A 68694-nucleotide genomic window follows, 5' to 3' on the forward strand; every position below is an offset into this window, starting at 1 on the left:
TAATAGTTGCCAACTCCAACTTGTTTGAGACTGAAGCGTAGTAGTTGTTGTTTTCAAGAACTTTTAGAAGGTTTTTGTAATATGCATAAGTCTCACGAAACAAATTGCTCGAATTAAATGTACTTACAGTATAAACGACACTCAACATGTCGATGATCTTCTCCTTTGGAATCCAAATGGAAAGTGTTCTATCAGTGGAAAAAGTTAAGATAGCTGATTGTATGGCACTGAAAAAGGTCATAATAACCGTGCTCGAGTACTGACATGGATATTTCTTCCCAATTTTCGCTTGAATAAGGAACCACGAGGACCACAAAATAGTTCCAGCGAATAAGATCATCGAGCCAAAGATCCATTGTACATTTCTTTTAGAGGAACTGATAGGTTCCTCCAAAGTTTGAGATAAATCTTTAAAGTGTGAAAAGTGGATTAAAGGTTTGCCTTTGTAAAAAGTCAGTAAAAAGGCACCTCCAAGGCATATTAATGTACCAATAACTTTGGCTCTTCCACTTCTATCTTTTATGTTAGTTGTCTCTAACCTGCATCATAATCATAGATTAAAGAAACGCGCAAATTTGTAACTTTTTAAGCTATATTAGTACTCGTTGAGACTCAACGAGAGAGACATACCCGAAAAGTAATGCCATAAGGAATGTTACCACTGGTACCATGTTGAGAAATGCACATGCAAATGTTGCAGAAGTGTATTGTATGCCAAGAAGGAATAAGTATTGTGTAAGAGATGCCCTGAAAGAAAAAAAAAAGGTGTAAGCTATGGTGCTAAAATTTTAGCAAAAAATAGACAGAGGACTTATAGCATCTATGTTGCTCGAACTCTTCAAAAATGTGGATTTATGGTCCAAAAGCAGTACATTTGTTGAGGATCCGACACAAGAGTTGATTTCTCAGATGATTGTTACGATCTTAAAAAGTCACTTTCTTTGTTGAAAAAAACGGAAATCAAGAAGAAGAGTGACTTTCTGAGATAACCCTCCGACAAAAGATGACAGATGATATATATCAATCTTGTTCTACTTACCCAACAATTGCACTCAAGAAAAGATAGCACAAGATTTGAGGGGTGAGTTTAGGCCTTTTATTCCTGAAAATCAAGATTTTCATCAAGAAATAGTGAAGAAGTTCTATAACAAGTAACATAATACATCAAATAAGTGAAAATTAGGAAGCAACATTCTTGATACCTTTCAAGAAAGAAGGCGACTGGGGCTAAAAACACGGTTGAAATGGCCTGTCGATAAGTGATGAACACGAAATGGTTCATACCATCCATGATAATCTTCTTGAGAAGTATATTACAAATCGATAAAGCAAAATCTATCGCCAACATGATAATGATAGGATACCATTCCACATAGCTCTTCATCTTATAAGTGAATTTACTCTGTGGTTTTAAGATGAAAATGAGGCAAAGGACAGATATTTAAAGTGTTTTTTGAGGACTAAAAAGGAGTGTGAAGAGAAGACAAATGGAATTCTGGCAATCACATCAATTTAGCAACTCTTAACAGATTTTGACATTAGTTTAACATAAGTATACTCTTTCTTTTTTACTTGAGAGATTTCACTATTTCCCTTTTTCCCTTACTTTTCATTGATACTTTACAGTTTACAATAGATGTTAACTATATTAGAATTGTCTAAGCGCACGAACATGTTCATCAACATCTATGTTGCTCCGACTCTTCAAAAATGCAATCAGGTTGCATGTATGTCCTCCAAAAGTACGACAATATTTTTGGACAATCCGAGCAACATAGATCAACATACAATATGTTTGACAGGCTCATCTCATGGAGAAAAGTTATTTTTGGAGATCTTTTATCTTTCTTGGTCTGAAGTTAGTTAAGAAGGCATAATACATAAACAAACACTCAAACTTGGCCTCAACTGACAAGTAAAAACTCCAACTTCGAGAGTGCACATCAAGGTTTCAACTGATAACTAAACACTCTAACTCATCCCCAGCGTGTCTAGTGAACACCTGACGCTAACGTAACACATAAATTTTGGGGAGGTGTGTGGATGACCATTTTGTAAGTTGGAATGTTCAACTGACACAATGGAGATGAGTTGAGGTGTCTAGAAAATAACTTAACATGTGAGTCAACACTCGACAAGTGCCTATTTTTAAAATCTTTCTTTTGCTTACTACTTCAAATAGTCTATGGCATCTTGCTCGTGCGGTTCAACTAAAGATAATTCTCTTTTGACATAGCACTATATGGCATCTAATGCAATATGCATCTAATTCTATTTTCAAAACTTGTAGCAAAGAATCTTCAGATTATAACATTGAACATAAAAACTATACTTTAAATACATCAAATATATCCTGAATGGATAAATAGCATCAGCTACTCAGGAATTTTTTTAAGTCAGAAGGCAGACATAGTATAATTCTGTTGATATGAATCGATAGGGGGAACGATACGTGTAAATTAACCAAAATGAGCCACGATAACAAAAATCTCGTGTGAAATGTTAGAGTAAAAGCTTGTTTGATTCTGATTTTTAGTATGAATACGAATCGTGAAAGTGTGATCTATTGATCCTTTTAGAGCTTGGTAAGTAAGTTTCTCTCAAAACTTGTTTGAGCTTAGTTCATAAAATGTAGCTCAATAGTTAAAACACACATGGCACCCAAGCGTGTGACCTAATGTCAACGAAGTAGGTGAAAATCTTGGGTGACTTGAATGATAGAGTTATCCAACACCTACACTGATGGGAGATGGTTGATAGTTAATTTAATAATCGAGGAACATGTAAGTTGGCTCAAACACCACTTATTGAAAGAAAGGAAAAAAGAAAGTCAAGAGCACTATTGATTCATTAGCTATGTTGCTCAACTACAATTACAAAAACATACTCAATGTAATTCCACAAACGGGGTCCGGGGATGGTAGAGCGTATGCATTACCTTACCAGTTACCCCTACCTCATAAAGATAGAGATGTTGTTTCTGATAGACTCTCAACTCAAGTAAATCATAGCTCAAAGTAGTTTGAAAAAGATAATAAACGAAATATAACACTGTGGAAAGCAGTACATAACATACAAAAGAAAGAACAATAACTTACAATGAACTAGTATGATAATTGAAGCACATAAAACACATGTATGCGATAACATTTTTGAACAGTCCGAGCAACATAGTTAATTGGTGGCCCCTAGGCAAAAGGAGAGTGTGAGTTAGAACAATGCAAGTTTAGTTGATTTAATCTATAAGAGAACCCTTTGTTATTAGGTCAAATCTTATTCCATGCCTAGGCTATACTATATGTAAGAATTTCATTATTGAAAGTCATTAATCATTAGGTAAATGAAAGTATGACAAGAATTTTGAAATTCTTGTACAATTTTAAAAGCTTTAAATAGAAACATCCCACTTTCTAAATAACTATATCATCAATGCTTTTTAAAGTAATGTCAAAATTCTTCACAATGGAAAGTAGAATAGACTTGCTTTCATACATTTGTCTTAATCCATATTCTTTATTGTTACTTAATCATGCTTTGAGCTGGAAACACCAAAATTATGTGCATTTATGCTTTTATGTGTGTGGAGCCTCTTAAAAGTCCATGCATTATCGCCCTAATTAATGGTCAAGAATTAATCAAGATTAAAATAACATCTAGAGGGAATTTTGTGCAGGGGGCAAGCTAACATCAGCAACAAAGAATGGTCAGTTGAACATCCTTCTCCGAATTATTATACAATGTATATAAAATCAAATGTTTTTTTTCTTAATCACCCTAGCTAGTAATTTGTTAAGTCAATATTACTAGTATCTTTGAGGACTTCAACGATGAGGCAGATATAAGACGAGTTTTGTACAGGGGTTAGCTCTAACCAAAAAAGGGTAGCCAGCTAGACGTTTTTCGTCAGAAAATCATACTAGGTATATAAGTCAAAATATTACTTTTCTACTAATAAATGGTCAAAAAATTATAAAGGATTACCAATACCTCTAGAGGACATAACCCTTCTATCCTTCAATTAAGAAGTGGATTTAGGGTGATTTATTCGGCTAACCTAGCCTCCTCCGTCCCTCGGAACCAGCGAGGGGTAGTATAGAAATATTCACATGTTGTCTATCGACTACGTCTTTCGGTGTAATCTATAGTGCAGGGGTGAGCTACAACCAAGAAAATATGATCAGTTGAACACCCTTTATTAAAAAATTATTTTGTGTATAAATGTCAAATAATATCATATTTCTTATACATATACGTTAAATCTTGTACACCCTTGATAAAATTCCTAGCTTCGCTACTAATTATGTGAGTTAAATTGAACTCACGCTCAGTCATCTCTCACCGGCATCATAGGTATTGAATATAATACAACAAGCAATGTACCGATAACGGCTTAGAAAATTTTCCACTTTTCCTGCGAGTAGTATGCAGTAAATCATTTAATTGGATGCCTTAAAAGAGAAAAATATTGTTATTCGAATAATCTACTTTAGTAACAGCCTAATTACTATTAATGCATGTGTACTTTACAAAATGTGTGGCATCATATATGCTTAATAACTTTCACATTAAATTCCCCTTTTTTAATTTGATGGAAAATACAGAGCTTAAAAGCATAAATGACTTTAATTAATAAAAATAGTTAAACATCCTATTTGAATATAATTCAAAAAGTAATCACACTTTTTTGTCCAATATTATCATATATAGAAGTGATCAATTCTACACAAATGGTCATTTCTAAGTAAATAAATCGCCATACACAATAAATTTTAGATTTGAATTCATAATTTTAGCGGTACAATGAATTTAATATTAAGAAAGATTAAATCCATTAAATTTAAATTTTGGATTCACCTCCTGTTCGAGCTATAAAAGTACACATTATTGATTTTGACACCTAATCATATGCCAAATATGTTTCTTTAGTTCGTCTAAATTCCATGCATAAGCATGTAGCAAAAGATACTTTATATAGCTTTATTTAATTAAAGAGATGAACTTCAGTATATGGAAAAATGAATCACCCTTCAATAATTCAAAAATAGATAAGACAAACACATAACACGTTTGGTATATATTAACAAACAAAATTAGCTCTAATTGGAAATTAAATAGTAAATATCCTACCACACACTTCCCTTGCTATATATCAATCATCTAATTATAGTATCATACCAAAATGAGAAAATAATTAAAGCATAAAGATAAGCTACATCTAAAATCTAAAAGCAGTCATCTTCGGAGACGGATTTAAGATTTGAACATTATGGAATAGAGATACCACTAAACCTACTAGTTATTTGAGCTACTCTGTGTAGACCAAAGTTATCGAATTCGGCTGAATTCATATGTACATACATCCATACATAACATGCTATTTATGTGATGGTATTTGATTAAGCACAGAGTTTAAGTCATAGATATTAGCTATTATTGAGGTTCTAAATCATCATTCCAGCGTGGGTAAATTGAGCATTTTAAAATCAAATTGTTACAAAATATAAGATGTCTTTCTTTTTTCTAACAACAACATACCTAGTGTAATTCCACAAGTAGGGTATTTGGAGGGTGGTGTGCCGTGAGTTCACAACTTTCTTTACCAAGTGAAAGTAAAGAGTTTGATTTCGATAGACCCTCGGCTCAAATAAAGCATAATATAACTACAATGGGTAAGAAAAAGAAATACAATCGTAAAGGAGTCATGTAGAAAATAATGGTGATAATGACGATAACCAAAAGGGAAAAGTATCTTACATTAGGACAGAAGGAGTACCATTTTTCCTGCTTACTTTAACTCAGACATCATTTGGAGACAATTTTGTCAAAGCCTATCTATACTATAAGTTCCTAGCATAGGTTTTGTTATGTTAAATAGTTCAATTAAAGTAGTCAATCACTTACTTATATTAAAAGTAGATGGAATCTTATAAAGTATGATAATGTACATTATCCACCCTGGTGTCTAGTACTCAAGGCATGTCCTTCAATCAGTACTTATGCCTGCATTCTTGACTCAGTATCCACCCACAAATATAGTGCTTTGAACCTGTAGCAGCTCCAATTACGAGTCGATGGGTTCAACAGAATTCAATAGTTTCACGTCAGAGAAATGTATAGATTATAGTATTATCTCAAACAAATCCACTTGTAAGAGCATATTTTAATAACCTCAACAATGACCAAAAGCATAGGTCAAAATATTTCAACCCAAGAATCCATGTACACAGTTTATGTATCATATTACAACCAAATGTCATAATGGACAAAATGGGACAAGACTTTCAAATCAAAACAATTGTAACAAACGTGGCCAACTTGGAGTATCATTGCTTGCTTATGCACTAGAATCATCTGTTGGCTTCGCATCCTCTTTTGGTTTCAAAGATGCTGAAGGCGATGGAGCACCATCTTGACCCATTTCACCTCTCAAATCGTTGATGCTCTGTTCAAGTTCATCAATCCGGTTTCCCATCTCGTCAAGTGCAGCTTAGTCAAGGACTAAACATATTTTGTTCACGCTTTGATGTCATAAAAGAGATTAATATAAAGATATAGTCGGAACAGTTTGATATGAAACCCCTCCAATATAAGAAATCTCACCAACGTGCGAGAGGACTGGCAACAAGAGATATAAGAAAACAGCAAACCTACCCACTGATAAACCGACCCTGAAAAGAAGGTTAGATTCATGTTGAAGGATCAGCAGAAAGTATACAAACCTAAATAGTTGAAAGACAGCAAAGCTGGAAACAATGAACCACTCAACAGCCTCAGAGCCAAGAAGGTGGTTAACACATTCGTAGATTCAGAGTTGTACGAAATGCCACATATAACTAGATGCATTTTAGATGACACTGATATTAGCAACTATGGATCAGATAGGGAACATCGAATTAAAAAAGGATATTTTTTGAGATGATTGATTCAGACATTGTCTGGAATCTGGTTTGCTGCAAAGAGAAAATTATCAGTTAGAAAATTATAATTGATACATGTGAAGAATCCAAGGGGTTGCAAAGTGACTGGACTCACCATTTGCTGTAGAAGATTCTGGACCTGGAAGAGAAGGAAAGAACAGTAAGAATTAGAGACCAAAAAAGGGATAGCGACACCAAATGTATGATATGTCAAGTGCATGAAAATTGAACCAAATGTTGTGGAATTAGCATCACGGTAAAACCATATTTATGAATAGAGCTAGTTCTTTACAGGGCCATGTTGCGTGTCATAATTATATCTGTTTATGAAAGATCACAAAATAGAGTAATATTCTATTGGGAAAAAAAAAGAAGTATTGATTCCAACTTTCCAAGTAATTGTGCTTCAATAATTCAGTGGTGACAGATTGAGATGACTAGAAACTTTAAAGATTGTTAACGAGTGCAAGAGAGTGAGATTAGTCTGCTTAACATCAATTAAAGAAATTAGAGTTGTCTTTGCCAGAAAACTTACAAACACAGTCATATCAGCAGTGCTCTGTTTTGTATTATCACCGTCATGCCCATCCTGCCAGAAAATTGTGATAGTTAGGTTTAGAAGAGTGACACTAAAGCAGCTCAGCAACAGATGAACACACATCTGAAAAAAACAAACTACAGATCGAAAGCTAAAGGAGAAGGGTCTGGATAAATTAATCAAATGACCAGACCTGTATCTCCACATGAACTACTTTCATTAAGATGTTCAATGCCTTAATCAGCATTGAACATATTTATCTCGACTTGCATTGTCACTAAGTTTAACTCTTCAAGGCAATTGAATGGAAGTCAAAACAAAGTGGCTCAAGGAGTTTGCTATGGTAATCCTTTTCCAAGTATTCAAAGCATGGGATTTAATTGAAATCGTACCATCAAGCAAATAAATGCTAAACAAAGATACCCGACAAGGAAGTACAAAGTAGCCTTGGAACAGAAAGACGTGACAACAAAGCAGAAACATATGCAAGTTCCAAAAATGAACGCAATATCATACTTCCGACTTCATAAGGAACTAGATGATGCAGAATGCACCCCGGTACACCTTCTTACAAATCGAACATACATATATACTCTTAATTCAGACATTGCAGAAGTGGTATAATCTTTCATTTGTATTAATAAAGCAACGTCAGCAGCACATTATAAATCCTACTACATTCACAACCATACTATCCAATGACTAAGAGAGCGACTAGATACAATAAGTAGGCAATACCAGTTAGTTGTGATTAAGCTTAGTCGTCATTGGGAGATCTAATTGTATATTTTTCTTGTTATTTTAACATGCTTACTCAACTCAATAACCACAAACTTGCTTTAATTCCAGTCCACCTTTAGCTAAATGAAACAAAACATAGACCACCTCAAAGCTCTAATTTGTCTTAAAAGAGCATTGCAATGACTGCAAGTAGAACAATATGGATATAGGTAATTCCTGTAGCCATCTCCCACTTTGGGAGCTCTAATTTTAGCTTTTCATGTTAGTTTAATGCTGCTCACTCAACTCAATAACCAAAATTCACTTCAACTTCTAATAAGCAAAATGGAATTTTACAGCTTGAAAATTGTTAATTTTCATAACAACAAAGCCAGTGTAATCCCACATATGGCATCTCGGGAGGTTGTCTATGCACAGAGAGGTTGTTTCGATACACCCTCAGCTCAAACAAAATTGTTAATTTTCATAATTTACTAATATTTCTGCATGATTAAAACAAATCACACCGAAACAAATGCAGCAACACCAGGAATATTTATTTATTATTCAGTCCTATTATATGCAATAGATTTCTTGCCTTTTTAACAACAAACAAGAAGCAGAGAATAGATCACAACGCAAATTAAAATCGGAGTCCATATAAACCCTAAATCTGAACGGAAAAATACCAAAAAAAAATACGTTTTTTTTTTTGGATTTATTCAGTTAATGTGGACTGTGCACATAGAAAAAACTGAAAATTAGAATTGATAGAGAAATGAATTTACCATTTTTGTTCAGAATTCTGATGATAGAGAGAGCGATTTGCTGTAATTCGCTTTTTAGCAGAGAGGAAATTGGAAGCCCTAAAAATGGTGAGAATTGGGAGGTCGAAAACTAAAAAGGATTGATAATTTGAATTTTGAAATGATCAAGCGGGTTACTGTTGACCCGACCCGGCTAGTATTATTGGAGAAAATCTCATTTACTTGCAAATAAATAAGAGTAAAATTTTGTTTCACATCTTTGAATAAACTTTTCAAGCATAAAATAATTTCTACCTATATATTTTATGTAATTATATAATGGATGTATCAATTAGTGGTGTTCAATTGGCGGGTTGGGTTGAAAGTAGAGATATTAAAACGGGTTGAAATAGAAATTGGGTTGGGTTGGGTCATGACTCGCCCAAGTTTACTTTGAGCTCAAATGGGCTTATAAGAAGGTTGGGTTCTGATCCGCCCAATTTGACCCGCTTAATCTTAATAATTTTAATATATTGTTATTTAAATTTTATAACTACAATTTCAATTTCAACTCAAGAATTTTTTTTAAAAGAAGTTACAAATGGATAGATAAATCCTAAAAGATATAAAATATATAGTAATTCATACGTTCAATTATATTATACTATATATTTTATACACCCTTAGTATCAATGTATTTGAGTTTTATCATATTTGTATAATTTCAAACTTTATATTACTCAATTATACAAAAACACGTGAATTATACAAACGTACCCGCGAATTATACAAACGAGATGCGAATTATACAAATTATTGCTCTTTCATGCTCGCCTCTCTCCTCCATCTCACAATCTCGCACACCATATATACAAATACATATGTATACCAGTTACATATATACAATTATCTACCCGATATACATATACAATTCACCTCTCTCCCACTCTCTACCCTTTCTCGCTCGCATCTCTCCCCCCCTCTCCTAATCTCACTCGCCACTCTCCTCCCTATAAAATGTAGCTACGAATCATAATTAACAAGCTATAGATATGGAGCGTAATTAAGTTATTTTTTATTGACTATATGCGAAAGTTTCCGTTCTTTTGAAATGGTTTAAAGCTTGAATAAGTTGAGATTGAACCCAATTCAAAAGTTATCTTGAGTCCAACCCTTAAAATTCTGGACGGGTTACCTATAGTTGGGCTCATTTTTTACACCCTCAGTATCAATGCATTTCTTATAATGGATACATGAAACTAATATTATATACCTTGGATGAAATTGATAGACACAGATATACTAGATACATTAATGCATATTTGATATCAAATACACTAATTTCTTATAATGAATATATGAAATTAATGTTAGATACATTAGATAAAAATTGATATACATAGATATATTATATGCATCAATGTATATTCTGATATTGAATACACAAATACATGAAAGTATGTAACACAATTACAAAGAACTAGAGGGTGAGAGAGATAGAAGCGAGCGAGAGAGGAGACAGACACAATACATTCTACAGGCAAATACAATGTATTTATAGATATACATAAATATACTAGATGCATCAATACATATTTGAATACACAAAATACATTAGTGTAAACACACACATATAGATAAATAGAGGAATGAGAGAGAGAAACGAACAAGAAAGAAAACAAGCGACATACATTTGCTAGATAAAATATATCCAGAGGCAAATATATTGTATTTATAGACAACACCTTCAAGGTTCTTAATTAGTATTAAAATTATGGATACAAGTATTTACTACTTATATTAACGGTTTTTGTGTTGTTTGCTAAAAAGATAACATGAATGATATTAAGTAAAATATTTTTATATATAAATATTTAATATCTATAACTTTTTATAGTAATTTATAACCCCCCAAATCTAAAATCAAATTGTATTGTACTGTTAGTTTAAACATAATGTTTGTTTTGATTGTTACATAAATTTTATTAATTAGATTGTTTAAATCTATCTTTAAGTAGCAATGAAAAGTTTTATTTTGTGTAACCACTCATTTGATGTAACCAAATTATTATTTTAATATTGGGCAAACTACATAAATCCCACTAGTTTAGGCTCTAATTATTAATATTCCCAATAGTTTCAAATATTACTTCATCTACCATATTTCGTACTTAGGATACATGAATCTGAATCTGCGAGATACATGTATTTGTTAAATTTAAAATAAAGATACATATTTTATTTGTTTAAATTAATTGGTTGTAACTAATTTCCTTAATTAGAGGAATAGTTGAGGATTTTCAGAATATATGGACAATTAATTATAGAAATTTAAATTAATCAAATCTCTTAATATAAGGCAAAAATCAAGGAGTGTATCTATGTTTAATTAATTTAATTTAATTATTCTTTGAAATGATAAATTCATTAATATTATTAATAAAAGACAAAAACATGTATATCTTGGTCATGTAATTTGATTAATTTAATTTTATTACTCTTGGAATAATAAATTCATTAATTTGATGTGTTTATTATCAATATATAATGTATCCAACAAACTAAACACTTAGATACATGAGTATCATACAAGTGCATTCATATGTATCATAGAAGTATTTAGTATTAATTTCATGTACTTTTTATATGTATCTGGTATTAATTTCATGTGTCTATTTATATGATCTAATATTTATTTCATGTATCTTTTATATGTATATTGTGATATATCAAGTATCAATTCCATATGTTATATCCAATAAACATGTATCTCAGATACATAGTAAGCATATACATCTAATTATGTGTATCTAAATATGGATGTAACTTAAACACATAAATTTAGGAACAAATCATAATTGTAGAGTATTTGTTGTATCATTAATAAAAAAAAGTAAAAAAATCAAATTTCTTCCTTTTTTTAGCATCTGATTTTTTTCTCATAGATACTGATAATCTAACTCAGATACATTAACTCTTAACTAGATACATGCACATCTAATATCCTTTGTATCTCTTCCTCTTCTGCAGAGGCCAACACCACCTCCATTGCAAGTTTCCTCGCCATCATGAAATCGTCATCTCCGACAAAAACTTCACCAAACTAGCATGAAATCTTTCATTCCTCATTGCGCTCTTCTCCTAGATACACTGAGGAATTGAAACTTGATGATGTTGTACATATTGCTATACTGACCTTAAATGAGATGTAGATATCTTAACCTTTTTCACATATTTATTATTGTTGTATTCACGAATTTCTCCCCTTGATTTAGCGTGTTTCTATACATCCCTATACTTTTCTTGAAGAAGGATGTAATTCCAATCCCCTCAATTTTGATTCAGCGGTTAGCATCGTGATCAAAACAAAAGTTACCTTATTTGTCATCTTAAAAGTGAAGGATACACAAAAATTGTCATGCACTTGAACCTCCTGTTCATTATAAGTGGGATCAATACTCGCTCATTGCATTGCACCAGAATGTTGTGATCTTTAATGATAATCATTACCTTATGTATCCATTCAGATTTCTGGAGAAAACATCGATGGAGATTGGTAGAAGGGGACAATTGATGAGAGATAAGGATATTGATTGTTATTTGATCATTAATTGTGGTGTTTAATTATAAAGATAATTAATCACTTCTAGATTTAAGGGATGTGACTCTATCTAATTGTATCTTTTAAAATATATGGTATAAAATATTAAAAGTGGTAATAGATGTAATTGTTTGGAAGTAGAGGTAAAATTAGTATATATGATAAGGATGTATGTCTAATTAAGTAGTTTTCCCTTTAATATTTTCTTATTATTTTATTTCCACTTATTATTTAATAATCATATTTTATTTCTTAGTCTATCATTTTATAGTAAATCTATCTCTTTTTTTTTACAATACAATCTATTCGAACAATATATTGAAATATAACTAATAAGGTAAACTAGTAGATTCTCCTTGCCAAGAACATTAATATTTTTTCTATTTCTATATTTCTTAGTATATTCCTATAAACAAATATAAAAACATAACAACAATAAAATTAAATAAAAAAATTAATTGCGGCGGCGCCATTTTTACACCTTCACTCTCTACTCAAAACCCTAACGTCACTCTCCTTTAACACTTCGATTCAGACGACAAACCCTAATTTCTGTTAATTTTTAGTTTTGAGAGTTGATTTTAATGGAGGAAAATCAAAAGCAGAAGCAATTTTTGGTTTCATCTGTATCGGAGCTTACAAGTTCTTCATCTTCGTTGTTTTCCAAAACTGAACCGGTTTTTGCTCGGTTAAGCTTAGATTCCGGTTCGCCGGAGCTCCGATTTGGTCAGGGTGCAGAGTTGAGTGATGCCGTTGTGTTCAATGTTAAGATTTCTCAGGTTAGTTTTTATGAATTTTGTAAATAGAGTAGAATGCAATTTTAATTGTTAAAAAGTAGTATAAAGGATTGCAATTTTTTTTGTTAGAAATGTACTGTTTATGTTGAAAATGCATAAAAATAGTACAGAGATCAAATTTTTAAAGCTAAAAAAAGCCATATTTGGTATGAGTGGAAAGGATTAAGTTGTGGAAAAAGCCTCTTGCAGAAATGCATGGTAAGGTTGTGTACAATAGACTCTCGTGGTATGATCCTTTCCCGGATTCAGCATGTAGCGTGAACTTTAGTGCACCAGGTTGTCCTTTTTAGGGGAAAGGATGGAGTGATACTAATGGTGGTGTTTTGGTTCTCACATTTTCTTACTAACTTAAAGGTTGCATGCTGTTTCAAGCCATGTTCCACGGACTCTTCAAAGATGTTGACGGGTGGGTGTTGAATCTTTCAAAAGTAGTTCCATTTTGGAGGATCCAACACATGCGTGAATAGTCTTATGAATTTGTTTATATTTTTCTGGGGTTTCACGTTTTGTGCATTTCCTCTCACGTTTTCTAGTAACCAAACAGAATGACCAGTGTATTTTAGTAAAAGAAGTGCAGAAAATGAAGAATAAAACTGAAAAAAATGATATTTTAAACTGATGCTCATTAGGAATTTAAGTTATGTATTTGAGGGGTATTATCTTAGCCTTGATTCTCCTTTCCTTTTTCCAGTTATTCAAGCTAGGCCCTGCTGAATCCTTATGCGTATCTGAAGCCAATAAAGAGGTATGGTTTAGTTGTTTAGAGTGCATAAGGTAGTATTACAATGTGATAATGTTGGACTTATTTATTGTTTTCTACCTGCAAATAAATTTAGTATCCTGTTAACTCCTGTAAGGATTTCTAGAGATGGTTGTGTTACCTTTTGTTTATGCTGATTATTCTAGTGAATGTTATACCAATAGCGGAATCAACACATCATTTGGAATGCTTCGACTTCATTTTTTTTTTTTTTGGAAACTGGTAATGTTGTATTCCTCAGCATTAAGGTATGCTGGAGACCTCCAAAAAGGTAGTAACAAGCTAAAACAAGAGACTAATTACAGTAATCCTAAAAGATCTATTAATTGTTCAGCATTTTATATACAATGTTCTTTACACCAAAAGTAGAAAGTTGCAATGCAGCTCCCTTTGATTTTCTGAATGTTGTTGAATCTATCTTCAAAGTTTTTTCCATTCCTCTCCCGCCAGATAGTCCACCAGATACAGTGTGGGATTATTCTCCACCACTTCTTCTGTGTCTTGCTTCCCCCTCTCCTAATCCAGCAACTTAACAAGTATGCTGTGTGCTCTGGCATTGACCATTTTGTCTCTGTTAAACTGAGGAACATAGTCCAAAAATCGACTTCATTTATTTTTTATTAGCGAGAAACAATAAAATCTAATCTACTTTTCTGTTTATTGCCCTGACGACAACCTCTCATAATTGCAGTACTATCAAAAGATTATGCATCAGAATATGCTGCCTGCATGACTTTCATACACATATATTTGTACGTAGATGACCAAGCACTACTTTGCGTAATGCTGAAAACATGTAATTCTGCAAATTTGTGTTCAATGTAATAATAATAGCAACGTGTTGCTTTAGGATTAGACAATTGCTTGCATGCAAAAATATGTGTGTTTGTCAATTGTTATAGACATCATTTATCTTGTCCTGGAAGAAAAGTTGAAGGTACTCATTTTATGTAAATCACTATTATGCTTGTGGAATTTGATGTTGTAATATTAATGTTATGCATTAACTTTGGTCTTTTGAACCAGAAATCACATTCAAGAGGAATCTCCATTCAATTTAGAAACGAGGAGGAAAGTAGGGCCTTCCATTGTGCATTTGAGCAATGGAAGAAGGAAGTGGTTGTTCAAGGTCTGTTTTGGTGTATGTCTGGAATGCTTTGTACCAAGTTCCCATGCAACCTTGTGGAGTAGCCACATTCCCTCTCCAATAACCCTCTTGTTTGTTCAAATGGCATGTTGATTCTTTGCAGTTGTGTAGATATTGTGGTTACTGATATGCTAATCTCATGATTTTGTGTGGTAAAATAACAGTTATTTGATAGCATTCTCTTCGTGTCATTTTTTACTTAGATCCAAATTGTGAGTGTTTGAAGTGTTGTGGAAAGAATATTTACTTTTACTGAACTTTGTTTATGGCTCATCCTTTGCTTGTTAATCTTTTTCCGATACTGATAAATACTAATGTCTTACTAAGCTATATCCTGCGGTATTAGGAACTTTATAGTTGGCCGACTGTTATTAACATTTGGTTAGTTATTGTCATCAAGCTTCTACTATTGGTTGCGTTGGAGTACTGATCCATTTTTTTATGTTTTTCTAAAGCACTTGTTTTTATTCCCCACAAAAATTAGAATTTGGACAATTCATTTTAGATATTTGACTTTGTTATAAGAAAAGGCTGGTTTTGGATATTGGACTATGTTGTCATATCAAAAAAGAAAAAAATAAGGTATTGACTGTATCTAGCTTAAACTAGGTATACAAAGTCGAAGGTTAAATAGTGTAGCTGAGATTCTCCATATATGTTCTTCGTTTAGTATATAATTAATGATTTTCTTTCTTTAGCTCGTGTAAATATAAAGGGAATTGCTCTTACTGCAAATAAGAAAGAAACAAGAAAGTGATGTGGTTCCTGTTTTTTGGTTCCTGTCAAAAACTTAGAAATGTTTCACTATGCATAACTTCCCCGTTTTTGATGAATCTATTACTTAAGATCAATTTCATTTAAGGGCATGCTGTCTAAATGCTCTACTCAGTGAAGCTTATTACCTTATTGTAGTTACACCTGTGAATAGAAATCTGTGATGTAACTAATGAAATTTTTTTATATAAGAATAAATAATGCTTTCTATAAATGTAACTTGTTTTTGTCTTTCTGTCAGAACCTTTGAACAATGGAGCAGTATCAACTTTGAAAAGCAAATTTGATGACAAAATTGAGGCATCTTCTGCCAAAATGTACTTTCACTACTATGGACAGCTATTGCATCAGCAGAATATGTTGCAGGATTTTGTAAGGACAGGTATTCTGAACTTCGATATCATGACTTGAGAATTTCCTTATAGAGGTTCATAGTGTGTCATGAGATGATGTGCTCTCTTTTATTGCTCCTAGAATGTTATGGAACTCCTCCTTTTTGCATTTCTGAAGGATCAAATGGCTGAATCCCATTATGGAGGGTTTGACTTGACAAATATGAAAACTTGCAGGAACCTATTATTCCGCTGTAATTGAGAACCGTGCTGATTTTCTTGGTCGCGTAGTGGTTGATGTTGGTGCTGGTAGTGGCATTTTGTCATTATTTGCAGCTCAGGTGATCTGTTTGTATCAATGCATTTTTGATGAATGATATCAACCTTGGCACAGTCAGTTATTCTAATATTTACTATATATCTTTTCTTTTTCCTACCTCTCTTCACATCCAAAAAAAACCTCATAGGCTGGTGCAAAGCATGTTTATGCCATAGAGGCTTCTGAAATGGCCGACTATGCAAGACAACTTATTGCTGGAAATCCATCACTGAATGACAGAATTACAGTAAGTGTTCTTTTACTTTTTTAGGCTGACCCCATTTAGTACATGATTGAGGTGTTGATTGATTGATTGATTGATTGTTCTTTGGCCTTTTTCGGTCTCTTTTTCAATGCTATCCAACATATTCATATAATATCTTGGCAGTGCTTCTTATGTTTTTTTTTTTGTTAATGTTTCATGTATGGATGTTTAGGTAATCAAAGGAAAGGTCGAAGATGTAGAGTTACCTGAGAAAGCTGATATTTTGATCTCTGAGCCAATGGGTAAGCTTGTCTAGTTAGCCTTATTTTAATTCATTTGATAGATCATGTTAACTTCTGAGATGGAGCATTCTGTATACTTTGGTCATACTGCAATTTTGTTAGAACTTTAGGTTATATCACTGTTAATTATTTGGGAAGCTTATAAGATAAGCTTGCTGTTAGAGTATGTTTCAAGAACCTATACTACAAAAATAGAAAATATATGAAAGATCAAGAATACAGTAACAACTTTTTGTTGAGCTGTCTTTTTAGTTTCAAGCAGAAAATAAGTTTGCAATCTTCCAAAATAGGGTAGAATGTGTTAATCGAGAATAACCAGAATTCCATGAATAGAATGTTCAAAAAAGGCATGCTTAAACCTGCTGAGTGAGTAATACAGTGCCTATACCTTACAGGTACACTTTTAGTTAATGAAAGAATGTTGGAGTCTTATGTAATTGCAAGAGACCGGTTTCTTGTTCAAAATGGAAAAATGTTTCCTGGCGTTGGAAGGTAATTTTATTTTTTAACTCAAGCACATTCAGGAATCTTGCCGTGTCAAATCGATGGTGATGTCTGCAATTTTCTTATAAGGTTTTGTTTCTCAGTCATTTCCTTGTTTTTATCCCTTCAAATGTCTCTGTCATGCCAAAAATATGAAGCTGATATTCTTCATTAATTTTTTCATCTTACTATCTTATCTTCTGTCATATTGGGTGTGCTGTTAATTTTAGAATAAAACATGAAATTAATACTATTGTTAAATATAATTGTGAGTTACATTGGTAATGGTTTTCTGCTTCATCTTGACAAAGTAGTGTTGGTTGTTCCTTAGATGGATTAGCTTAGGAGGTTGGAGAATGTTAGTATACCTAATTCCCCTTATTATCAAAAAAAAGTATACCTAATTCCCCTTTTTTCTTTGATTTTTCCCCCTCTTGCACATGTTTGCCTGATTACTCAATAGTATTTGGGCTGAATCTAAATTATATTTCCTACCCTTCTTTATTGGTTGCATTTACATATTTCTGCATTAATTCCATCAAGTGTCTTGAGCATGCATTACATAAACTACCATACAACCTTTCTATTATTTTCCTTCATCTGTTTCGTCTTGGATATGACATTCTTATTATTTTTTGCTTACGTTTCCTTTTACTCTTGTAGAATACACATGGCACCATTTAGTGATGAATATTTGTATATGGAAATAGCAAATAAGGTACACAGTGGATCATATTACCTTTTCTTCTTGATCTTGGAGTTTGTTCTGTTCTAAAAATTTTTCATTTCTTCTCTGGCACCCCTTCCAACCGAGAGAAAGAAAACCATGGTTCCTTCTCTTTAGGGAATGAAGGTTGATGGGTACTATGTTTCTGCCATATTAAGGGTTTCAAATGGTTTAAAATGTTTGTTGAGGCATAGTAGTAGTTGCTGTGGTGGATAGTATTCGTTTGTATTTGTGGTGTTTCCTGTGAAGAATCTGAAAATTTTCTTCAATGCAATGTAGAACTCCTGTAACAGTTCTTTTTGCATTTTGCCCATGAAAAGCACTGATATTTTGTTCATCTTTTGCTCTTAAATGAATAAGACCTCAATTGCTAATGGAATATGTTATGGACTTCCGTGGCTGGGTAGATAGTAGGAGAACAAGAGAAACAAATTGAATGCCATCTAAAATCAGTGTGACGAATAGAACTTTTGGTATTCAAGCTTCACAGTCACCATGGATGTCTATTAGATCTTCATGTTTTCTTTTTAACAAGAATCAATTATTCAGGCGAAGCTTATTGACAAAGATCTCATTGTCCAAAATCAGTATCCATTTACCATTAGGCATTTACCAGTAACTTCTACAAATGTCTGATAGTTTGGACTTTGGCTTTCTTTTGCTTTTATACACTTTATGTCTTCCTTTTTGCTGATATGATTTACTGACTATTGTTTACATTATTTTTTTTCGATTGCGAGTCAATATGTAAATACTATTTTTATTCCTTGCGGTCCAGGCTACCTTTTGGCAGCAGCAAAACTACTTTGGGGTTGATTTGACACCATTGCACGGATCTGCTTACCAAGGATACTTTTCTCAGGTTAATATCCTATATATTAGGAACTCTTGCTTGGACTGGCTTTAGTGACCATACTTGTCTTATCCCTGAATACTTCACTTTGACTTGAACAGCACTTTTAGAGCTTTCTTGAATGTTCCATTTCCTGCTGTGTGGAGTTCTCTTATTTACTAGTTACTTGTACTTCTAAATATGCAGTCTATGCTAAAATATCCAATTGTACTATGGAATCTTCAGAATATAAGGCTGTGTCTCAGTAGTGTTGCTTTTGTTTGACTTCCGTCTTTTTAGAATACCCACTCTACATGTGTCTGCTGGTCAGTTAGGAAGGAGAGAAACTGTAGATGTTTTGAGGGTTGAAAGGAAAATATCCATAAAATGTATCATGAAGAAGTTTAAACTATTCGATAGTGGACTTTTCTGATTATTTATGCTAGGTTACTACCCTGGTAAGAGATTAGTGCTACCAAATCTAACTTAATGTTTAAGATGTTTCTAACAAATAAATATGCCACATAAGACTTAAGAAAAAAACGTTGAGGGGTATTATCTTGGTTCAATGTGAAGATATGGTAGGAGGTCTACTTATTTTGTTCTATTCAAGATACTGAAATGGTGAACAAATTAATTGGTTATTCAAATGCAATAAACTAGTTACATATAATGTAATAATTTGATCTCCAAGATGCAATAGATGTACTTTATTCTGGAAAAAGAATTGTAATAGATGTCATCAAAAAAAAGAATTGTAATAGACGTACTTGTTAGCCAAAGATTGTGTATTTTTTGTGATTTTTAGTCAAAGCTTGAAAATATTAGATAAAAGTTTCGGTTGAGGTATGCATGCTTCTGACTCGTACTCTTTTTCCATTCTCTTTGGATATTTTTGTCCTTTGCAGCCAGTTGTTGATGCTTTTGATTCTAGATTATTGGTAGCTCCTGCAGTGTCCCATGTGATAAACTTCAGTTCAGTAAAGGTATCAATCAACCATTTATTCTGTATGACGTGAAAATGAAGTAGTTGCATTCCTTATTCTTAGAAGGCTTTCTATTCCTTTTCACCCCTTCCTTCTAATACAGGAAAAGCACTATCTAAAGGGTGATGATGTTTGACAAAAATCACACTTCACTGACTCGGGGATCACTTGGTTAAAATGTAAAGGAAATGAACAAATTTTTTGTTTGAGGTGTTAATTAAGGGAAGATTTAGCTGAAGTGAAATTACTCTTGATTGTGGGTTATCAGATTTGTTGAACGTCTAACACAAGTTGTGGGCATTAAACTCTACACAAAAGTTGTTGTAACATAACGTCTCTATGAAATGATATTTCCCACATCTATATTACAGGAAGAAGATCTATATGAAATTGACGTCCCATTGAGATTTCTCTCTACTGTTAGCACTAGAATTCATGGGCTGGCTTGCTGGTTTGATGTACTTTTTAATGGAAGGTGAACTTTTGCTATCTTCATCCCTTTGGTTCTGGTACTTGGTCTTTTTGCCTTTGTTGCTAAATTGTTTCCCCCTTTCTGCAGCACTGTGCAAAGGTGGCTGACCACTGCTCCGGGTGCACCAACAACTCACTGGTATCAACTTCGGTGTGTCTTACCACAACCACTTTATGTCATGCCAGGACAGGAGATAACTGGTCGGCTTCACCTAGTTGCCCACAAGGCACAAAGTTATACCATTTACCTAACATTGTCAGGTAGCTCTTTATTATGGTTATTCGTGACATGTCCATCGTGCCTCTCAAGTCAAGATTGCTGATATTTCTTCATGAATCTAACATGTCATTAATTTGTATAGCTCTTGTTGGAGATATGCTCCAAACATCATCTGTTAAACTTGATCTGAAGGAGCCATATTACCGGATGTCCCAGCCTCAGGCATATTCAGCAGCACAGGATCAAAATCCTAGTCAGCTATTACAATCGGTACTGCAGATTTCATAATCACAATTTTCACTGTCTCACCCCCTTCTTCCCCCCTCCCACTAAGTTTTCTAGGTGCACATAAGCTTTTAGTGATGATTTGAAATTATTTGAGGTGTAGAGATTCTTACTAAATTCTTTTGAACCTAAAAATAGCTATGCGGTGAACGAGCAGCCGCTTTATTTACTTAGTCTGCAATGCCCCATCATGTGCGATCCCAACTTTTTTCCTTGACAAAGTACATGATGATTCTTCTTGCCAATGGGTGGCTGGAGATTTGAATTCCGGAACTCTGCATGTTCTAATAGCATATTGAAGTTTGTAACTATCTTCTCTAAAAGCTTAAATTGTGAATCAAGAGCCCCCATAAATACCCAGTATTCGTAGGTTGGCTTATAAGCAGTGTTGTCAAAGGCGTGCTTAAAGCGCATTTAAACCTGAAGCAAGGCTCAAAACACATTGAGCGCTTCACCTCACTTAATCTGCGCTTCAATATCGGTATAGAGGCTCTAAGACAGTTTTCCTTGCGAATGAGCGTTTCATGAAGAGGCGACACTTGAAACAATTGATATTTCACTCCAGTTGTGCCTTTTCTCACTTGAGCCAACACTTTATTTGTGCTTTGCGACCTTAGAGCTTCATTTTTTTTTTTTTGCTTTTCGCTTATAAGCAAGGTTTCTTTGTTACCCTTATTGCTGTTAGTGAGAGCTCAAGTTTACCTTTTTCTATCTTGAACAGGACATGCAATTTCCATCTCGAGATGAGGACGGATCAATCCTAATGCAACCACCCTCCCCGAATGAGCTACATTCTCTCTGATATTAAAATCCAACTCCAAAGATGTGCATCGACGACGCGTTTTTGCATATGTGATGTGCATGCATGTTTATGTTAGTCCAATTTCCATCAAGTACATCTTTTTCCATTAACAGTTGCAGACTCCAGTGTTGAATGCTTCCAAATTAAACTCTGATAATGATATTAGCGGTGGCTATTTGAGCTGTGCAGTAGTTTATATTACTCACCAGTTCAACTGGTTCAGTTTTCCACTTTCACATGACCTTTGTTCGGGTTTCGCATTGTTAGCTATATTACTCGGATTCTCCAAAAACGTCAAACCAAACTGTCGATCGGATCTTTAAAAAGTAATGCGTTTTTGGAGGATCTGATATGAGTGCAGTGGCATTTTGACATTTTTTGGAGGATTCAAGCAACATAGGCTGTAAGCCAAATATCAAGATTATTTTCATATTCAAGAAAATATTTGTGCCTTTAAAGTTCTGTTCAAATTAATTAATCTGGTTATTTCGAATTTCGAATTTCCAATTTTAGATATAAGTTCAACTTCTTACAAAAATGAAAATCCTCGTATGTATATATTATCAAAACGTTTAGTTTATGAAAAGCTTTAAGTTGTCCCTTTCAATGTACCAAATCCTTAAAGTCGTTCTGAGGGTAGAAAAGTTATTGAGTATTACGCGGCATGAATCTAAATTAGTACAATAGAAAAACAAAAACTATTTTTATATAAGTGAATGCCAACAAGTGGAGAGTGAAGCCAAAATCAAGTCAACCATTTCTCACTCAATCCTTCCATAAAAAAAAATGTCCATTTTCAATGGAGGTTATCTCCCTCAAGAACTCTTAATCAACATCTTCTGCAGATTACCTGCAAAATCCATAGGCCAATTAAGGTGTGTATCAAATCCATTAAATTCAATTCTCTCTAATAAACAATTCCTCAAATCTCACTTCACAAGAATCCACTTTCAAGAGCCTGAAAAACTCATTCTTTTATCAAATTCCCACTCTTTTCACACTATAACCTTCAAAAACATTGGTGTTTTTTCAAATTCCATCAATTTTCAGCAAACCCCAAGTGACCAATTTGTTGATGTTTGTGGATCTTGTAATGGGTTGGTCTTGATTTTGAATAAAGATGACACTATAGTTGTAATAAACCCCATAACCCTAGATTGCAAGAAAATCCCAAATTCCCCTTTTGCTCTTGATCCAGTTGGTAGTTTTAGTATGTATGGATTTGGGTATGATTATGTTAATGATGACTATAAGATTGTTGTGATTTCTCGTTATGACCATGATAATGAATATGAGCCTGATGTTTTAGACATGTTTATGGATATTTACTCATTAAAAGTTGGATCTTGGAAGAGGATTAAGAGTTCACCTTATGATCATGCTGTTCCTGAGCTTGCTTCTGGTGTTTTTGTGAATGGTGCTTTGCATTGGCTAGCTAGTAAAAAGCCAGATTATGTATCTGTTATTGGTGCTTTTGTGTTGAGTGATGAGGAGTTTGTTGAAGTTCCAGCTCCTAAGAGTCTTGATAAAGATAAATTTGTGTTCAATAAACTTGTGGTGCTTAAAGGGTGTCTTTGTATGGTTGTTGATAATCTAGAGGGTTATGGTAATAGAATTGATGTTTGGATGATGAAGGAGTATGGTGTGGAGGAATCTTGGACAAAGTTTTGTGTTGATGGAATTGATTTTTATGACTTTTTGAAACCTTTGTGTTTTATAAGAGATGATGAAGTTGTGGTGAATGTGGATGGGGAGAAGTTGATGGTTTATAATTTGGAAGAAGAGATATCAAGGGACTTGGAAGTTGATGGAATTCTTGGTAGGTTTGATAGTGTTGGAACTTTTGTGGAGAGTTTGGTGTCTCCCGTCGATCCCAACTTGTTTGAAACAGAGGCGTAGTTATTATTGTTATACTCTCGTACTTCCTCATTTCAACGGTCTTTTTTTCAAAGAAATGAGGGGACCAACAAAGGGTGCAGACTACGGTGGAATAGTATAAGTTCTTCCAACCTTAATCAAAAGTATCAGATTTGAGTCTTCACAATGGAGTTTTTCTCGATAGGGAGCACTAAGATCTCCATAATAGATTTTCAACAATATAAATCTGAATTAGTTGGATCGGTGACTTGTTGACATTGAATGCTCCAAGGAAAGAAAGTTGTGTTTTTTAATCAATCTAGATGTTTCATATATTGTACATTAGTAGTATTTAATATTTTCTTCATATGTTTGAGAAAATTGGTGACTTGTTGACATTGAATGCTCCAAGGAAAGAAAGTTAGTGTTTTTTAATCAATCTAGATGTTTCATATATTGTACATTAGTAGTATTTAATATTTTCTTCATATGTTTGAGAAAATTTGTGGAGATTCATCTCCAAATTTGTCACAAGGGGAATAATGTATGTATAGCATGTTNGAAAGTTGTGTTTGGGTGTGGTTTTTAATCAATCTAGATGTTTCATATATTGTACATTAGTAGTATTTAATATTTTCTTCATATGTTTGAGAAAATTTGTGGAGATTCATCTCCAAATTTGTCACAAGGGGAATAATGTATGTATAGCATGTTTTGCTTTGGAGTATTTTTAATCATTATATTTATATTATTATACAGGGTGAAGTGGTAGAAACATACCTAATGTATCTCGATTTTTTGAGCTTCATACCAAAATGGTGAACAAATTTTTTATCTGAACTATCACCAAATGTTTATTGAAACACATCTTAACTATCTGATGTTCACTTGTAAAAGACCAAAATTAGGAGGAGAAAACATTTGTATTACTTTCTTATATGTATTCCATATTAATTTCTTTTCACGAAACTCTTTTTATTCTTAACTAAACCTCTTAGATTTAAGTTTGTATATAAAAATATCTTGATGAGAAGCATTTTATCCCTTTATGGACTTATACGGTGTTTACTCAGAATTTAATCAAGACTTTATCGAACACCGAATAAAAAAATTAAAATATATTACAAATGAATTTATAATCATTTGTACGGTATATTAGTCCATCCAAAAAATATTTCAAAATTTAGCCGTTTAATCTTTTTATTTTCAATTATATAAATTGGACACATTTTACAGACACAGATTATATATAAAAACTTAATACAGATATTATTTCTCCATCAGAAAAAAAGGTAGAAAATTGAACATATATATATATGTTTTTGTATGATCATTTGCTTCAAAGCAATTTTCCTTCTTCGAATTCGTAGAAATTAGCGATTAATTTTTTCTACATTTCTCTCAGATCTGTTTCTGGAAAGTTCTGCAGATCGCCGGAATCGTCAGAATCGCCGGAATTATTCTATTTATAGGTACTGAAAATGTTTTGATTTTTTTTTTTGTTGTTCGTGTTGATTTGTTTGGTTTTATGCTGTGGATTGTTGTACTGTAGGTTTGAGAAGTTGTACTTTGTAATTTTGAATTTTGTTTGTAGATCGCTAGAATCGTACTGAGAATGTTGATGTTTCTATGTTATGTATGGTTGTACTGTAGGCATGCGGAGTTGTACTTTGTAATTTTGATTTTTCGATTCTACAATGCTTTTTGGTTCTGTTCGGTGTGTTTTAGTTTTAGTTCGGTTGGATTGGTTCATTTCTATTTTATGAATGGTTCGTTGTATCGGATTTTGCGGAGTTGAAGTTTGTATGTTTGAATTCTCAAAAGTGCAAATGCAATTGTTCGGTACAATCATCTGTAGTATTCTATGATTCATTCTGAACTGGGAGATTTGGAGTGCTGAACTTTGAATCGTAAGCGCTTTTTTTTTAAAATTTAGGTGGAAATCGATTGGTTTACGGTTGCTTTCAGCTTTGCTGGATTTACACGTGATAGCACGTGAATGTGCAGCTTTTGATTTCGACTTTTCTCCTCCCTGTAAGCACCCTGGATCATAATCTACAAGTTTTGTTTCTTTCTATTTTTTTGTGATTAATGGCAGAATTTTGATGATTTTGAACTCTTCCTGCTGTTGTTTAAAGTAGTGAATTACAGATTTTGAAATTGGCTCCGCAACGCCGATCACAGCGCCACATGGGTGGTCAGACGCAGCAGAGCAATACAGCAGCTACTGCTCTATATGATCACCCAGGCAATGCCGGCCCTGCTGGTGATGCTGGAGATGCCGTCATGGCGCGATGGCTTCAGTCTGCCGGGTTACAGCATTTGGCATCTACTGGTGTGGATCAGCGTCTGCTTCCAAACTTGCTTATGCAGGTTTGAAACCATACTTCATAACCACCTGTGTTTTTTTTGCTGATGTTTAATTAGAAGTTGTCATAAGCAAGGGGGGTGTATGTTCACCACTGACTCAGACTGGAACACTATGTATTTACAAGATTTTAAGTAAAACTTTAAACATGTTATATATTCAGATGTGCACTCATTGTCTTTAGATTTTATGTTGTGGTATTAGTCAAATTGAAAAGTCTTGTATGTCTTGCTGTAGTACCTGAAAGACTTTTTCTTTATTTGGTTTACCCCTCCGCCTAATCTGGTTATATGGAATTCATTTATATACAAACATTGCACATTGCTCCATTTCTCCATTTTATTCTAATTATATCTAACAACAATCGATTCCTCCTTGAAATCCATTGGCCTTAGTTGCAATTCTGGCAACTGAGAATCCAGATCATGGAGTTTAATTTGCACAACAATATTTTGATCCTTTTCTCTCCAATTCACCTGCCTTATCTTTCTTGTGGTTCTTTACCATGCGGGTTTTAGTATGTCTATCTTAGTTTGTTTGGATTGCACATTGAGTTCGTTAAGAGTTTTGATGCCTGAATACTGTTTGAAGGGATATGGAGCACAGTCTATGGAAGAGAAACAAAGGCTTTTCAAATTGATGAGAAACCTGAACCTTAATGGCGAATCTGCTTCTGATCCATATACTCCCACAGCCCAAAGTCCAGGAGGATTTGGATCATCGGATGGCCTTTATTCTCCTGAGTTCAGAGGAGACTTCGGAGCTGGGTTGTTGGATCTTCATTCCATGGATGACACTGAACTCTTAACTGAGGTAAGGGTCTCATTTTTAAGTCTTGACCTATGTAGTACCTAGTTCCTTCTCTACTCTATCTGAGAGAACATGGCTGGTCTACCTAGTTCCAGTGGAGCCTTCTCATCCTTTTTCAGATAACTGTTCAACAGTACAGGAACTACTAAGCATTCTCTTTGTTACTAATTGTACAAACAGATGCCACTGGGGGTTAACATGTTCAGATAGATTGAGAGTTGTAATTATCTTATTAATTATTATATTTAACAGTAAAGTGTTCTAGTTTTAAGATTGTGGACTTTATGAGATGAGAAATACTGAATTTATGTCTGAATTGGACAAAAATTCCGAGATTTGGGTGGGAGGGTGGTGATGGGAGGGATTTAAAAGCTTGCCTTGGACTAATTGTGGAATAACTCACATGTCATGATTTTCTGCATTTTGATGAAACCCAATAAGTTGGTTTTATCATTTGTATCCACTGAAATACACATTTCCTTCTGCTGGATAACAAATAACTAGTCTTTTTCTTTTATAAGTGTGATGGATAACTAGTCATAGTTTGTGAAGATCCTTATTTGTGGACATTGTCCCTATTGTGCTTGAATTTTAGGAGGTTGTAGATCAGCCGTGTTCCTTCTCTCATAATCACCACTCTTATTTAGAATCAAGATCATTTCTAAACAGTTGGACTGATCCAAATCTTTCACATTTGTGAATACCAGGCCATGTGTCTTGTAATTTTCTGACTTTCTTGTGATATAGAGAGGAATTTCTTCTTACTAATTCTCTGGCCTTATTTTCATTTTAGCATGTAAATTCAGAACCATTTGAGGTGTCACCTTTCATGACGGGGGTAAACAGAACATTTGATAGTGACAACGATCAACAGCAGAAAGCACAACCAGAGGCAGATGCTGCCACAGGATTATCCACAATTGAAAAAGAAAACAATGGGAGAGAAAACAATGTGGCGAAGATTAAAGTAGTGGTAAGTAGCTGGTTCAAATGCATGCAACTCTATTAGAAATGCGAAGATTTTTTGTCTTTGGTAGGTAGGAAATGATGAGATAATGATATCTATGTTGTGTTGATTTGGCATGTGAACTGGATTTTGAGGCATATTCTCTTACTGGATTCTAATTCGTAATCATTCAATTACCATCATCTTCAATTTCTAATATGGTAGTTTGCTCTATTACGCCAACAAATGCTTTTTTACGTAAAGAGCATGTTTGAGTTTTCCTACAGAACCAACTTAACTGCTCACTTGCTTCACATTGGTTAAACGTGATGTTATTTGAGGACCCACTTCCTACTAAAGATTCTGAGGTTCATGCAACCTCCATTTATTTGAAACTGATATGCAGCACGAAATATAATTGCGTATTAGTTGGTAATTCAACTGCGTGACTGTTATATGGACATTTGCTAGATGTTACATTCATTGTTCAGTCACTTTTCAATGAGTTCCACTTTACATAATACTTGGGAGTACTGGAAAATGACATTTTAGCATATATTTTTGTCCTTATATGTTTCTATCTAGTGATAAATATATGCCTGCTAGATTTAATAAAAGATCGTCTCACTGCTTTTACTAATTTCTGTGCTTCGACTCCCTTCTTTGCGTGTGTTTTCTGATTGTTGAGAAATCTGTTGGTTCTATCTCTTTGCAATTTCCAAAGCTGACATTAGTATTTGGCAGGTGCGCAAGAGACCTTTAAACAAGAAGGAAGTTGCTCGGAAAGAGGATGACATTGTCACTGTACCAGACAATGATAGTCTCACAGTCCATGAACCCAAACTTAAGGTCTAAAATTCATTTTCACATAGAGTTTGATTTATGGATAACTTGATTCAGTGTCTGATGTTTGCTTTATAAGACTTATTTTGACCTCACTAATTTTTCTTGGATACATCTAATTTGACCTTTCCATATTTGTGAGGAACTGATCTTTAGTTGTATTATGTAGGTGGACTTGACTGCTTATGTTGAGAAGCATGAGTTCTGTTTTGATGCTGTTCTTGATGAGTATGTGACAAATGATCAGGTATCATTTCATTACCTAAATAGAAGATTTATACCAAGGTTGTCTGGAAATTTTTCAAAACTGATTTGGACTACCTTCAACTTTATCTTTTCAACAGTAGATGATTTACCACCCAGTTTCTTGTAACTTTATCCCATATCCATTGTTGCAGGTTTATCGAGCCACTGTGGAACCAATTATCCCAATCATCTTTCAGCGCACAAAAGCAACTTGCTTTGCTTATGGCCAGACAGGTCTGATTCATTTTGTTACCAGAGGCTCCTTACTATCTTCTCCTACTTAATTAATTGTTGCCTCCCCCCCCCCACACACACACACAATGTGCTAGCACTCTCTTGGTACGACTTTATAAATATCTTACCTTATTCAAAAAAAGAAAAAAAAATACTTGCTCTCTCTCTCTACATGTTCCATATAATTTCAAATGTTTTGGTTCCTTCTTTTGATAATTCTCCCTGTAAGCAGCTAGTATATTCATGCATATCTGCTGATGGTAATGGAAGAAATTCATATGCTCTTTTGGCAGAGATAGTTGTGCTTCTCAAGTAGAGGATCAGTAATTTCATATTGAAACTAAACTAGTCATTTTCTCAATGCTGTTTTTAGCAATGTTAACCTTGCTTCAACTGCTTTATAATTGATTATTTTGTTGTATTTTCGTTTTCTGTTTTCTCTGTGATGATTTAGGGAGTGGCAAGACATACACAATGCAACCATTGCCTCTTAGAGCAGCAGAAGATCTTGTTAGGTTGTTGCATCAGCCAATTTATCATAATCAGAAGTTCAAGTTGTGGCTCAGCTTTTTTGAAATATATGGTGGAAAATTGTTTGATCTTCTTGGTGATCGGAGGTTGGTATCCTTATAATGCTTTGGAAATTTCTTTTTACCTTATTTAAGGGATATTGCACTCAAGTGACACTAGGTAATGTCATGCATGACACACGTTGAGTACTTGTGTATCCTTGAACCTGGCTTGGGTCCCATAATTTGCACAACACCAATCGGAAACTTGCATAGCCTGGAACCTGGAACCTGGTATTGAGTCCCATAAACTAGTCTATGATGTGAGGAGAGTAATGGTACTCCTATCAATAATTTCTCGCAAAAATAGAGGAACTTCAAAACCTAAAGGTAGACATTGAAAACTTGTAGTGTCCTAAATGGTTAGATGACTATGTGGCTAAGTCAATACAGTGGTTGGGACTTGGGAGCGTGTTGTCTTGGTTGTCCATTTAAAAGATGATTGAAATCATTGTAAAAACTGCTTATATTTTCGCTCATGAATATGATGCTTCATCTATGCAACATAGTTTTTCTTCGCCAGTTTCTTACCTAGTCCATACTTTATGCAGGAAACTCTGTATGAGGGAAGATGGGCGGCAGCAGGTGTGTATTGTTGGACTCCAGGAATTTGAAGTTTCAGATGTGCAGATTGTTAAAGAGTATATTGAGAGGGGAAATGCTGCAAGAAGTACTGGATCAACTGGTGCAAATGAGGAATCATCAAGATCACATGCGATATTGCAGCTTGTTGTCAAGAAACCTAATGAGGTCAAGGAATCTAGAAGAAACAATGATGTTAATGAGTCCAAGGGTGGGAAAGTTGTTGGAAAGATTTCTTTTATTGACCTTGCTGGTAGCGAGAGAGGTGCAGACACAACTGATAATGACCGACAAACAAGGTAAGTTCTCATAGCACACTTCTTGCTGCACCTCGTTATGCTTCCCTCTTCTGAGATGGTTTCTTTTTTTCCCTTTGAATTTGTTTTCCTTAGATGTTGTGCATCTTTTTTAGAAGTCATTTCACTGAGCCATTTTTAACATAGATCCTCGGAGGGTTCTGGCTGGGAACAGCTTAGATATTTCTCGATCTTATTCTACAAGGACTAAAAGTACGAGGTCATGAAGATAGTTTGTATGTTAGATGTTATTGTTCTGAATCTTTTGCTCAAAGGTTGATCTTCCAAACACATGGAAATAAAGAGCTTGGCATTGTCAAGTACCTTACTCTCTGCTGCTGGAAATCTTCGAGTTTCCACTTTGGCCAGTCTGAAACTGTAGTTTACATGAGTATTCAGCACTTAGAAGATTGTGTGCTTCTCAGAATTTACCTCCATATAATGCCTGCTTTTCTTTTTCTCTCCGTCCCTACCCCCTCCATTTCATACTTTATGGGCCTTGCTGCTAATTTGTTCAAGTAGCATATTTGAAATCTATATATTGGTTATCTTTTCAGGATTGAAGGAGCAGAAATTAATAAGAGTTTGTTAGCTCTTAAAGAGTGTATCCGCGCTCTCGACAATGACCAGAATCATATTCCATTCCGTGGGAGCAAACTTACTGAGGTGCTCCGTGACTCCTTTGTTGGCAACTCAAGAACCGTTATGATTTCCTGCATCTCTCCTAATGCAGGATCATGTGAACATACAATCAATACATTGAGATATGCTGACAGGGTGAAAAGTCTATCCAGAAGTGGAAACACAAAGAAAGATCAGAGTGCGAGTTTAATACCGTCTTCAGTGCCAACTTTGGCTGTTCCTGCTGGAGCAGGAGATGCTTATGAGCAACCTCAAGAATCTAAATTATTGGACACAAGAAGAAAGGCAATGGAGAAAGAAAGCACATCTTACATTCCCTCTAGTGATTTTGATAAACAACCCTCTAGGTTTGGTTCAAGTCTTATCGCCAACAGCTGGGCGGAAAGTGGGGCAAATTCTGGTGGTATGGAGAGGGACAGGGTTGAGGTGACGAATGCGTACAGCATTCCAGCTGGTCAGAAACTGTACTCGACAACCAATTTGCATAGTTCAGCTGATCTAGTGGACACTGTGCCAAAAGTGTCTCCACCTCGAAGGAAAGCATACAGGGATGAGAAATCTGAAAAGCCAGAACGGCCAGGAAATTGGTCAAGAAAAGATGTCGCAAATGTTGATTCATCTTCTACAAGTTATAGACAACAATCTACAACTACCCCCACAAAAAGTGTTGGATCAAGACAAAATGAAGTTTCTTCACCTCCTCGTGATGAAAATATCAATGAAATACTCGAGGTTAGTCTTTATTATGCCTTTTGCTTTTCATTTTGTTATTTTTTTCTCTTTGAACTTGGTGTTGAACTTCTCCAATGATGTGTTACTCTTGCTGCATACAGGAAGAAGAGGCCCTTATAGCTGCCCATAGGAAAGAAATTGAAGATACAATGGAGATTGTTCGTGAAGTAAGCAAAATCCCAATATTTTCTCCATTTTCTTGTGGTGATGATAGCTGCATGTCGTGAACTTGTTACTATGCCCAGAGTTCCCATTAATAACTAACATATGTATTCTTTTGCTCTCAGGAAATGAAATTGCTAGCAGAAGTTGATCAACCTGGAAGTCGCATTGACAATTATGTGACACAGCTAAGCTTTGTGCTATCGCGCAAAGCAGCAAGTCTGGTCAGCCTTCAGGCTCGTCTTGCAAGGTTCCAACATCGATTGAAAGAGCAGGAAATACTGAGTAGAAAGAGGGTGCCGCGTTAGACATGAAATCTAGTTACTACATCAAATGTCCCCTTGTAATTCTTGCAGACAATGAAATCAGGTGAAGAATCATTGTGCAGATCTTTTTTACTAAATAGAAGAAAGAAAACAATGAATGGCATCTCTCATGATTTTCTGTTATATATATTCATCCTGTTTGATCTTCTCACTTTTATTTACATTTTATCGGCACAATTTACACACTTGAGCAACACTAAGATGATAATTTATTTTCTCCACATCCCATGAAGCAATTTCTTATACAAAAAATCGAAGTGTGGGGTTCATATCTAATGAGTCTATCATCTTCCTTCAAATTTCCCTGTTGTTACCACTGATGAATCATAATCATATAAATTCTGGCCCAAAAGATCACTCTTTTCCCATTCATACAAAGCTAGCTTTTGAATGCTCTTTGAGAAAGAGAATTGGGAAATGAATAGCCATGTAATGTACGGGGCCAAGTAAAACCGCAACGGCAGGCGGATACACCACTACTACTTTCAACGCAGAACATGAATTTATATGCAGAAATCCACAAATATTGGAACTAATAATAGACCTATAGAGACTAGTTACAAAAGGAGAAAGAATCACGCATGTTTAAAACTCGTGAATTCATCCAAATAGAGTGAAATTTGAATGCTCTACAAGATTAATGAGATCATCCTAAAGAAGCAAGTTCCAAACTCAAACGTACAAAATCAAGTTTTTATAGTTGTATCATATACTGACAAAATCATACTATAAAGATCTTCACGAAATAGTTGGCTTCGCGTCGACCAACTATTGAACAACATAACTATTCCTTTGTTGAAACTGGATATACTGCATTGTTGCTTGGACTCTTCAAAAATGGCAACAGGTGTGTGTCGGATTCTCCAAAAGTAGTGTATTTTGGAGAATCCGACACGGGTGCAACATCAAAAGTGAAGAGTCAACGCTACTTAGCTCAAGATTGTTTAATCTGCTTTCAACCTCAAGAGCTCCTTGGCAGTCCTCATCCTAAAATATGGCATGTCTCCCTACAGATAAAAGGAAACAACACTTAAGACTTCACATTAGCATGATTTTTGCAGAAAAAAATTGAGTAATGAGTTAAGTTGAGAGTTTTCCAAATATACAAATTGTCAAATGGTGCAAACAAACTACTTCACTCCTTTTCATCTTATATGAAGGTGTTTGACTAGGCGTGGAATTTGAAAAAGAAAAAGGACTTTTGGAACTTTAGATCTTAAACACGTCATGGCATTTTTGCAGAAAAAACTTTTATTTTCCTGAACAGACTGCACTAAAAGATGAAAAATAGTCAAGAGTATCATGAGATTTCAAATGGTCCTATCTTAAGCTGGACTGCCGCAGCAAAATTTATTTATGGCCTGGAGAAACATACAAGTATTCGGAATCAATGTGTCATGGTACTCTTATTAATTGAAAGTTGCCTCTTACATTCTTTCTTAAAACTCAATGTTTCTTTGTCTTCTCATTCAGAGTTGGTATGTGTGATGTGTGTCGAGGGTAAAAAAGCGTCAGATAATGATGCAGCACATAGCTTACCTGATTAAAACACAGTCCTATATCTCTACTGTAGAAATCCGCATTTTTTATCATAAACACACCGCAGTCGTACCTGTTCACAACGAAAGTTCCCAGTCTGATCAAATGATAACACACAAAAACCAACAGAAGATAGATCTGAAGTAAATCAATTTTCTTGCACAAAAGGAAAATCTAGTAACAGACTAAAGATATTTGGGGAATAATGGCTATAAATTTGAGTTCAGAAGCATCAGAGTATCTCTAAAATCAGATTCACAAGGAAAGCACAAGAAACACAATACAATTTGCTGTAATAACAAGAATAATTCTTTTTTTCAAATAAGGAGAATACCTTCACATAGCAGCACTAATCAGATAACAAACTTGGATATAACATATGACCTATTTATGTATCCGATTGCGGAATGTTGGAACATTTACAGAAAACATTTATGCATTCTAGCTTTAATTAAAGTAACTGTAATTCTATGTAGGCTTAGCATACAAAAATAACATTTCATTCTTCTGAAAACAATTTGTGTAAGGCCAAGAAGTTTCTCTGCAAAGTAACCAACTATAAGCTGGAAAGAAATTCATTTGGAATAAATCAAAGAACAAAGCATGTCGCAGCGCCCAATGGCATTTAAGGAATTCTACACCAGTATGATACAGCATTTCTCATCCACTGTCAATAAGGCTTCAAGGAATTATATCATGAATAGCAAAAAAAATTCATACTTATCGACTTCTATTTGTGATTTCTAGCAGAGCATGCAGTAATTAGAAGTTAAGAATTAAACTAAGTCCACCCGAAATTACGTCGAATTAAATGGATTAGGAGGACCATCTTTATTAATATGAGGCCGAACAATGCTATGCTTAAACAGGCCAAGATTTCCCACAATATCAGCATAATGTCAACTACACATGCCTTGTAGAGAGACACTCCATATAGCAACCAAGTGAAAGCCAATGTTGCAGCAGCATTAAGCAGGTCAAAGCAAAGCGTCTTCCCGTATACTTAATAACTGACATATGGCAGGGGAAGTGCTAAACTAAGGTCAACCTATAGAAAATGCCTTCTTCTCGTACTAAGTAAAACTTAATAAGGAATAAGTTTCTATAAGAACTACTGCACAATTTCCAGTAAAACTCAATCAGCTGAAGAGGTTAACAGAAAATAGCAGTAATAAATATCAGAGTCGCAAATATGTTTGGGAGGAATCATTAGACAAAAGTGTCAACACACCCATTCTTTTGCTCTGGAAGGTCCTCAACAAACTCTTGCTTCCATGAACTAACATCAATGTGTTTCCCACTCTTGTCTTTCACCTCATCAACAAAGTAACTAGCCTGCACATGGATATCAACAAATTGTAACACCCATCAAGCTAGAGCAAAAAATCCAGAAACATGATCTTTCCTCAACACCCTTTTCCCAGTCACAAATAAAATTAAGAATAGACAAGGTAACATGTCTCAACAAGTTTTCCTTTGTACAGATACCAAACTTACCAGCACTTTCAGCACATTACTATCCCTTCCTCTGAGTGAATCAAGATATTGGAACTTCTGATCCTTTTTATTGATAACAGCTAAACACCAATGTATTTCTTTGTGGATAGGGACAAATATCTAAGTAAATTAGGAGAATCAAATTAGTACACAGCAGATAGCAAAACAAATTAGGAACAGGAAAACAAATCAAAGAACTTTTACTTTATCGCATTCAAGGAGGGAGTAACCCAGCTTTCTTTGGGATGTCCATCTTCTCACAGATTGATAGTTATAGCCTCCCATGCCACTTATCAACTGCAAATGCGGTAATATTTCCACGAAAATAGGCAGATTTTCAATTAAATTCTCACATATAGTTTCAGTTAGGCGATAATAATCAGTAATTGACATTGCAACCTTATAATGTGAACAAAATCAGATATTTTTAATAAACGTGATAACAAGTTAACCACGAGAGAGAAACTAAACAGTGTCAATAACCATAGTTCATTCATGGAAGAGTAGAGTATGGACTAAGAAGCAGAAGCAGATCAGTATACGAATAAAATATTTTTTGAATATATCAGGTCTATGGAAATAATTCGTAAAAAAAAAAACTGCCAACTACGGTACTTATGGATCAGATAAGGACTCTGATAGAGAAGATAAATACTTCATTCTCTACTCTTGAAGTGCGAATTCAGTGGAAAGAGGGTGTGACATGTTTAGGCAAATATGCAGACTGAGATGGCATTTTATTGCAAGCACTAGTCATCACATTCCATACAGAATCTAAATCAACTGCAGAAATCAGGAAAGCATTGCAGACCATTTCCAACCATAGGCACTTGAAGAGTGGCACAGGAGTCGCTGTACTGTCTGTTATAAAGAAAGAAAAAATATCTATGGATAGCAACTTATATCTATGTATATACAAATACAATCTGATGTTTCCACACTTTAGACAAAAACATCTTCTATTCATATACATGACTTAAAAAACTTTTCATTTATAATGAACTTATTTTTCTTAATATGAAGTAGACAACAGACATAAATCAACAGGCCACACTTTCACTTCAGATAACTATTATAGACCAAGCCCCTGTATCAGCTGACAATAGTTGTAGAACTTAAATTTTGATCTGAAAGTCAACGAACTGACCTTCTTGTAAAAGAATGTATTGAAGAAATGACATTTCAAGAACTTTTGGGGCTCCCTTTTCTCTCTTTCCTTTAACAGTTCAAGATACACATTGATAACCTGCAAAAAAGCAATCCATCCATGACATTAAAACTCTAATTTTTTCTTCTTTTCCATATTCAGCTTCACTAAACTTTAAACTATCCTACCCCTGAATAGAAAAATGAGCATAAAGTATCACCTCATCATTCAACCATGCCCCAGGTCTCAAACATTGCAATATTTCTCCAGTAATATCAATATTGGAGCTTTTATGGGTTACCAAAACCTTTCTCCTACACAGAATTAGACAGATACAACATATGAAGAGATTGCAAATTAAACCTCGTACAAAATAAAATGTGTACAAATCATACCGATTGGATTTAGATAGAGCACAAGCAACCTCATCATGTTCCTCTTCAGTTAGAGGCACAAATGGTTCTGAAATCGCATCCTGCAAGTTAATAAACACCAAAATGAGGAAATTAAACTATGAACACACGTAAACCCACATCATAAAGCAGATTCTATCACGCTACCTCTATAACTTGTTCTTCTTTCTTTTGAGGCCGCAACAACCTATTCGTTTCGAGACTCTTCTCATTCAATCCTATCTGGAACTGTAATCTTTTCAACTTATCACTTATTTTATCCACTGAACCAAGAAGTTTCTTATACAAAGGGACATAGAAGTAGGAATCCGGTGTGGGGTTCATAGCTAATGATTCTATCATCTTTCCCACACTCTCTTCCTTCAAATTTCCATCATCCAAACCCGTTGTTAACACGGATGAATCCTTACCATCATAACCATCCAAAATCTTCATATCATCATCAACCTCCTGGCCCAAAAGATCACTTTTTTCACAACCCCATCTTTCTGATTCCTCGATACTCGAATCCTCCAAACCATTAGCAGCAGCAATATCTAAATCACTTTTTTTACAACCCCAAGCTTCCACTTCCGCAATACTCGAATCCTCAAAAAACCCCTCTTTAGCATCATCACCATCAATATCTATCACTTCAATATCTTTCCTCAAACCATCAAAATCACTTCTTTTAGTTTCTTCATGCTTTCTCGATAGACAATTACCCATTTCAGAACCAGAATATTCCGAAACACCCTTATAATTCACAGTGTTCGACTTCGTTTGCTTAAACCCAAATCTCAATTTCCTACAAGGAGCATGAACTTCTCTTCGAATTGGGTTTATCGGATCTGGGTACTTGAAAAACCTTTGTACAGTTGATTTACTTGATAATGGTGGATTTAGGGCTGAAAGTTTGAGCTTTTTGGACAAATTTGAAAGTGGGGTTTTGCAATTCGAAGAGAAGAAATCATTACCTCGCTTCCTGTTGCTCGTTAACGCTCCCATTGAAGTAGAAATTCTTCAATTTGCTCAGAAATCATCAAAACACCGCTAATGTTGAGTTTGAACAAAAACGAAGTAAAATCTTCTGATTTGGGGGGAAAGGGCTTTTCTTCTTCTTCTTTTTTGGCGGTTTTGATATATTTTTTATCTATTTTTTTTATTTTTTGTCATATCGAAGAATTATATCAAAGAATAGTTAGTAATTACCAATAAATTATGTGTATTTAAAAGATTTGAATAGCATGTAATAGCAAGTTTTTGTTCATGAAATAAAATATATAGATATGTGATTTATTAATGCGGCGCTTTAGAATATTTCAGTATCTTATTTATGAATTGTGTTATGCTAATTTGGTAAGAAATACTCCGTCAGTCCACTTTTAATTATCACGTTGCACTTTTTCAAAAGTCAATTTTATTAATTTTCAAAGTTAAATTAGATTACATTAATTCGATATTTTAAATAAAGAATTTAAATATTCAAAAACTATACGAAAAATACTATAAATTGTAATTTTTCATATATCAATATGATGAAAAAATACATCATAAAATGTTAATCAAAATTCTTATAGTTTAACTCTAAAAAATGAAGTTATGGCAATTTAAAAGTGAACGAAAGGAATAGCATTTGTGCATTGATATATTGTGAAACTTGAAAGTAAAATGACATGGATTTGCGTAAAATTATACGTTTCACTTAAAGGAATAAAATTTACAATAATAGTCTTAGTCTACGTGGAGATTATTTATTGGTTTGATAGTTTTTGATACTTATTAATAGTATATATAGTGAAGTTAAGTGAAGTGAAATATATGATGCTATTGTCCCACATCGGATAGTAAGTAGGAAAAATAGTGGTTTAAAAGTAAAAGCAAAAGTGGAGAGTTCACTGTGGGGGTGTGGAACTGAGAATTGCACACGATTCCCGTCCCAACCCTGAAACCTACTCTTCTGTAACCAGAAAATTAATTTAAAGGGGGGTGTTTGCCCGGTGTTTTCCTCCAGTTGTGCCAAACAAAAGAAACACCGATGCCTATGCGTGTGTCAGTTCTCAGAGTTGAATTGGTCACTTTGTTCCTCGCTTGTCAAGCACCCCCACTTTTTTTTTTTTTTCTAATTCATACAGTTTTTCTATGTTGGTTTCAAAAGAAACGCCAATGCCTACGTGTGTGTCACCCCCACTTTTTGATTTTTTTTTTTTTTCTGATGAACATGAATTAATCATATAGTATTCTTATGTTGGTTTTAAAAGAAACACCAATATCTACGCGTGTGTCACCCCTATTTTTTGACTTTTTTTTTTTCCTAATGAACATGAATTAATCATATAGTTTTTCTACGTTGGTTTCAAAAGAAACACCAATGCCTGCAAGTGTGTCACTTCTCAGAGTTGAATTATCTCTCGGCAGGTTAGAAGTAATGGCCACCGACATGGATTATGTAATTTAGAAGGTAGTGGCCAATGACATGGACATGTCTAATGCGTCACTTTGTTCCTTGCTTGCCAGCACCCCCACTTTTTGACCCATTTTTTTTTTTTTCTCATGATGAATATGAATTAATCATATAGTATTCCTATGTTGTTTTTCACGAATGTTCGATATATCAAAGAATAATTAGTTATTAATTACTAGTAAATTATGTGTATTTAAAAGTTTGGAATAACATGAAATCACATGGATTTGTTCATAAAATAAAACATGGAGATATGTGATGCATTAATACGGCGTCTTAGGATATTTCAATATCTTGTTTATGAACTATGGTTGCTCATTTGATAAGAAATATTGTAAGAGATGAGAAAGTTTTAATTTGTTTTCACAAATTGTGAAATTTTTATATTTATCAGAAAAAATATATTACATAATTAAGAATTTCAAATTACATGTCCAAAAAAATATAATATATATACCTCTCAATGAAAATAAAGAGGTTGGAAAAACTATCCTTTGTGGATATCATCTCTCTACTTGGTGGTTTTTTTTTAGACCTTTAGTTTTATTAACTACCTAGCAATGTCCACAAGTTATAGTTTAGATCCATAATTAACTCCACTAATTTGATTGCATTATAAACATTTTATAGAACCAAACNAATTCATTTGGTGAATATAAATGAGAACGAAGGGAGTAATACTTTTTTGATTTTCCATAATAAAAAAAAACGTCTTAGTCTTATGACTAAGCATAATATTGATAAAAGACAATTTTCATTGGCGGTGCCACACTTTCTTAATCTTAGTATTTGCAAAATGTTCGTTCACATGACTGAAGGATATCAAATCCAATTGATTGAGGACTTGGGAAAATTTGATCAATTAGTTATTAATATTTAGTCGAGTGGACTAGTTATAATTTTTTTGATTAAATTTTATTAGAAGTGTTTTTGACTCAAACTTGTGGTAACTTTTTAAAATTTCGTTATTCAATAATATTTAACTATTGATTTTTCTTGTAAATAGTTAGAAGTTAGTGATGTAAGTTAATTTTTATCTTAGTGCATTTAACTTCTAAGTTAATATTTACTCACTAATGTATATTTTTTTTTCTACTTTATAGATTATTTGTAAGAGTAGTTGAGAGATATGAGCATATCAAGTACAGTTTATGTTCAATTTTTTTAATTAAAATTAAAGTTAGATAAAACAATTTTTTAACTGAAGAACAAATAACTTTGTAATAATTTATTATGCGATTTTATAATTTTTGTTTATTTGATAAGATTGAATAAACAATTGGGGCTATTTTAATAGTTTTACAACTTATGAGATTTTTATGTTTATGAGAAAATATACAACACGAAAATTTCACATCGCATGTCCAAATAAACCTTCAATTTCATCTCATGAACTTGAATTAATCATATAGTTTTGCTATGTTGGTTTCAAAAGAAAAGCCAATGCCTACGCGTGTGTCAACCCCACTTTTTTTTTTTTTTTCCTGATGAACATGAATTAATCATATAGTATTCCTATGTTGGTTTTAAAAGAAACACAGATATCTATGCGTGTGTCACCCCCACTTTTGACTTCTTCTTCTTTTTTTTTCTGATAAACATGAATTAATCATATAGTTTTTCTATGTTGGTTTCAAAAGAAACACCAATGCCTGCACGTGTGTCACTTCTCAGAGTTGAATTATCTCTCCGCAGGTTAGAAGTAATGGCCACCGACATAGATTATGTAATTTAGAAGGTAGTGGCCAATGACATGGACATGTCTGATGCGTCACTTTGTTCCCCCACTTTTTGACCCTTTTTTTTTTTTTTCCTGATGATGAACATGAATTAATTATATAGTATTTCTATGTTGGTTTCAAAAGGAACACTGATGCCTTTGTGCGTGTCACTTCTCAGAGTTGAATTATCTCCCGGCAGGATTGACATGGATTATGTAATTTAATATGGAAAAAATGGATTCATTTCCCTTATATGGGCTGAAATTGTCATCCCGTTAGGCTAATTCATGAATTGAATTAAATTGGGAATTTTCATTGTCTAAATTGGAATTTAAGTAAACTAAAGAGGCACGCTCTTTAAACACCCTATAAGAAGGAGAAAGACGTTTAAGTCTTCACTTATAATCCGATAAAGGATGTTTTTGTTTTCCACGAATGTTCGATATATCAAAGAATAATTAGTTATTAATTACTAGTAAATTATGTGTATTTAAAAGTTTGGAATAACATGTAATCACATGGATTTGTTCATAAAATAAAACATGGAGATATGTGATGCATTAATACGGCGTCTTAGGATATTTCAATATCTTGTTTATGAACTATGGTTGCTCATTTGATAAGAAATATTGTAAGAGATGAGAAAGTTTTAATTTGTTTTCACAAATTGTGAAATTTTTATATTTATCAGAAAAAATATATTACATAATTAAGAATTTCAAATTACATGTCCAAAAAAATATAATATATATACCTCTCAATGAAAATAAAGAGGTTGGAAAAACTATCCTTTGTGGATATCATCTCTCTACATGGTGGTTTTTTTGAGACCTTTAATTTTATTAACTACCTAGCAATGTCCACAAGTTATAGTTTAGATCCATAATTAACTCCACTAATTTGATTGCATTATAAACATTTTATAGAACCAAACACAAATAAATTAAAGCTTTTGTATTGTTAAACAATAAAAAGATAGAAGATTAAGAAAAAACACAAAAAAAATGAGTGAAAAATCAGTGTTGATTTTTGCAATTGATGATAGTGATCATAGTTTCTATGCTCTTGAATGGACTCTTGATCATTATTTTGGTTCTCCATCAACTTCTCAATTTAAGCTTGTAATTATTCATGCAAAAAGTAATGCATATGCTACTTGTTCGGTAGGAATGTCTGGACCAGGTATAAAACGAATTCAGAATTTAAAATCAATATGTTAAAATTAGGGTGATATTCTATATAAATATTTTTTTCGTGTATGTGTACATAATTTGAGTTGAAAACATGCATATTCAATGGAAATACAAAATCCTTTGTAGATTCGTATGTTAAATCAAGAGGTGACAAATAGACTATTGATGGATTAAAATGGGTTGGATGAGTCGAAAGAAAATATAGAGTTCTTCCTTTTTTGCCTTTGTGTTGAACCTATATGTGTCAAATGAGTGTTAGTTAAAAATAGGTCGAGTCAAGATCGATTTGTTATATTATTTTGATCCGTTTGACCCCATTAGTAATTTAATAAAACAATTCAAATCCAATCGAATTTCGGAAAATTCTCTAAAAAAAAAGGGATCAAATGAAATCATTTTCAACGAGTTCATAAGAGGTGATCTTGTTTTACCTTGGATCAATTGAATCTAATCATGCAACATAATATGTTAACGATTCATATAGCAAAGTCATGTGTTGTCTAGTTCCCTTATCACTATTGTTATTATTTTTATTATTCTACTATTTTATTCTTCGATTTTGTTATCACATGTTGTGTTTTCGCTTTGGTTACCCTATGATTTGTTATAGCTATTGTTCTCTTCTCCTTTTGTTTTTAGCATGTATTTTCCTATCGATACTTGATTAGGATATAATTTACTTGAGCCAATGATCTATTGAAAATAGTCCCTCGTTCTTCACAAGATAGAAATAAAATTGCACACATACCACATTAGCTTCCAAGACTCACTTATAAGATGACACTGAATATGTTATTGTCGTTGATCCATATAACACATACAATAGATACTTGATAGATTATATTATTGATTAATGTTGTTGTGCAGGAAGAATTGATGTGCTTACACTCATAGAAACAGACATTAAAAGGGCAGTAGATAAAGTAATTGAAAAAGCAAAAGAATTATGCAAGAGTAAAGGTGTAACAAATGTATCATATGAAGTATATGAAGGTGATGCTAGGAATATTATTGTTGATGCTGTTGAAAAGCAACATGCCACCCTCTTGGTCATGGGCAGCCATGGTTATGGAGCTTTCAAAAGGTATTTATACACCCAAAAACATGATCACAAAATAATAATAATAAGTATACGTCGATAGTATAAGATTTTTTACACTATCATTATATATGATTTAACCAAGTCTAGTAAGTTATTGTTCTATTTCTAGGTTACCATATCGGAACACTTGATATGAAGAGTTAATTACATGTTGTCAACTTAAAATGATAGTTATATATATTGGTGGTGTATAGAATTTATGCTAGAATTATTTTAAAATATCTAGGGGTGCGTATCGGATTCAAAGAAGTATATTTTTAAAGAATTCGACATGACAATACTGTTGTACTTCAAAAATTACCAAGGAGTGCATTTTGAATGCTTTAAAAGTAGTATATTTTAAAAAAATCGACACGATAATACTTTTAGAGAGTCCGAACAATATAGCATTAGGACATAAACTCTATTTTTCTTCCTGAGAATATTGATTGAAAATTCATTTTCAACGTGTATAAAAAGAATCATGGTCACAAATATGATATTATTTGTTAGTAAATGATTCATTTTAGTTTATCTAGTTTAAGTTATTTACACCAACAAAATAAGAGTTTTCACACTATCAATATAATTTTAATCGATTATAACACATTATCATAAAGTTATTTAATATTATAGGTAAATTTAATAATGTAAAAATTCTTTATATTGACAATGCGATGAACATAGTGTTTACTATAGTATTTATTTTTCTTGTAAAATATTGATTAGATGTTTTATTTTATTTTCTTTTAAAAAATGATGCAGGGCTGTATTGGGCAGTGTAAGTGATTATTGTTCCCACCATGCTAATTGTTCTGTGATGATTGTGAAGAATAATAAACCAAAGAAATAGACAACCTTAACCGCTTATTTCGCTGTGGAATAAGTTATTTTGAAATTGATTATTTCAAAATTGTTATTTTATTTTTAGTGTGGGATAAAAATAATGTTACAATTTCAAGATAATTGATTCCATGATTTTATTTCAATTAAATATGAAATAAACTCATCCTAAAATTAATTTTTAAATTAATTATCCCTTATCCCTCGTACCAAACAAGTCCTGAATGGTATTGTCTTGTTCAATTGTTAAGGAATTTAGATGATTTTTTCTGGTCTATATAGGATTGTATTGATTCTAGTGTTAGTACATTTAGGTTTTTTTTTTTTTTTCCTTTTCTTCCTTAAAAGGAAAAATAATTAATCATAAGTTGTACTCTAATATTTATTTTAGATTCTTTGTACTTGCGAATTGAATTACACTATGTAATACTAATGTTTTATTGAATATCATTTTGGTGCAAGATATTATACAAATTGTTACTTTAAAGTTGTATTTTGATGAATGATGCAAACAAAAACATATATAGCTATGATAGATAACAAATCACTTGGATTGCTACCTTAAATTCCTACATGTAAATTATAAAGCTATTATAGACAAATCTTTATTAATCTTATATTTTATGTCATGTAAAATATATATGTTTTTACAGCGAAATAGAAATACCTAAAATTTGTTTTGATAAATTTTAGTGAAGCTCGAAGTTCCTTTATTTAATTAAATAAGTCGATACAAAATAGGCCCAAACGAGCTCAAGACAAAGCAAAAACAACAAGAACAATAAAATTCTAGCCCGACCCATTAAGGGAATCGACATGCGTCTATAAGATATCCCTAGAAAATAGGGTTTCCCATTTTGTTCTCCTATCAAAGAGCATACACAATCAAAAATAAAAACTAACATGACAAATGAAATTTAGTGTTTGTCGGTAGCAAATTACGCAAACTATTGAATCAACACTAGACAACGGTATACACCCCACGGAGGAAATTGAACTGTGAAGTGAGTAACTAAATTCAACAATCTATAGATCTGTTTTCTCTAATCGGTGTTCTCTAGATCGAAACTGAAAGGACAGATAAGCCCCTGAAGAATTATCGAACATTTCATCACGTCAGGAGGAAGTGAAGATAATGACAACTTTCTTTGTTTGACGAAAGTAAATTACGCAAAGTCTCAAATTGCCAAATCAACATTATGTAGCACACGAGTGCTTTCTCTGATTGACTTTCTTTATATCAGAACTGAAAAAACATATCAACCTGAATCAAACATTTCTTCATGTCAAGAGGGGGAGAAGATAAAAACAACTTTCTTTCTTTCATTTCACACTTTTCTCTAATTCCGATAAGATAAATACAACTAGCACTTGTTATAAGGAGAGTTTTTGGCTAAAATCATCCCTGAAGTATGACCTAAACTTAAAGTACATCCTTTTGTTATATAAGTGAACAAAAAACAACCTTGAATTATCCAAAAAGTTGCAAGATTCATCCTTCTGTCTATTTTTTAAAGAAACTCACGCCACCAACAAAAAATGTGTCAAGTTGAATTAATATATGTACACATGGTTAAGCTAGTCAAGTTTAGTGATTTTTTATTTTTTTTTAGAAATTGAGGGTTTAAATCATATTTAGATAAAATATATTCAAATTCTAAATTTTCTTTGTAAAAATATGGCCAAATACTACTCCAATTTCATAATTTTTGAATACAATAATTATTTTTTTATTTTCATAACTAAACGCCTACGTAATTTCACTAAATTTCCAGCATTTCTGTACATTGTATAAAATGTGAATTACATTGTATATATAGTACATACGCCCTAAATATTTTATTAAAGAAAATTCCTAAATAGTTGGACGTAATACTTTTAAAATGATTTTTTTTACATAATCTTTCTAACCATCGAAACCTATTGTATAAATATTACAAAACTTATGTATTGTTGCAAGTCAATTTACTTGATGATGCAAAATACATATAAACTACAAAATTTAAATTCCGAGAATGGAAGATTCATTTCCGATCCATATCCTTATTCTTTTTAGGCAACTTTGATATTCTCGTTGTGGCCAAGACATGACCAAATTGATTTTTTTTTATTGGTTCAATTAATTTCTTAACAAAAATAAATTGAAGGATGATTCTTGTTATTTTTTGGATAGTATAAAGATATTTTTTGCTCACTTAGATAATAGGATGTACATCAGATTTGAGTCATAGTTGAGGAATGATTTTAGCCAATAACTCTTATAAGGACTTCAAACTATAACCACTTGAGTCGGCCCGAAGGACTATTATGAGTGGAAATCCAAACTTAGTGGATCATTTTGTACCTTTTGCTCCAATATTCAATTGAGCGGGAGGAACCAAAATTTCAAAGAAGGTAAGCTCTACACATTTGACCCAAAAAAACTCAAGCTTCGTAGAGCCTCAGCCATGGCTTCCAAATTCTCTGGTAGATTTTCCATGGAAGACGCTATAGAGAGAATAGTAAACGGCCTCGAAACTCAAACATCTATGTCAGAATCAGCTTTAAAGGATCTACAAACCCTTTTGGATCACACACTCAAAACCAACGACCCTATAGATATTGAAGACTTTTACGATGGATTATTTTCAAGAAATCTCTCACCCACTTCGTTAATCAACTCAATTGCTTCAACGATGGATTCTTCACCTTCGAGTGTTTCGCTTTTGGCTTCGAAGGTTTACTTGTCTCTACTTTTGACACCTAATTCTCCTGTATTTACGCTTTTTACTCCGATGGCGTTTTTGTCTCTTCTTCGTTCAATTCGTCAGGGTTTTAAGGCACCCTCTTCGGTTTCCCCAGATGGGTCGGGGTCAAATAGTCAGGGGAAGAAGAAGAGGGGGAGAGTTCGCAAAGGAGGGAGAAATGTTCGGGATGGTGAAAATGAGAGTGAATTTGATGTTAGGATTTTGTTCATTGTGCTTGATAGGTTGAAATTGGTACTGAGTTTAGTCCATTTGGGTAGGTTTCCAGATTGTTTGAAGAGTTTGGTACAAACAATAGCTGAAATTGCAGTTAAAGCAGTTGATTTATGTGGGAATTCTGGGATTTATGGGAGATTTTGTGAGCTGTGTAATCAGATTTTGAGTGAAGTACTGAAGAGTGAACATGGAGATCAAGGGATTTCAGCTGTTGAGGTATTGAAGTCATTGACGCCTTTAATTCTATTGGTTAAATCACCAGCAAGGACTTTAAGTTTGGAATTTGTGGTGAATAGAATGATGAGATTGGCGATAGAATCGAATGATATAAAGAAAGCAGTTTTGAATTTTCCAAAGTACATAGTGCAAAAGGCTCCTGAAAAGGCTGAGCCAAGGGCTGCAGCTGTTGAAGCCATTGTGGAAATTGTCAAGTTTATGGACTTTGAAGATCAAAATGAGTTTGCTAGTTATGTGGTGAAGATGAGCCAAGGGAAAGCACATCTGCGACTATTAGCTGTGGACCTTATTCCGGCATTGATGATGTCGCTAAAGGATCCATTTGGGTGGGATTCGAATGTTGAGGTTGAAAGTTCTTGGGGCTTGAGTTGTTTGGAGTTGCTGATTCAGCGTTGTTCTGATGCAACTGCTGGAATAAGGGCTCGGGCTTTGACAAATTTGGCTCAATTGGTGGGTTTTTTCTCTGGGAATGATAAAAGCAAATCTGTGCTGAAGAAGTTTATGGGGTTTGATTCAGTTGGAAATGACGTTTCTGATAAGCCTGGAAGTGTAATGAATAGCATTTTGAAGAAACGGTGTATGGACGAGAAGGCTGCAGTCAGGAAGGCTGCTCTTCTTGTAATATCCAAGCTGGCATCTCTTTCAGACAGTGCTCCGGATGAAGACTTTCTCAAGACATTGGGCATGGCATGTTCTGATCCACTTGTTAGCATAAGGAAAGCAGCAATTTCAGCTCTTTCAGAGGTGAAGTGATTCATGTGCAATTTTTATTGTTATTACACTGGTTTATTTCAGTTAAGCCAAGGGTCTATTAGAAGCAACCTCTCTACCTCCCAAGGTAGGGGTAAGGTCTTTGTACACTCCTCCTCTCTGTACCCCACTTGTGAGATTACACTGGGTGTGTTGTTGCTTCTAGCTAAATAGATGGTAGGCAAAGTTTCTATAATGAAGAGATTTGATTCAAAGTCTAGCATCTGCTGCTTCGAGAAGTTGTAACTGCTCTAAATTTTGTGAGGCGGAATGGTTTGTAGCAAGTTAGACATGTTAAAAGAAATCAGTCTTATTAATAACAATTGGTTCCAGTTTCAGGCTTAATTGATTGATTGGTATTGATGTCGATAACAGTTAAAAGTGGACCTCCATTTGGTTTCCTGGATCATCGGTTAGATATTTTATGGTTATCATGTACAAAATAAAAGACAGATTGGGGATGCATTATTATGGAGCTGGTGATAAATTCTGTTCACACTTTCCCACGCATACATAGTTCTAACTTCTGATCTTCTTTAATTGGCAGTAAAGATGCCATTGATCCAAAAAAATGCATTACACTACCGTTATCTCTACATGGTCATGGAGCAAACTGCTTAGTTATATGAACTTTTTCTCCCCTTATTTGAGGAAAGAATACCGTAGTCTCATTTTCAGCTACTTGTAGCATACTCGTGGTATCTTTTTTGCCAGTGTCTCCAAACATTTGTTCACTTTTACCTTTTCCACACACACATTATGCTTACTTGACTTGAGAACCACATGATTCAAGCCCGCGTCTTTCTCCATTTGTCTTTCTAGGTTTCTGTCACCTTTCGACCATTTTTTAGGAAAATGGGTGCACTTGCACCAATGTTATCCACTCTGTGCCTTCTGCTTTTCCTTTAATTCTAGTTTTCAAATGTCAAATTAATACACATTCTTCTGTACTTATCAGATTATTCACTTTCCTATCCATTCATTTTGTGGTATAGCATTTATTACCTAGTTTGATCTCATTTGATGTCTATATTTGCTTTACAGGCATTTAGGATATTCACAGAAGGTAGTGTAGTTAAGGAGTGGCTACATTCCATTCCTCGTCTCATAACTGATAATGAATCTAGCATACAGGAAGAGTGTGAGAATCTGTTCCTAGAGTTGGTTCTCGACCGTATTTGTAGATCTGGATCCAGCAATCTCCTGAATCATGCATCTGAGGGTAATTCAAATGGCAAGGCAGGAGCCTTAGAGATGAAAATGGAATTGTTATATCCTCAAGGAGTTTTAGGTATATTGAGAGAGATATGTGATGGAGAGGTGACACCCTGGGTGAAGAAGATCTGCACAAATTTAGGAAAGAAGAAAAAACTCAAGCCTAAGATTGTCACTACACTTCAAAAGATCATTAAGTCGTCCAAATCTCTGTGGTTAAGCAATTCCATGCCAATAGATAAGTGGACAGCTCCTCCAGGTGCTTGGTTTCTACTCTCAGAGGTGTCCGCATTCCTTTCCCGAGCTACGGATTGGGAATTCCTCCATCATCATTGGCAGCTCCTTGACAAGTACAAAGCCACTGGAGATCCTGATAGCTCATGGGATCCAGGTTGTCTGGAGGAAGGGCTAAATACAACATCAAGCACTTTTTCATGGGCTGCAGATCGTGTGCATCTTTTGCAAACAATCTCTAATGTTTCTATGGATCTGCCCCCTGAACCTGCGGCAGATCTAGCTCATAACCTTCTTCAACGTTTAGAGGAGTTCAACATGCATTCGACAGAGGTATCTGCCATCAGTAACATTTCACATTATACTTTCTTGTGTCCTTCCCTTCTTACATTTGTTGAGATTATATGTAATTTGTATGTGAGTTGCTTTAGCCGACTTCCAACAAGTTTGACAAATCTCTTTATAATCTAGGTGCTTCACTTAACTGATTGCCTGCGGTTTGATTTCAAATTTCTTGAAAGGAAGCATTGATATGAAAGTGCTAGAATACATTTTTGTTTCTGCTTTCCGGAACAACTTCAAAATGCCTAACCTCTAGCAATGGATTTATTATTCAGTATTTCGGAATCCACCAGCTACTATGGTTTATTACATATGTCTATGCTCTAATAATTGATAGACAATATTCCTTAGGCTTATGGTCTCTCATAATGAAAACTTTCAATTGACTAATTTAAGGGAAAATGCCTGGAAACTTTTGATTTACATAGGATAATGAGGTGCATATAAATTAGTTCTATGATTGAGTGTAGCAACTTTGCAAAATTAAGATGCGTTATTTATTACATTCTGAAACTCTAAAGGAGTAAAATTGAGCTTTTATAATATGTAAGCCTACTGCAAGCATATTTATATTAAACTTCCAACAATAATTGTTGTAGTTTAAGAACACAAATTTGTAGTTTTGATGGATAGAGAACAATAAAATTACAAATGCAAAGGTAGTCGGTTTGGCGTTAATAAGATTATGCCTCTGATTATACCTTCGGAATTTTATAGTAATACCTTGCATCAGTAGCTACTTGGTGAGAAAGTTAGTGCATGTGTATAACTGTTATCTGTTAATGGCTTGGCTGTGGCAGGTTAATGCTCATGTGAAAGCACTCAGAACTTTGTGCAAGCGGAAGGCTCTGAACCCTCAAGAGGGTGATTCCCTTGTTGCAAAATGGGTAAATCAGCTAATATCCAAAGCATCCAGATTGCTAGATGCATACATGTCAAAGAATGTGGAAGAAAACGGAACTATCTTTGTCACACCACTTGGGTGTACAACTGGAAAGGGGAAAAGAACAGTGGCATCACACTCTAAATTGTTACCGGAAACAATAACTGCAGTTCATACCATTGGATCTCTAGTCATTATTTGTCCTTCAGCTGATGTATCAACCATTGTTCCCATTTTACACACGATAATCACTTCTTGTACCAGTAACACTAGAGCTAAAAAACCAGCAGTCGCTTCCATTTCCATAAAACAGACTGCTCCTTCCTTGTACATTCAAGCTTGGTTAACCATGGGCAAGATCTGCCTCACTGATGGGAAACTCGCAAAGCGCTACATTCCTCTGTTTGTCCAGGTAAGGCTTGTTCCTATGGATTAAGATTCTGCTCAGCCCAAAAAAAAACTCGACAATATAATTTCCGCTGTTGACACTTTTCTCTTTCATTATGTTTCCCAGGAGCTTGAGAAGGGTGATTGTGCTTCCCTCCGCAACAACATAGTTGCAGTGATGGCAGATTTCTGTGTACGGTATACTGCTCTAGTCGACTGGTGAGTCCATTTGTATTCATAAGCATGTCTATAGCAGCTTGCACAGATCGTTTTCCCTGACATAATTTTTATGTGCAATTCTTAATAAAAAAGTTACCTATCAAAAATCACCAAGTGCCTACGTGATCCATGTGAACTTGTTAGAAGGCAGACATTTATACTACTATCCAGACTATTGCAGGTACACTCCTGAAGTCATTCTCTTTCTAAATTTTATGCAAGATCTTGATATTGCTTTGGTTAACTGTCATCTGTCTTTTCTTGTACTCAGAGAGACTATGTCAAGTGGAGAGGAGTGCTTTTCCTTCGGTTCCTGTTATCTCTTGTTGATGAATCAGAGACGATTAGACAATTGGCTGATTTTCTATTTGGAAATATATTAAAAGGTTGTATCTCCGTAAACTTAGCAATTGAAAGTATATTTTGCATGCGAAGCTTATTATTCCCTTTTTGCAATTTCTCTGCAGCCAAAGCACCACTTTTGGCCTATAACAGTTTTGTAGAAGCCATATTTGTGCTGAATGACTGCAATGCTCATACTGGATCCAGTAATCCTCAGAATTCACGAAATGAGACCCGGATCTTTTCTATACGGTAATAATGTTATTGTCTATTGTCATTATCTGGTCAGTAACAAGAAACTCTTCTAACTTTAGCTATTGTACAGAGGAAATGATGAGAAGTCTAGGTCTTCAAGAATGCACATATATGTGAAATTGCTAAAACAAATGGCTCCAGAACACCTACTAGCCACATTTGCCAAAATATGTGCAGAGATCCTTGCTGCTGCATCTGATGGTTTGCTTAATATCGAGGATGCAACTGGACAGTCTGTTCTTCAGGTACCGATTCCTAACCAATCATCTCAGCTCCCAAAAATGGGAAAACGATAAGGACTTCTTATAAGGTTTATTAGGGGTTACTATCAGTATTTATTGCTGAAGGGTAGTTCCTAAAAGCATCTGTTGTTCCAGAACAGAAGATTGCTTAAAATGCTTAAACCAACCTACATATAGCTTCAAGGTGAAGTGAAAAAAAGGGTAGTAGTGCATCTCAACTAAAACCATAGTCCGTGGATTTCCTTAATGTTGGACTACTATAGAAGATTGCCTTGTGTTCACCAAGCAGTGAGCTTTAAACTCATGGTTTTGTGTGAGGATTACGAGGATTCCTTCACCGGTTGGAGAAATTTGTTGGTTAATCAACTTGTTTTGGCACTTATATTGAATTCTATTATGATCAGGACGCATTCCAAGTTCTTTCTAGTAAGGAGATCCGAATTTCCACTAGCCGTGGATCCACCACAGAATCAGCAGATGTGGAAGAAGAAGGGGCAGATGGAGGAGCATCCTCAGCAGCAAAGGGAAGAGCAATAACACAAGCAGTCAAGAAAAGCTTAATCCAGAATACGATCCCGATTTTTATCGAGTTAAAACGCCTACTAGAGAGCAAAAACAGTCCTCTCACTGGTTCTCTCATGGAATGCCTTAGGAACCTCCTCAAGGATTACAAGAATGAGATTGATGACATGTTGATTGCTGATAAGCAACTCCAGAAAGAGCTCATTTACGACATGCAAAAATACGAATCAATGAAGGCAAAGTCAGTTGCTGCTGAGGCAGTTGCAACCATGCAAAGACCAGATCTTTATCGGTCACCAAGTAATCCTACAACTTCAAGCTTCATGAACAAGAAATCTGATGAGGCCAATACAAAAATAGCTTCAGCCATGGCAGATGCAGTGGCAGCTGTCGCAGCTCGGTCAGTGCTCAGGGAAGTCAATAGAGGAACATCAACACCACCACTTAGTGCAATGAAGGCACCTAGGCTCAAGTCTCATTCAGGTGGAGCATTAAGCAGAGGAGACAAGCCTCCTGAAGTGATTGAGTCTCTAAGGAGAAGGCAAAACTTCGATTCTGATGACGAAAATTGATTCCTTCCATTATCATATCATATATCATATATCATATATCATATCATCATATATTATTATAAGTGGAAAGCGAAGCTCCTAACCTCAAAGTTGAATTACCATTTTGCCCTTCACTTAAATATTTTTTCTATTTTTTAAAACATAAAAAATGTAAAAGTATATTCTACTAAATAATTAGATAATAAACTTTAAAGTAATAAAGATATAATGGAAGATAAAAAGTCATTCAAATAAATGAAGTCCAAACATTTCAAAACATCTCTTATTTAATTTTAAGTTAAAGAATTTGAAGAGTTTCCATTGATAAAATTATATACATGATTTTTCCCACAAAATACATTATTTTGCTGTCTTCTCATTTTGGGTGACAATAGCATGTGAGTTGATTTATCTCACAAAATTATACTTCTAATTTTTCATGTTTCTCTTGATCAATAAATTTTAGTTATATATGTATATAGATAGAACTCATATTATAGGTTTTGTTTTATGCTTTAGTCGAAATTTTATGTTTTTAACACAACAAGTGAGAAATAATTCTAGAGAGTTTTTTGTTTGGACAAAAAGTTTGCTCAACATTCATGAGGTAAAACAAACCTATTTGTGTGAGAAAGAATCGTGCCCAACCACACGAGGACTGTGTCGTTGAGGTGATTGTCTCCTAAATCAAGAACATCGAGTTGCTTGCAATTGGTCAAGGATCGTGGGATTTTCCCCTCCGGCTTATTGCCATGAAAGTTGAAGCTTTTGAGTGCACTTCCAATTCTAAAAGTAAGAGTCCCTGAAAGGGTGTTGTGGTGCATATCCAGAACCTCGAGGCCACTGTTATTATCCAAACATTGAGGAATTGCCCCCTTTAAGTTGTTTCTAGCCAAATCAAGCATTACCAGTGATGTCAAATTGCAAATAGATAAAGGAATTTCTATATGGGTAGAACGTGACATTGTCATATACATGTACGAAATGATCATTTTGTTCCAGATAGAACGTGACATTGTCATATACATGTACGAAATGACATTGTCACCTGTACACTTTATGTTGCATTTTGTACAACTATTTGCTGCTGTGTTGGTCCTAGCCCTGATTTGGCTTATAAATATGGGTAATATATATATAATAAAATAAAATAATTAAAAAAAATAATTATCGTCGTCAAATATACGACTCTTTCACTGATGTGGCGCGTGTGAATTGGTCCGACTATAAAGACCGCAAATCTGCTCACATCTCTCATTTTTTGCGACTCTCAAAATCTCCTCTTTCTCTGCTCGCCGTCCGGTCGGTCAGTCGTCTCTTTCGATTTCACTTCCGGTAGCAGGTGAGTAGTTTCCGAGCAGCTATTACAGTTTTTTCCGATCAACGTTTTTGTGGAATTTTCAGATGAGATTCGTTTGCGATTCAATTTCATGAAACTCAAGCTCTAAGTTTCAATATTTTATGGATTATGTTTTTTTGCTTGATTATGTGTTTATATATATATGAATTTGAGAAATTGGTTGGATGTTTTCCTAATTAAGAAATTGAATTGCGATCGAGGCTCCTTCGTGTGTTTATCGTGATCTCTAGTGTAAATACAGTTATTGACAGTTCTTAGCCTTTTTTTAGTTACATATTTCATTGATTTTTGCTTCATTACATGTTTATATGTGAAGTTGAGCAATTAGTTGGGTATTTTCGGCATTAGGAATGTTGAATTGAGATCCTGCTCCATTGTGTATCTGATTCCTAGTAGAACAAATATTTTTCAGTAGAGCATTTGGTTGGATGCTTTCCTAATTAGGAAATTGAGTTGTATCGTGATCTCCAGTGTAATACAGTTATTGACAGTTAAAACCTTTTTTTTGAAAAAAAAAATCATTGATTTTTGCTTCATTTCATGTTTATATGTGAAGTTTGAGCAATTGGTTGTATATTCTCCTAATTAAGGAAAATGAATTGCGATTACTCTCCTGTGTGTAATTGTGATCCCTAGTAGAACAAGTATTTTCCAGTAGATTTACTTCATTTGTAATACAGTTATTGGCAGTTCAAGCACTAGTTTTCAATAGTTCATCAATTTTTTGCTTCATTACATGTTTATATGTGAAGTTGAGCAATTGGTTGGGTATTTTTGTAATTGGGAAAATTGAATATGCGATCACACTCCTGTGTGTATCATGATCCCTAGTAGAACAAGTATTTTTCAGTAGATTTAATTAATTTGTCATACAACTACTGGCAGTTCAATCACTATTTTTCAATATCTCATCAGTTTTTGCTACATTACATGTTTGTGTGTGATTTGAAGAAATTGGTTGGTATTTTGGTAATTAGGGGAAGTGAACTGGTCTGCTTCTCTGTGTATTGTGATACTGATCCCTATTAGAATTTCGCTTTCTCAGTGGATTTAGTTCGTGTGTAATACATAATAACAGTTCAATGTGTTCCTGTAATAATTTTGAGTGATTTGTTTGGTATTTTGGCAGTGAGGTGAGTTGAGTTGCAGTCACGGTTTCTCTGTGTATCATGATCTGTAGTAGAATTTGTATCTTTTATCAGATGTTCATTTATTTCTCAACCAATGAAGCCTAATTTTCATTTTCTGTTTGTGTGTTAATATTAAGTAACTTGTTTGGTATTTTGGTGATTAGGTGAGTTGAATTTGCAATAGTTCCTTCTCCCTATATTTCTTGATCCTAGTGAGATGTGTATTTTTGGTTGGATACATCTTATTTGTGATACAATCTTAAATAAACAGAGTCCCAATTTCGTATCTCATCGATATTCTGATTCATTACACGTTTTTGTCTGTTAATTTTGCAATTTTCTTAGGTATTATGATATAGAAAAATTGAATTGCAATCGTTGGTTCCCTGAGTATTGTGGTTTCTAGTAGATGATTTAAGACCTAATAGTTAATATCTTGTCGAATTATTGCTTCATTAGAGTTTTGGGTGACTTTGAGTGTTGACTGGATATCTTTTGTGATAAGGTGAATTGAATTGCAGGCACTATTTTTTCGTGTGTATTGTGATCCTTGTAGTATGTTTATTTTTGAGTGGATTTAGTTTATTAGTAATACAATTATAAAAAATTCAAGCCATAATATTCCACATCTCGTTTTTTGCTTCATTATTCGTCCTATTTTCAGATTTTGTGATATTGATCAACACTATTATACTTCATTACATGCGCGTGTGCTAATTTTGAGCAATCTCTTATGCATTTTGGTAGTCAAATCAATTTTAAATCACAGCTTTTGTATGTTTATCACAATCTTTAGTAGATTGTGTTTTTTTTCTTGTCCTGATTGATCTGATATTGACTAATATTGTAAAGTGCTCATGCATGTTTTTGTGTGATTATTTTGAGTAATTTGTTTGGTATTTTTTGGTTATCAGGTGAATTGAAATTGCAAGCGCTTGTATCTCTCTGAGTATTGTGATCTCTAGAAGATCGCGTTTTTGTTTCAGAGCTGTGATTTTCTGTTTTAGAGTTTCTTGTCAAGTTGAGTTGAAGTTGTTGCATTGAACGCTAGAATGGAAGGTAACAAGGATGAGGCTTTAAGGTGCATTGGTATTGCCAAGGAGGCAATTGCAACTGGCAATAAGCAGAAAGCACTCAAGTTTATCAGAATTGCACGGCGCCTTAACAATGATCTATCTGTGGAAGATCTTTTGGCTGCTTGTGAAAATCTGGAGTCATCAACTCCTGAGTCCTCAAGTGAGGTTAGAAATGTTGAAAATATGAAAAATGACACGAGTCGTGTTAAGTCTGATGAGGTATCCGATGGGGAGAGGAACTATACTGACAAACATGTGCAGTTGATTAGGCAAATTAAGACTAAGAAGGACTATTACGCGATTCTTGGTCTAGAGAAGGGTTGTTCAGTTGAGGAGATTAGGAAGTCATACAGGAAACTGTCATTGAAAGTTCATCCCGACAAAAATAAGGCTCCAGGCTCTGAAGAGGCATTTAAGAAAGTATCCAAGGCATTTAAGTGTTTGAGTGATGATGATTCAAGGAGGCAGTATGACCAGACAGGTTTGGCTGAGGATTTCGAGTATAATCAACAGCATAATGTTAGGCGCAGGAGGAGAACTGGGCACAGCTATTATGATGATGATTTTGATCCTGATGAGATTTTCAGAGCGTTTTTTGGTCGTTCCGATATGTTTAGGACAGCTCATGTTTACAGGACAAGAACAAATGCTGCTCCCCAGAGAGAGGATTTAGGTTCCACTGGGCCCAACTTCCTTCTCCTCCTTCAGTTATTGCCATTTTTAATCATCATCTTACTTGCTTATCTTCCTTTCTCGGAGCCTGAGTATTCTTTGCAGAAGAACTACCAATATCAGTTTAGGAAGATGACCGAAGAACATGGAGTAGAATATTTTGTTAAATCGCATGAATTTGATCAGAAGTATCCTCTTGGTAGTCCTGATCGAGATAACATTGAAGACCATGTTATTAGGGATTACAAAAATATGCTTGGTCGTTACTGTCATATAGAACTCCAGAGGCGACAATGGAACAGGAAGTACCCAACTCCTCACTGTGATAGGCTTCAAACTTTTGGAGTAGCATGAGGTTAGCTAAGTTTCATTTCACTTGTATGTTTTTTTCCTATTGAAAAACCTTTCCTGCTGTACTGAATTTATTGAATTTTATCAAAATCAGTATAAAATTCTGGGAAGTTTTATGTCATCCTTAGGACCTAAACTAGTCAATATTCATTCAACATATTACACAATTAGTGTACTACCAGGGATCAATTTGTATCTATGGCACCCAAAATTATTGTGACTTTTATTTAGTTCATCCCCAGCCTCACAGGTATATAGAAGTATGCATTACCACAAGAAGATATATTTTGCATTGAGATTCAGAAATGGAAGTTGGAGAGAAATAAAGTTCTCTGATGTATTCAAGATAAAGAGAGAAATAAACTTTCCATCCACTCTAAAATATAAAAAATCGATGCAACATAGCTGTCATTGGTCCTCGCCCACCCGAAGCTCCTGTCTCAGTCACTGGCCCTAGCTCAGACCTACCACTGAAGTACTTCTCGTCTAGCATTGCTAATTTTTAAGCAAATCTTAGTACTCTTCAAAATATATGTTTGAGGGTGTTTGAGGTCTTACAACATGAGCTAACCTTTATGTATTCCGGACTCCCATATGAAAGTGATAATTTTGACCATTCATATTTTTAAGGCATGGCATGATTTTTAGAAATTCGTTCTGTGGGGAGAGTGAAGGGAACGGGGGAATATGAAGGTAATTTCTTGACTATCTTTTTTTTTTTGTTTACATATCATTCTCCCCCTTAACTTATTTGGACTAAGGCGTAATAGTTGTTGTTTGCCATATCATTTTCTTTCAAGAGTTATTGTATGTCATTTCCATTTTCTCCCCTTAAACTTACATGTGTATGGTGGATGTCAACTTTACCATGTATAAGTGTAAGGATCAATCATGAGTTAAGCATAAAGTAACTTATTTATTTTATGTGGTTGCTCTCCTTCAACTACCTCATGTATCTCTTTGGAGCAATACAATGATATGGATTGTTTGCTGGGTTGACAGTTATGATGTATGTATTTGGTTGGTCCCATTTTGGGTTTGAGGCATAAATTCATTTTGTTTTCTGTGTTTGCACTATTTCAAGTTTTAACCACCTAACTTATCTCCCTGTGAAGATAGGTGATATAGATGGTATGAGACATGAGTTATGTCCTTTTGTGAATGAACAATCCATAGCAACCCAACATTTTTCTTAACATAGACTTTCTCTGAAAAATATTATAATTTGGAGTCTTCTTATCATGTTTGAGTTCTTGCTAATCCAATATTTTCTCTGAACTGCTCGAAGCTTTATATCGACACTCATTCTCTAGTATCCTATTTTATCTGTCATGATATTTTTAAGGGGCTGTATTAAGGAATTTACTGTACTGACAACACAGTTCTTCACGTTGATGGTGGTAGTGCTACAAGAGGGGCATAATTTTTTTTTGTTTTTTCCCCTAATTGAATGCTTTCTTTTTCCTTATCTTTTTTTCCCATAAAAGATTTGTTCTAGCTCATCTGTGGAGAGGGGTGGGGAAACATAAGTCATCTTTAGTTCTTGCGCCCTTTTGTTTTCTAAGTGGAAGACATGGTGGAAGGATAGGTTGACGTCAGTGGGCTGGATTATATTCTGGGCCTGGGCAATGCAGCTTCTTTTTGAAACTCGTCGCTCTTTATCCTTGATCCTGAATGCCTGAAAGATGACTGACTGAAGCCTAGTTTAATAGAATCTTTTTTAAAGCTGTATCTGGAATGTTAAAAAATTTGTTTGTATTGCTTATAACTGTAAGATCTTAATTTCCTAACTATGATTGTTTCCGTATATTTTAGCTGTATTTCAGGTCTTCTTGTTGCATATTATCAAACTTTGCAGATTAGTTTGTCGGCAGTTCTCTTTTATATAGTGATGACTTTGTGGATTTGATGTCTTAGATAGTTTTTTCCCCGAGGCTTAGCTTCTTGCTATGTGCAATTTTTGGAGCAAATGCTGCACCATCTTGTATTTCATGCACATCTGAATGACATCTACTAGTGTACACGAATATGTACAGAGAAACCCTTCCCACTTCCAAGTTATTTCAGATTCTTTTAGTGCAAAAAGTAGCCTAAAATGTTGTGATTTCTCTATTTGAGGTATTGATGCAATTACGTAAAGATCTTCCCCAATACTTAGTAGCAGGCTCTGAATAGATAGAATTGCAGCTCAATTATTATCGTGTGCAAATCGAAAGTCAAGGCATGATATATATTCATATAACCTTTCTACATATTACCCTAATGCTCAAATATCAACGGGGACTGCCAGTAATTTTGCTACTTTTTGCTCTATTGATCTTGCAGGTCTGTTGACTATAGATGGGATGAAGCTTTCTGGTGCTAGTTGGACATTTTTGTATGCCAAGAAAAGGCTTGGTTTGGCAGATAAGGCAAGTAATGAAGCTTTGTTTCCACAAGTTTTGACCTACCATCGTTCTCGTATTGTTATGGATGTTTGTTCACTTTCCAACACCCATCTTAATGACCAAGAAAGAATCGAGGCTGCTGACACCTTATTTACACTTCCCTTTTCGCAGTATTGTTATTTTTGCAGTGCTCGGTACTCCCATCTATTAATCGCTTCCATAACCTGCTAATACAGCTGGTTAGTTGCAGGAAAAACTGAAAGGAATGCAAATATGATGAAATAAGCTTTTAACATATTTTCCAGTGCTTTATAATACTTTGCTTCCGAGATAGATACCTTGTAATCTTGTATACTATAGCTAGTCGTATGCATATTTCAGACTGTTAAACTGTATGGTGAGTGAAATACGCACGCGAAACTTTCCCGAAGTTCCTGATTTACTCAGTTGTTTCAGAAGCTAGTCAATGCCTCTCCAGGTTTGTATCCACTACATGCACTTTATTACCCTATGATCTGTGCAGTATCTTAGATCCTATTCCCTCCGTTCCGATTTATATGACACTATTTCCGTTGAAAACATTTTGAAAACAATCAAACTTTATACTTCCATTTTACTCTAAATGAGAAATTTTTATAGTCAAACAAATGCTCCAATTTGTTGTTGCACTTGAGCTGAGTGTCTTATGAAATAGTCTCTCTACCTTCCTTGGGTAAGGGGTGTAGGCGTAGGGTCTGTATAAACTCTACTATGTTCTTGTTGTATAGTTTAACATGAGAGGCGTTGATTCGAATCGTGTCATATAGTAAATACGAAAAGAGGTGTCAACACTGGACCTCTTTACAAATGTAGATGTACGAGCATCAACAATTACCTTACAAGCCAATCAAGTTGAAACTGATTATATGAATTCTTGTTGTTTTATTCAAGTTTAATTTATATTATCGTCACGCTAAATAAAGGTCGGATGAATCATGGCCTTGAATAAATAAGAGAAATGTGGGGTTAATTATTGTAATCTTTTGATATATTATTCTAAAGTAATTTTGTTAGGTTGATTCAATTGGGATCTGAAATCAAATTTTCTAATTTAGTTGTCACATGGTGTGTCGTCTATAGATCTGATGAAATTAACTTTCGAAATTAGAATCTTGAGACCTGTCAGAAATATTGAAAAATTCATACTAATTGTCTCCTTAACAATTATTAGTGACTGTCCACTTGTTTTTGACTATGCTACAGTTCCACCACTGTCTTTCTTCTTTTCCATTCAAATAAATGCATAATAAGATTGCGTACGGAAAATTCATATGATAATGAGTTTTTTTTATCTCCATGAGATAGTGGTAAGGTCTGCGTATACGATGCTTTCTTCAGGCCCTATTTAGTGAAATTTCATTGGGTATTGTTGTTGGTATACGTTTTTTTATGGATTCCGCACAAAGTGGGAATTAATACCTTAATAAGATAAAGGTAAGAGTGTGTATACACCATCATCTTCTAACTTCACTTGTGGGTTTACATTGAATATATTGTTGTTATTTGCCGTTTGCTATGTATGTTAACACAACTAAGCATTTTTTTTTAAATTTATTCGGTGATCGATATTCATTTTTTATCTTGATTAATTTGATTTGTGATATATACTCTTTCTTTTATTGTTTCAGATAAAATGTCCCTTAGGAAAGACTTCGACTTTAATACAACTAAACTACATGCATACTTGTTTGTTTCGTCACAATTATGTATTTTTATCAATACTTCATAAAATTACTTGAGATATGTACAAATTAACGCATTATTTTTTTATAGAAAGATTGATATCTTTCGAGTCTTGTGTTTGACACCAAAACTTGTTATTATTTAGAGATGGTGGTATATTCTAATAGGAATGTGATTTTTCCTAAGCCCCTCGTTAATGACACTGTTGATGTCATATGATTCTTCTGAGAGGAGTTAATTTCTCAGTTACTAACTTAATAGTTATAATTCTAGAAAATCATTTATTTTGTTGAAGAAAAATTGAAATTAAGAAGAAAGTCACACTTTAAATAATAGTTTTTACTTTTTAGTTGCATAGTCATTTAAGAAATCAATCCTGAATGAAAAAAAACGAGGGTCTTTAAGTATAACAACATATTTAATATAATTTGATAAATAAAATAAATATATACGAATCCTATTCCAATTATTATGAATTAAAGAAATTTTCGATAGACCTACTGCCATCCTTTTAAGTAACTTACAAAAATTAAAATTCTTAACCCTAGTGTGTAAGTATTTTCCAGAGTGGAGATTCTATGTTAGGCTAGTATTCTATTTTTTTTAAAAAAAAAAATTATTTAAAATAATAACCTATCAATGTTTAAATTGTTTCATTTGACTTCATCACATAGAGTGGGACAAATATACAAGCATTTAGAAATGTAAAGAAAAGAAAATTCTACAAATTGTATCTTTCAATGACTTTAAATAAAGTAATTAAGTGCGTCTGATGTCATTTGTGTTTATTTTTTTCAAATTAGTTGAAAGTGTTGAAAAGGACTAGTTGTTATTTCTTTGTTTTTGCTTCATAACACTCGTGATTAAAATCTTGAGCCCTTTCGATCTTTGTTACGTTCACGAACAGAATATTAGCTTGATCCCCCATTTTCACCCTATTTCTGTTCGATCAATTGGTCTTACAGTTAGGCAAACTTATATCATTACGTTCACGAGCAGAGTCTTAGTTTTAGCCCCCACCCCGTCTCTATTCGATCAGTAAACTGTTGGTACATAAAGGGAAAATGGTCTGAAAAATATTCCAATATTGGCCGAAATTGTTGTTACGATACCAAACTTTATGGAGGACCTTTTACCCCTGCACTATTTAATAGTGCATTTTAAAGGTATATATGTGCCCACGTGGACACGTTACTATTTATAATTATGCAATATTTATGATGTCCACGTAGGTACATATATACCTTTAAAATACACTCGAGTCTTACCCCACCCCCACCCTACCTCCACACACACACTAAAACGCGTTACTCAATAATAAAATGTTATAAGACCAAAAAGTTCCACACACCTACTCATTTCCCTCTTTACCAAACCAAAAAAAAAAACAGAGCAGCAAACAAACTCCTCTTCAAATTCACTCACATTTCCATCAACATGAACATGATCGATGATCAACGCCGCGGTCCACCACACGCGGCCTTATTAGCGGTTGTGGTGATAGCAGTGATGATCGTTCCGTCGTTAATCGGTGAAAATGGCGAAGCAATCACTGAATTCATCTCTGAACTTCTTACCCCAATTGGATTACTCCTTTTGCCTATAATTTTACTTCTCACAATTCAATTTCTCTCATCTGATAGTGGCTCTTTTGTTTCGANTCGTCTCTATTCGATCAGTAAACTGTTGGTACATAAAGGAAAAATGGTCTGCGAAATACTCTAATATTGGCCAAAATTGTTGTTACGATACCAAATTTTATGGAGGACATTTTACCCCTGCACTATTTAATAGTGTATTTTAAAGGTATATATGTGCCTACGTGAACACGTTACTATTTATAATTATGCAATATTTATGATATCCACATAGGCACATATATACCTTTAAAATATACTCGAGCCTTACCCCACCCCACCCTACCTCCACACACACTAAAACACGTAACTCAATAATAAAATGTTATAAGACCAAAAAGTTCCACACATCTACTCATTTCCCTCTTTACAAACAAAAAAAAAAAAACAGAGCAGCAAACAAACTCCTCTTCAAATTCACTCACATTTCCATCAACATGAACATGATCGATGATCAACGCCGCGGTCCACCACACGCGGCCTTATTAGCGGTTGTGGTGATAGCAGTGATGATCGTTCCGTCGTTAATCGGTGAAAATGGCGAAGCAATCACTGAATTCATCTCTGAACTTCTTACCCCAATTGGATTACTCCTTTTGCCTATAATTTTACTTCTCACAATTCAATTTCTCTCATCTGATAGTGGCTCTTTTGTTTCGAGTATTTTTTCGAGTGGTGAGCCAAATTCTATTCATCGTGCTAGTGGTTCCCCCGTTGGTGTTGCTCTTGTTCTTCTCCTTGTTCTGTTTCTTCTGTATAATCCAATTTCGTTCTTTGGTGGTGATGATGAAGATTGAAGAAACGAAGAAACAAAATGATTCAGAGACGGATTTAGAATTTAAACTGGATGGATTCAAGGGTTCTAACATGAGGAATTTGATTTATACGATTTGAGATCTATTATTTTATTTTACTTTTATTTAATACATATACAAGTTTCGAGCAATTTGAACTATTAAGTTACGTGCTTTATTTGTTCATGGGTTTAATATTTAAGATTTTTAGTACAAAACGTATTTGTATATTTTGAAATTATAAGTTCAAATTTTAGTTATTTTTCGCGTATAATATTGTTCTAAACAAGTTGAGATAGTTTTTTATGGATATTTCATGGTAGTTGAATCTTATAATGTCCTGTTAATAGATCTACAAGATCTTTCACTAAGTGGTTGTTTTTTTAATTATTTTGTATTTTGATTAGTTTTTGGAGGTTTTCTTGTGTTTTTAGGTTAAGTGTATAGTAAAATAAGCCCCCCTACTCTTTTTTTTCATCCCCTACTTGTTCATTTGCAATTACTAGTTTATCACAAGAAAGTCGCTCCTATATAACTTATATGCACTTCACGATTTTCATATGTTATGGAATTTCGAAGAATGAGTAAAGTTGTCAACTTCAATTATAATTTGCAAGCGGAATTTTTTTTCTCCTTTCTCTAATATTCATGATTATGAACTTTACGAGTTCGAGATTCTAGTTATGTAAAGTTATTGGATTCTAAATTTATAATTTATATATATATATATATATACTGAACTTATAAATACAAATAAATGTTTTTGAATCAAAAGTACTGAGTTCGACTAAACCTCCATATAAGTTGCTTAATTTCCTATGTTATAATAGTGTACAACTTTTTCATTATTTGTTTCTCATCTTGTGATTTCTTGGAAGTTGAAGATGAGATTTCTTGCCTTCTTCTCATGCCTTTTTGTAAGAGGAATATGAGTACACTATATGGGACCTTTTAATTTGGTCTTGTAATATCAACTAGTGCATTTTGAGAGAGATGTTTGTGTGTGTGCATTTGTGGGGTTGTTGGGGGTGGGGGTCATTTTTCTCTTTTCTCCTCTAATAATTTCTAAGAAGTTGGTGATATGACATATTTTGATTTGACATCTATACAATATAGTGGTACAAATTTTCTAAAATTATGTAACTATACAAATTTTGTCCAAGTAGTATAAAAGTTTAAATTTTAAAAATGGAATTGCAACCTCTAGGTTGTTGAAACCTCAATATCACATGACGTTGTATAGTTGAAATTGAAAGATTAAATAGTATTAAAATTATACGTTTTGAAAAGTGTCACACATTAAAAACTATAAAAAGCAAAAGATTATGAAATTATACTTATTTTTGAGACATTAACAAGATGAACCATCCACTATGTTGGGATGAATATGATTTCTCCCCTCCTAAGCAGAGGTCTCGAGTTTGAGTTTTAGATACGGAAACAATCTTGATAGGAAATGATTTCTCCTTTAATTGGTCTTATTCGATTGCTAATCTGAATTAGTCAATACAAATACCAGACATCGAGCGAAAATAAAAGAGAATGAACCACTTACGCGTTTGTTTGAATTATATGCATACAAAAGAACTTTCCAACCCTTGACTATATATAGGAATTGTTTCCCTTACTAAACCCCTTTTCTTTTCTCTTAAGAAAAACTCTATTTTTCTTTCTTAGAGAAGACATGTCACATTCAAGAATGACTCATCTATTACAAATATGGGAAATTTCTACTCTAATTGAATGTGGGACAATGAGATCCCACCACCCATGTAATATGCCTTGATTTATTTAATTGCTAAGTAATAGGAGCGACGATTAGGGCACAAAATGTTTCACATTATGAATCGAAAAGGTTACACTTAAGAGGTAGGCAATCTATTAGTGGCTCATTCCATGACTCGAATTCATTGATGTGTAGATCAAGTTATATATGCTAACAGGATACATAATCTTTTCACTATTACTACAATTTAATTGGTAATAGAAGGTCATTACTCTATTTTTCTGGTAATCAACCTTAACTTGATAGTATATAAAAAAATTACACTATCAAACGCAAATGATTTAACTCTCACAAAAAATAAAAATCTACCAAACTTCATGAATATTTTTTCATAATCTTCACAAGTAGGATAGAAACACTGAAGACATAATTAACATAAACAAAGAGAGGTAAACGACATACGCAGCATAAACCACGAGTGGAGTCTGGGAAGGATAAAATAAACAAAATCATGCATTTGAGGAAAATTCTCCACCTTCTTAATGCTCGAAAACAATAAGGGATTAGCTCAAGGAGTACTAAAAAAGGTGCTAATGGCAGCGGGACGAAGTGTTTTCACTTTATAGAAATTGGTAAAAAACTTTCAATTTAAGTACATACAATCTGAAAATTTACATCATAGCGAGGTTCAGCCTCAGAAAGAAGATGACCATGCAGATCCCGTCGATCCAAGGAAACTGCTAAATTACAGAATACGAAAATCAAAATAGTAGCTACTAAAGATGCTTCCGCAAACGAGATACAGAGATGCAGCAGAAAAATTCAGATTTGTTCTTAATTAGCCAGGGCCAACTTTGGGAATGTCATAGTGCTCACTCATGTTTGCCAAGTACTGATTGAAATCTTCAATTCGGTCACGATGTGATTTATTAGCAGTCTTGGCCATCTTATGCATGTCGATCCTCTCTCTTTGTTCTATGTAGCGCCTCTCTGCAGGGGTTAAATTATCATCCCAGCGACCGGCATTTTCTTCACCAACAGATTTAGTTGCATCTGTGGTCTCTTCCTTGGTGGAATTATCTATGGATCCACTACCACCATCTACATCCAGTCAGAAATACATTAGTGAAGCGGGTAAACAAGAAAAGCCATATATCATCTCTCACAAGCACATAAGATTGAAATGTTTTTGCTCTTTTATCTTAGGCTGAAAGTGGATACGCCTCGGTTACTCATCCAATACTGTTTGGAAACTATGAGAACGACAAATAGCCATTAAATGAAATTCAAGCTGATAGAATGTGTCAAAAGCTGCAGTTACTCAATGCCCAAAGAAGGCACAATCTTGAGAACATTTGTTAAATCATAACTTTTAGCCCTACTGATCATATCGCTAAAAACTACCATGCATGAGCATATTTCCATTAGATGAATGAAAATTGGGATTTTAAGACCATCAGATTGAATCACAACAATAAACTGTTCAATCCATTATTCATCTATCGTTTTCATTGTACTACAACTTGATTGCAGAGGAAGGGTGGGAGGAATCAATAAATATGAACAGTAATAATAAAAGCACAGAATTTATGCACTTCAAGATATCACTACTCACCAGTTGAAAGCTCGTTTTCTGTAACCTGGGAGATTTGATCATAATCCTTCTTTTCCTTCTTTTTCTTTTTCTTAATTCCAGCGGCTTTTACATCCAATGCCTTTCCCTTTAGTTTCAACTTCCCGCCAACCACATTATCATATGCAGACATTTTCTGTCAGAAAGTCTAAAACATTAAGCTTTGGCCAGAATAACAAAAACTATAAGAAAGCACACTACTGGGAATTGATAAGCGTAATGTGCAGGCAATATGTCATATTTTCAAACTGAGAATCTGTTCGTGATACAGCAGTAAGTCACAAACAATACATACTAAGCGCCCATCGTTTTATTTATGACTGAGTAGTTCCCGAGGCTCAGTAACACATGATTCGAAACTCCGTGAGTAATGTGCCTACCCCTCTATCCATCTCCACGTAAAATACCATGGTTTTTCAGTGGCAAGGTTTGAACCCCTGACATACACCAAACCCACACATTACATGTTGCGCTCTTACCACTAGTCCAAATCCCTGGGTGGGGTTACATAGATGCCAATAATACATATTCCCCAAGTCTTCACTAAAATTTTCTACATAAGAAATAGAAAGTACTTGCAGTTACAATAACGTCTACTGCTCCTATGCAATAA

The 68694-nt window shown here is 34.1% G+C and overlaps 11 protein-coding genes across 17 annotated transcripts in view; 7 read left to right on the forward strand and 4 right to left on the reverse strand.

Moving 5' to 3' along the window:
- Window positions 1-1470, reverse strand: part of LOC125863379 (WAT1-related protein At3g30340-like) — a 2270-nt gene extending 800 nt beyond the window's left edge. The window contains exons 1-4 of the mRNA XM_049543568.1: window positions 1203-1470; window positions 1040-1102; window positions 631-747; window positions 128-539 (exon numbers count right to left, since the gene is read on the reverse strand). Of these exons, the coding sequence (XP_049399525.1) occupies window positions 128-539; window positions 631-747; window positions 1040-1102; window positions 1203-1384 (774 nt within the window). The 5' untranslated portion in view covers window positions 1385-1470. The remainder of the gene's footprint in view (window positions 1-127; window positions 540-630; window positions 748-1039; window positions 1103-1202) is intronic.
- Window positions 1471-6157: 4687 nt separating this feature from the next.
- On the reverse strand, window positions 6158-9118 carry LOC125862080 (heat shock factor-binding protein-like). 2 transcript variants are annotated; one of them, XM_049542067.1, is made up of 5 exons: window positions 8964-9118; window positions 7453-7506; window positions 7033-7056; window positions 6908-6950; window positions 6158-6480 (listed from the first exon to the last, which is right to left on the reverse strand). In XM_049542067.1, exons 1-5 carry the CDS (start codon window positions 8964-8966, stop codon window positions 6335-6337), a joined length of 270 nt encoding a protein of 89 aa, XP_049398024.1. In that variant the 5' UTR covers window positions 8967-9118; the 3' UTR covers window positions 6158-6334. The 2 variants fall into 2 exon arrangements, with proteins under 2 accessions (XP_049398024.1, XP_049398025.1); XM_049542068.1 differs by having other exon boundaries at window positions 6158-6475; window positions 6903-6950.
- Window positions 9119-12955: 3837 nt separating this feature from the next.
- Window positions 12956-22165, forward strand: LOC125862452 (probable histone-arginine methyltransferase 1.3). Its single transcript, XM_049542520.1, has 15 exons — window positions 12956-13301; window positions 14011-14064; window positions 15106-15208; window positions 16242-16382; window positions 16570-16673; window positions 16800-16898; window positions 17089-17158; window positions 17554-17650; window positions 18305-18359; window positions 19147-19230; window positions 20109-20186; window positions 20558-20661; window positions 20746-20918; window positions 21020-21147; window positions 21884-22165. The coding sequence occupies exons 1-15, from the start codon at window positions 13107-13109 to the stop codon at window positions 21962-21964; spliced, it is 1566 nt and encodes a 521-aa protein (XP_049398477.1). The 5' UTR covers window positions 12956-13106; the 3' UTR covers window positions 21965-22165.
- Window positions 22166-22688: 523 nt separating this feature from the next.
- Window positions 22689-24054, forward strand: LOC125863267 (F-box/kelch-repeat protein At3g06240). The gene has a single exon (XM_049543450.1). The coding sequence runs from the start codon at window positions 22751-22753 to the stop codon at window positions 23861-23863; it is 1113 nt and encodes a 370-aa protein (XP_049399407.1). The 5' UTR covers window positions 22689-22750; the 3' UTR covers window positions 23864-24054.
- A 1196-nt stretch (window positions 24055-25250) lies between these two features.
- On the forward strand, window positions 25251-32701 carry LOC125862429 (kinesin-like protein KIN-13A). Of its 3 annotated transcripts, none has more exons than XM_049542493.1 (13): window positions 25251-25293; window positions 25758-25855; window positions 25960-26194; window positions 26781-27002; window positions 27793-27972; window positions 28690-28794; window positions 28958-29035; window positions 29187-29268; window positions 29723-29885; window positions 30389-30718; window positions 31273-32089; window positions 32191-32256; window positions 32377-32701. In XM_049542493.1, exons 3-13 carry the CDS (start codon window positions 26012-26014, stop codon window positions 32557-32559), a joined length of 2409 nt encoding a protein of 802 aa, XP_049398450.1. In that variant the 5' UTR covers window positions 25251-25293; window positions 25758-25855; window positions 25960-26011; the 3' UTR covers window positions 32560-32701. The 3 variants fall into 3 exon arrangements, with proteins under 3 accessions (XP_049398450.1, XP_049398449.1, XP_049398451.1); XM_049542492.1 differs by having other exon boundaries at window positions 25963-26194; XM_049542494.1 differs by having other exon boundaries at window positions 25973-26194.
- Window positions 32702-33130: 429 nt separating this feature from the next.
- On the reverse strand, window positions 33131-38275 carry LOC125862993 (ubiquitin-like-specific protease ESD4). The gene is made up of 9 exons (XM_049543132.1): window positions 37321-38275; window positions 37156-37235; window positions 36981-37074; window positions 36761-36859; window positions 35818-35910; window positions 35614-35733; window positions 35348-35451; window positions 34117-34189; window positions 33131-33584 (listed from the first exon to the last, which is right to left on the reverse strand). The coding sequence occupies exons 1-9, from the start codon at window positions 38158-38160 to the stop codon at window positions 33522-33524; spliced, it is 1566 nt and encodes a 521-aa protein (XP_049399089.1). The 5' UTR covers window positions 38161-38275; the 3' UTR covers window positions 33131-33521.
- Window positions 38276-42295: 4020 nt separating this feature from the next.
- Window positions 42296-44515, forward strand: LOC125862994 (universal stress protein A-like protein). The gene is made up of 3 exons (XM_049543133.1): window positions 42296-42519; window positions 43398-43614; window positions 44377-44515. The coding sequence occupies exons 1-3, from the start codon at window positions 42342-42344 to the stop codon at window positions 44462-44464; spliced, it is 483 nt and encodes a 160-aa protein (XP_049399090.1). The 5' UTR covers window positions 42296-42341; the 3' UTR covers window positions 44465-44515.
- Window positions 44516-46758: 2243 nt separating this feature from the next.
- On the forward strand, window positions 46759-53636 carry LOC125862199 (uncharacterized). Its single transcript, XM_049542212.1, has 9 exons — window positions 46759-48395; window positions 49446-50183; window positions 50993-51487; window positions 51590-51681; window positions 51775-51862; window positions 51953-52067; window positions 52149-52275; window positions 52349-52523; window positions 52925-53636. The coding sequence occupies exons 1-9, from the start codon at window positions 46902-46904 to the stop codon at window positions 53612-53614; spliced, it is 4014 nt and encodes a 1337-aa protein (XP_049398169.1). The 5' UTR covers window positions 46759-46901; the 3' UTR covers window positions 53615-53636.
- Window positions 53637-54784: 1148 nt separating this feature from the next.
- On the forward strand, window positions 54785-60999 carry LOC125861968 (chaperone protein dnaJ 49-like). 4 transcript variants are annotated; one of them, XM_049541904.1, is made up of 3 exons: window positions 54785-54935; window positions 56998-58186; window positions 60508-60999. In XM_049541904.1, exon 2 carries the CDS (start codon window positions 57136-57138, stop codon window positions 58183-58185), a length of 1050 nt encoding a protein of 349 aa, XP_049397861.1. In that variant the 5' UTR covers window positions 54785-54935; window positions 56998-57135; the 3' UTR covers window position 58186; window positions 60508-60999. The 4 variants fall into 4 exon arrangements, with proteins under 4 accessions (XP_049397861.1, XP_049397862.1, XP_049397863.1 ...); XM_049541905.1 differs by lacking the exon at window positions 60508-60999 and adding an exon at window positions 60301-60392; XM_049541906.1 differs by lacking the exon at window positions 60508-60999 and adding an exon at window positions 60123-60145.
- A 3372-nt stretch (window positions 61000-64371) lies between these two features.
- Window positions 64372-64725, forward strand: LOC125862775 (uncharacterized). The gene has a single exon (XM_049542899.1). It carries the CDS (start codon window positions 64372-64374, stop codon window positions 64723-64725), a length of 354 nt encoding a protein of 117 aa, XP_049398856.1.
- Window positions 64726-67054: 2329 nt separating this feature from the next.
- LOC125862415 (uncharacterized) lies at window positions 67055-68249 on the reverse strand. Its single transcript, XM_049542476.1, has 2 exons — window positions 68064-68249; window positions 67055-67549 (listed from the first exon to the last, which is right to left on the reverse strand). The coding sequence occupies exons 1-2, from the start codon at window positions 68212-68214 to the stop codon at window positions 67287-67289; spliced, it is 414 nt and encodes a 137-aa protein (XP_049398433.1). The 5' UTR covers window positions 68215-68249; the 3' UTR covers window positions 67055-67286.
- Between the last annotated feature and the right edge of the window lie 445 nt (window positions 68250-68694).

The sequence above is a fragment of the Solanum stenotomum genome, chromosome 4 (assembly GCF_019186545.1).
Source record: "Solanum stenotomum isolate F172 chromosome 4, ASM1918654v1, whole genome shotgun sequence".
Classification (NCBI taxonomy): domain Eukaryota; kingdom Viridiplantae; phylum Streptophyta; class Magnoliopsida; order Solanales; family Solanaceae; genus Solanum; species Solanum stenotomum.

Excerpts from the sequence above, each read along its gene's own strand:
- LOC125862080 (XM_049542067.1), bottom strand. Across the intron at positions 6,951-7,032 it reads AGAATCTTCTACAGCAAATG|CAAACCAGATTCCAGACAAT; the intron begins GTGAGTCCAGTC and ends TTCTCTTTGCAG. Across the intron at positions 6,481-6,907 it reads TGAATCAATCATCTCAAAAA|TTGACGAGATGGGAAACCGG; the intron begins ATATCCTTTTTT and ends ACTAAGCTGCAC.
- LOC125863267 (XM_049543450.1), top strand. The coding sequence starts at position 22,751 with ATGTCCATTTTCAATGGAGGTTATCTCCCTCAAGAACTCTTAATCAAC.
- LOC125862452 (XM_049542520.1), top strand. The coding sequence starts at position 13,107 with ATGGAGGAAAATCAAAAGCAGAAGCAATTTTTGGTTTCATCTGTATCG. Across the intron at positions 18,360-19,146 it reads ATATGGAAATAGCAAATAAG|GCTACCTTTTGGCAGCAGCA; the intron begins GTACACAGTGGA and ends CTTGCGGTCCAG. Across the intron at positions 20,187-20,557 it reads TAAACTTCAGTTCAGTAAAG|GAAGAAGATCTATATGAAAT; the intron begins GTATCAATCAAC and ends TCTATATTACAG.
- LOC125862199 (XM_049542212.1), top strand. The coding sequence starts at position 46,902 with ATGGCTTCCAAATTCTCTGGTAGATTTTCCATGGAAGACGCTATAGAG. Across the intron at positions 51,682-51,774 it reads TATACTGCTCTAGTCGACTG|TTACCTATCAAAAATCACCA; the intron begins GTGAGTCCATTT and ends TTAATAAAAAAG. Across the intron at positions 51,863-51,952 it reads TACTATCCAGACTATTGCAG|AGAGACTATGTCAAGTGGAG; the intron begins GTACACTCCTGA and ends TCTTGTACTCAG.
- LOC125861968 (XM_049541904.1), top strand. The coding sequence starts at position 57,136 with ATGGAAGGTAACAAGGATGAGGCTTTAAGGTGCATTGGTATTGCCAAG.
- LOC125862415 (XM_049542476.1), bottom strand. The coding sequence starts at position 68,214 with ATGTCTGCATATGATAATGTGGTTGGCGGGAAGTTGAAACTAAAGGGA. Across the intron at positions 67,550-68,063 it reads AGAAAACGAGCTTTCAACTG|ATGGTGGTAGTGGATCCATA; the intron begins GTGAGTAGTGAT and ends GACTGGATGTAG.
- LOC125862775 (XM_049542899.1), top strand. The coding sequence starts at position 64,372 with ATGATCGATGATCAACGCCGCGGTCCACCACACGCGGCCTTATTAGCG.
- LOC125862429 (XM_049542493.1), top strand. The coding sequence starts at position 26,012 with ATGGGTGGTCAGACGCAGCAGAGCAATACAGCAGCTACTGCTCTATAT. Across the intron at positions 27,003-27,792 it reads ACACTGAACTCTTAACTGAG|CATGTAAATTCAGAACCATT; the intron begins GTAAGGGTCTCA and ends TTTTCATTTTAG. Across the intron at positions 30,719-31,272 it reads GATAATGACCGACAAACAAG|GATTGAAGGAGCAGAAATTA; the intron begins GTAAGTTCTCAT and ends TTATCTTTTCAG.
- LOC125862993 (XM_049543132.1), bottom strand. The coding sequence starts at position 38,160 with ATGGGAGCGTTAACGAGCAACAGGAAGCGAGGTAATGATTTCTTCTCT. Across the intron at positions 35,452-35,613 it reads GTAATGTGCTGAAAGTGCTG|GCTAGTTACTTTGTTGATGA; the intron begins GTAAGTTTGGTA and ends ATCCATGTGCAG. Across the intron at positions 34,190-35,347 it reads CTTCCAGAGCAAAAGAATGG|GTACGACTGCGGTGTGTTTA; the intron begins GTGTGTTGACAC and ends CGTTGTGAACAG.
- LOC125862994 (XM_049543133.1), top strand. The coding sequence starts at position 42,342 with ATGAGTGAAAAATCAGTGTTGATTTTTGCAATTGATGATAGTGATCAT. Across the intron at positions 42,520-43,397 it reads GGTAGGAATGTCTGGACCAG|GAAGAATTGATGTGCTTACA; the intron begins GTATAAAACGAA and ends GTTGTTGTGCAG. Across the intron at positions 43,615-44,376 it reads GGTTATGGAGCTTTCAAAAG|GGCTGTATTGGGCAGTGTAA; the intron begins GTATTTATACAC and ends AAAATGATGCAG.